Source organism: Lactuca virosa, chromosome 7 (assembly GCF_052849685.1).
Source record: "Lactuca virosa cultivar CGN04683 chromosome 7, Lactuca_virosa_CGN04683_v6, whole genome shotgun sequence".
NCBI lineage: Eukaryota > Viridiplantae > Streptophyta > Magnoliopsida > Asterales > Asteraceae > Lactuca > Lactuca virosa.
In genome coordinates, this window is record NC_136432.1 from 217,132,636 (window position 1) to 217,189,233 (window position 56,598).

Below are 56,598 nucleotides of genomic sequence, written 5' to 3' on the forward strand. Positions count from 1 at the left end.
TAACAAGATCCTTTTGGGTTGCCCTCAAGACCTAAATTGAGTAGAATAAATAAAGTAGAAGTTGGTTTATTAATTATTATGGTTAATAATTAATTAGAAACTAACTGGAAATAAATTTTGGGAATTGATTAACAGTTTAATTAATTAAAGGGTTGAATATTCATTAAGTGATAGTTGGTTAATCAGGATTGTTCCAGAACCCTTATGGAATTAGGGTTGGATGAAAATCACTTCATCCTACATGGGAAAGGGAGTGAATTATGTTTTAGGTGTTCCATCCCACATAGGAAGGAGTACAAAACCTAGGAAGGGATCCAAGGCTATAAATAGGGCCTTAGGGATTTCATTCTTCCTTGCACATTGGCTTGAAGTTTCGCCAACCCTTCTTCCTCCCCCTCTTAGGGACAATTTCTAACCCTCTTAGGGTTTGTGAAATTGACCCTTCTCCTAGTTATTTTTAGGGAAAATGACTTTGGAGGGTAACTAACTATTGCGTTTGTTTTCATTTGGTCCCTTTTTTTGTACTCAATATACCATCGAACTTGTTGTTTGTGTTCACCACAACCCTTTTGACCGGATTTTGACCGGCTATCACCTGTGATAGCCAGTCAAAGGGTTATGGTGAACACAAACAACAAGTTCGATGATATATTAAGTACAAAAAAAAGGAAAGGGGCCAAATGAGAAAAAACTCAACAGTTGGTTACCCTCCTGAGTCATTTTCACCAAAAAATTAAATGAAATTAAAGTTGCAAAAGTATCAAAGAATGCAACCTTCTTTGGCTATAACGTACATGAAGAGCGTTTCAGAGGGGTAGCTTCGTTAAAGCATGGTCTATGTTATGCTTACTGTGGTTAGCTGTCAACACATCTCTGGAAAAGGATATGACTGTGTATGAGAGCTATATTTATCATCATAAATGTTTACCTCAAGGTATATTATGGTGATGTGTCTGCAAAAGCTGCATGATCTTGTACATATTGATGTTGTATCTTCTCCCATGAATTCGATCTTAAATCCAAGTAAACTAAAAAATCACAGCACTTGGGGTTTGTGAAATTGACCCTTCTCCTAGTTATTTTTATTCCACTCTTTGGTGTCATTGGGTGTGATACCATTAGAGGGATTCTGGTTTGGGTCCTCCCATCCAAGCAACTTCGTGGAGGACAAGATCTCAAGCATGAAGATCAAGGGCTACATAAGATGTGTGTTTTTCTTCCTTATTTTTATGTTTTCATAGGGTATATGTATTTAGTATGAACTATGAAGCCATAGATCCTATGGTGCATGTATACTTAGGTATATCGTAGTTTCAATTTTTCCACTACCTAGTTTAGAGTGTATTTGATGTGTAGAAAACCCAACAGTGGTATCAGAGCCATTGGTTCATAATTACATTCACCCTAGATCCATATTTTTGTAAATGCTTGTTTAAAATTGAATGAAAGAAGAATGATTGAAAATTTTGTAACTGTTAAAACCTTTAATCGTAGCTCATGATGTGAGAGCTTGCTGCTCACGACGTGAGCTTGCCGGATTAGGGTTTCCCTTTTTCTTTTATTTTTCAAATTTGAAAATTTATTTAATATGGATAAATTCCAAATTTAAAATGCTTTAAATTTGGAAATTTGATAAATATTATTTGAATATGATTATTTAAAATTGAATATTTATTTATTATTTAAATAGTGAATTTAAATATTTAATATTATTTATAATAGATATTTATAAATTTGAATATTAACCCCTCATGATTCATTAGTTGTTACATTGCGTCATCGCAATTAATTAGAATTAATAATAGACAACTAAAGTTAAAGAGTTTTAAATTTATCCCTTATATATATATATATATATATATATATATATATATATATATATATATATATATATATATATATATATATATATATATATATGAATTGTGTCTATTATATGTATAAGAAATTTACAACATGCGCCCTCACATGTTTTAAATATTGACATTGTCAGTCTTACCATAACTAGGCTCACCCATTCTAATGTAGGGGTTTAAAGAGGTCTCTATGATTCCTAATAAGGTTAGTTTTTAATATGCTTCGTGCTTACCACCCTCACTGCCCTATTTCGTTTTGAGAATGGAGTTACCGAAAGGGTTTGATAATGATAATGGTCAATCTAAAAGTATACTAAATACAAGTATAAAACAAAATCCCGTTTTATTAATAAAAATGTGAAGTTCATATTATCCATGAAAATTGCACATTTTCTTTATATTCTATTGATGGAGCTCGTGTGGTTAACCGACACATCAATCTAGAGTATAGTTGAGAATGATATGGAACTTGCGAATCTCAAGCGTAACTTGAGTCGGGGACCATGCGATTTTGCATGGTTAATTCACAATCTATTTACTGTGAATCTTATGTTATCCATAAAAGTTGCACATTCACTTTTTAACTTGTTGATGGAGCTCGTGTAGTTAACTGACACGTCAATTTGAGAGTATAGGTAAAGAATGATATGGAAGTTGCGAATCTTAAGTGTAACTTGAGCCAGGGAGCAAACAATTTTTTATGGTCGATTCACCATCTGTTCAGTGATCCGCGGCAACCCCGTCATTGAAATTGAGATGAACATAATCTGAGATTAACATGTCATTGATAGTCAATGAATCTCAAAGATCTAGGAATTAGCAAAGGGCTTTGCCTACCTAAATAACTTTATGGTGTGTTTACGACATCCCTTTACACATCATGAAGCCAAATATGGATCCTAGACTTCTAAAATAATTTATTTAGGGTGATTATTTTCTAAGGATAAGTAAAACAAACTATAATGGAAATTGATATTAAATGATGTCTATAACCTTATCCACTAAAATCTACTGCTATAAAACCTTTGAAATGATTAGCAATGAGGATGATCAATCTTGTTCAAATTCGTAGCTTGGGAATAGTTCTCATAAACGAAAGGAAAGATCATGCCTTTGATAAAGCTTTTCCTAGGTTACTCCAAACATTGCATTCTAATATATTAGAAAAAGCAATTATCAAGTGTACATTGTAAACTGACATACTGAAGTAAAATGGAATTACCTTGAGTTAGGAGTTGACTAGGGTTAGTCAACTAGTTGACATGTACATATAATCAGGTCACTCTGATTCTGATATGAACAACTTGGAATGTCCATGAAGGAGTTGTGTAGCATGTTGAGGTTTCATTTTGGAACTAACGTGGCCAATCATAGAAACTCAAAATTCAAAACACTCCCATATTTTTACTATCATGAATAGAAGTGTCAAGAAAAAGAAAGCCAACTGCCCATGGGTTAAAAGGCGATTAGTGTTGGTATATCTAATCTAGGCCCAAATACCAAGGATAAAGGAAGGCTAATTCTAAGACACGTTTTGATAGCAATTCGTTTCCATAACAAGAAATGATTTAGAAATCATACATTCCCAATATATATATATATATATATATATATATATATATATATATATATATATATATATGAGGCGAAAGGACTGAAACATGGAGAAATAAAATTTGATCATGGATTACAAGCCTTTGCTACTTTCCATAGGATCAAAAGATAACTAGTACTCCCATGTTTGGTGTTCAATTAAATATATGGATTCATAATGCCATCAGAACATTACTTCTAAACCTTGAATATTTTACTAAGGATTAAGTACTAACATTTTCAAGAATATGCAGTGACTAGAATGAAGTAAGAAGATTGAAACATGGAGAATATAATTTGATCATGAATGTCAAGCCCTTGCTAGTATTCGTGGGATCAAAAGACAACTCTTTTTCCAAATGTTTAGTCTATGGTATTATAATTGAAATGGTTTACTATGATTCATGAGATAGTTTTGACTTATTTAAAGGTGGAGCATTCTAACATGTTAAAAGAAAGTCATGAAATCTATGAAGCTAGTATAGTAGCAATAGTTCAAAATTGATTCAAATATTTGAATAAGGTGTATTATTATGGTGCAAATATCTGTTGAAATTAGTTTATCTAATGGATCGTTCAGATTGACCACAATACGTACTGATTCAAATACATCGAAAAGGTTTGCGTGAAGTGTATTTGTGGAATCATAGTCTTGGATACATAAATGAGAAATGCATTACCAAGTATCCAGTTGGATCGGATTTTGGATATCATTTGACCTCGAGTCTCATGATAAATGCAAATCTTGTTTATCAAGATAGATGATGAATACATCATTGGGTGATGTGAATATCTGTTGGAATTAGTTTGCACTAATGGACCGTTCAAATTAACCATGATACATGGTAAGACCAACTTCGTATGAACGTGATTCTGGAACCTTTCAGGTTTTCAGAGCTCTCATAAATCAAAGTTAAGAATCAACTGGGCAATAGGATAAGATACTCATAGTGAGAATCACAGTCCAAAACTTTATAGATCATCTAAGGAATTGTGAAAGAGTTTCACGATCTATCTCCACTCAAAACACTACCACAAGGAGTGTTAGTTGGATAGTGAAACAAATCACTCATTGATTTTGTACTAGATGAGTCGCATTATGCATAATAACAATTCATGGATTGTATCATGAATAGTGTTACCATAAGTCTTTTGGTCTTGTACCAACTAATAAGATTCATGAAACACTATAAGATATGTGAAGTGGAATTCAGTTATCTCTACCACATATGGAAGTCTACGATTATAAGGCTTACATTCATCGTGAAGCGCTTGAACATCTAGAACTTAGAATAGAGAAGTGTTATCTCGTTGGAGAACCCATCAAGTATTTTTTATAATTGTTTAGCAATCCTTTTGAGAACTAAGTGTATGTTGCTCTAAGGGCATTATTCCAAGAGAGGGAGCTGATATCCAAAAGGGCTAGTGGGAGCTGTACTGATCTTGATAAGATTCAAGAGTCAACCAACAAAGAACTTAAAGTTGGACCTAGCATTCAATTTATGATTGAAAGAGCTATTGAGGAAACTGACATATTTCCACTTTTTCCTTATATATCTTATAGAGGACGTCATACATCTAGTTGTATAAGAGTTTATATTACTAATGTATATGAGTCACTGGTAGATAGCAATCAGAGTTACTAGCTATCGGAAGCTATGATAGGCCCTAAAGGCTACAAGATGGAAGGAAAACATGGAGAGCAAGATTCAGTCTATGTATGTGAAAAATTGGTAGATCAAGCACTTGACCTTAACCATTAGGTGTAAGTGGATCTTCAAGAAGAGATAAGCATGGATAAGAATAAACACATAATCAAACCAGGATATGTTGTGAAGAATGTGTAAGCTTAAGAAGTTACTTATGAACTGAAACAAGCATCTCACAATTGGAATCTTTGTTTCAATGAGAAAAGTTCAAGGAATTTGAATTTCGAGAAATAAAGATGAGCCATATATACGTCAAAGCTAGTGGGAGTAATTGGAATCTTTGATTTGATGAGAAAGTTCAAGGAGTTTGAATTTCGAGAAACATAGATAAATCATATATATGTCAATGCTAGTGGGAGTATTGTAGACAACCTTCTATTGTACATAGATAATGTACGATTCATAAGAAACTATATTCTAACTTAGCAAGTGTAAAAACTTGACTTGGTATGAGAATTGTTTCGCTATGATATACATGGAAGATACATAACACGTACATAATATAAGGATCTATAGAGATAGATCAAAGTGATTCATTGGATTAAACCAAAGTACATGGGCTCTTGACGAAAGTTGACATGTAGAATTGTTTCACTATGATATACATGGAAGATACAGAACACGTACATAATATAAGGATCTATGGAGATAGATCAAAGTGATTCATTGGATTAAGCCAAAGTACATGGACTCTTGACGAAAGTTGACATGCAGAACTTAGAAAGGTTCGTGCTTAATATGGCATGACATTGAGTGATGCTAATGTCCTAGTTCTACTATCGAGCTAAAGGAAATGAGTTGTGTCCCACATGCTTCTGCTATGGGATCAATCATATATGACATGACATGTACCAGATCTGATGACTCGTATGCTCTGACCATGAAAAGTTGGATTAGATAAATTTAGAAAGAATCAACGAATCAATATAAAGAAAATTCTTAAGTGTCCTAGGAGGACATAGGAAATGATATTGACAGTATGGAAGAGGTCATTGTAAAAGTTACATTGATGCTAAGTTCCACACTGATAAAGACGATTTCGTTCGCAGTCGAAATTTGTGCTTTTACTGAATGGTGATGTATTAGATTGGAAGAACACCAAGTAATACATCATAGTGGATTTGAAAAACATAGAGTATATTGCAGTTGGTTAAATTGCAAAGAAGACAATGTAGCTGAAAGAGATTCATTAGTGACATCTTTATTGAAATTTAATCATTGCTGATCCTTATGAAGTTTCTTGTGACTATTAGGGTGAACTTACCTCGAGTATGGATCCCAAGACACACAAGATCACATGATACATACTCAGTAAGTACCATTAAATTTGATATTTGTTCAAATGTAAAGATATCAAAGTCAATAAGTTATATCGAAAGATAATCTTGTCGATCCATTCCATAAGCTAATGTCACTGACAAGTCTAACAGTCAGACAAAGTCAAGAGGCATTATATTTGCATATGAATTGGCTTAAACACTCTTAGTTTAGTTTGTTTTAAAACTGAGAACTTAAAGCAGTATAAGTATTAATTTGATTTGGTGATTATTAAGTAGAGATCTTAATATATGATGGAGTTCGGTCATTTCAATTAGCTTATTATTGCGTTCTCCTTTTGCATGTTTAGAACCCACTTCCCCAGTATTAATTTACTCAAACGTCCACAGTCGGTTATACTCTTGGAAGTAAGTAGTGATTCAAGACTGTCATGAGCATTAGTGGATTGTCAACAGCGATTGGACATATCATAGAGATTGCGCTAACACTCATGAGTACTTCATAGAGATCTATGTATTGGACCAACCCGCGCTTAGAGATTACTCCATGGATCCAGTCACGAGTAATTCTAAGACGATAACATCTTCTATTCTTCAAACCTAGATACATGTGGGGTTTTGTTCAATGATTTTGTTATGCATTGGTCTACTCCAACACTATCCGTAACTGGTAGTTATAAAGGGTATGTCCATGTGTGACATGATTAAGTAGATAAAAACTATGCGGTTGAAGTTTATTTGTTCCTTCTGCCTTAACAGGAGAAGCAATATCTATGGGCCCCTCGATGATTTGGTGCTGACATCTAAAGTGCTTGGCCGAGCCCTGACTGAAATTAACGTGTTCAATTTAGTAGTCAGATGCAGTCTTCACAAATCTATATCGAGAAACATAATATTGAATTCCAAGATTTACCATTATCCATGTCTCGAATTCATACAGATATCATAGAACAGAGGAATAGTTTATCACTTATCTAATGGTTGAATCTTGATTAGATTAAGAGTTCGGTAGTTGCATTGGATGGCTAACTCTCTGTTGATTATTGGAGAAGTATTGGAGCTCGTATAGTTGATGACTTGTCCAAGTGGGAGACTGTTGGAAATAGTGTCCAAGGTCATTAGCTATTTGTAATATTTCTGATAATAACAGGGTCCTTTTGGGTTGCCCTCAAGACCCAAATTGAGTAGAATAAATAAAGGAGAAATTGGTTTATTAATTATTATGGTTAATAATTAATTAGAAACTAATTGGAAATAAATTTTGGGAATTAATTAACAGTTTAATTAATTAAATGGTTGAATATTCATTAATCGATACATAAATGTTCCAAAACCCTCATGGAATTAGGGTTGGATGAAAATCACTCCATCCCACATGGGAAAGGGAGTGAATTTCGTTCTAGGTATTCCATCCCACATGGGAAGGAGTACAAAACCTAGGAAGGGATCCAAGGCTATAAATAGGGCCTTCGAGATTTCATTCTTCCTTGCACCTTGGCTTGAAGTTTCATCAACCCTTCTTCCTCCCCCTCTTAGGGACAATTTCTAACCCTCTTAGGATTTGTGAAATTGACCCTTCTCCTAGTTATTTTTATTCCACTCTTTGGTGTCATTGGGTGTGATACCATTAGAGGGATTCTGGTTTGGGTCCTCTCATCCAAGCAACTTTGTGGAAGACAAGATCTCAAGCATGGAGATCAAGGGCTACATAAGAGGTATGTTTTTCTTCCTTATGTTTTTATGTTTTCATAGGGTGGATGTAATTAGTATGAGGCCATATATCCTAGGGTGCATGTACACTTAGGTATATCATAGTTTCGATTTTTCTGCTACCTAGTTTAGAGTGTATTTGATGCGTAGAAAACCCAACAAGATCCTCCTTAGCTTTTATGTGCCCTAATCATTTAATTGTTAAATATTTTTATGCTTAGAGCTTTGTTTTGTAACATACGTTATCCACCAATTAGTATGGTTTATGCTAGTTTTGTTAATTCAAAGTATGTTGCCTTAATGTGAAGACATAGATCCTAATTAGGTTGCATGTGCCCATTTTTATTTGTTAACTAATTTTCTGCTTGAGCATTTTTTTGTTGTAACCTAATAAACCCATCAGATTAACCCTTTTAAACTTTGTTCTTAAGAGTCTTCCTACCTACTATCTTTCCTTATTCAAGGCTCCATCTTGTGTCATTAATTCCCTTGAAAAAATATGCCGAAAATTTATATGGAGTGGAAGCAATAACAGACGAAATATTCATTGGATTGCCTAGCTAGGAAAAAAAAATCTTGCACCCAAAAGTAACGGTGGTCTCAGTGTCGGTTGCCTAAGAACTCAGAATTTGGCTTTACTCTCGTAAGGTGGTGGCGTTTAGGATCAGGTGATGGTGGTCTCTGGTGTGACACCATTATGAGCATTCACAACCTTGCTAACAAACCTCTTGATACCTTATCTAAAAAGTGCCTACCATGTATGTGGAACAATATTTCCAAGCCCCTATCACTGCGCACTTTAGAACCAATAAAATTCCATGATATTTTCTCCATTCAAATCGGAAATGGAAACTCCACAATGTTCTGGAAAGATATTTGGTTGGGCTCTGTCAAATTTCAGGATAGATTTCCTAAATCTGTGCTTTGGAATTGAATAAATCTTGTCTCCTTGCTGATAAATGCTCATCTGTTGGTGTTACCAGGACTTGGTCCTCCAATCCCTCTAGTCAAGAGTCTAGATCACAACTATCAATCCTATCCTCACTGCTTGCCGATGTTCATCTTACTGATACCTTAGATAATCTTCATTTCTTCATCACACATGATGAAGATTCTCTGTGGACTTGATGCGCCACTTTCTAGACTCCAAAATACATCCTTATATTGGTCCATCGATCAACCGGATAAAAATCATCCCTATTAATATATCATGCCTCCTATGGTGTACAAAACTCGGGGGCATTCCTGTGGTAGACAAACTCCAGCACAGAGGTGTTCAAGTATCATCTTCACTTTGCCTCTATGTAATTCCTTCACTGAAACCATTGTTCATCTCATGGTTGAGTGAAACTTTGCTACTCAGAGTCGATTCTGGATATTCAAATGGTGTAAGGTAGATGTCCTTAATGTTTCTTCGGTTGTGGAGCTTCTAGATTTTGCAGGAAAATGGAGGAATTGTCCCAAAAAGAGATTAAATTTCATCACCATTGTTCACTATTTGATTTGGTGTATCTGAAAGGCATGCAACGACAAGATATTCAACAACTTATTCCATTCTCCTACTATGTTGGCCGATAACGTTATCTCCTTATCATTCTCATGGTGCTAGCGCAAGGGTAAACTAGGTGACTTCACGTGGTGGAGCGGGAGCATTTTTCTTTTTTCATAAAGTAGTGGAGCTTTTTAAAGGTTGATGTTTGTTCTATTTTTTCTCCCTTTTTTTATGTATTTATACCTTTTGTCCATGTTTTAGTTTCTTGCTAATTCATGATGTGTTTTTATACATTTGTCGTTTCAATATATATATATATATATATATATATATATATATATATATATATATATATATATATATATATATATATATATATATATTGAAACGACAAATGTATAAAAAGACATCATGAATTAGCAAGAAACTAAAACATGGACAAAAGGTATAAATACATAAAAAAAGGGAGAAAAAATAGAACAAACATCAACCTTTAAAAAGCTCCACTACTTTATGAAAAAAGAAAAATGCTCCCGCTCCACCACGTGAAGTCACCTAGTTTACCCTTGCGCTAGCACCATGAGAATGATAAGGAGATAACGTTATCGGCCAACATAGTAGGAGAATGGAATAAGTTGTTGAATATCTTGTCGTTGCATGCCTTTCAGATACACCAAATCAAATAGTGAACAATGGTGATGAAATTTAATCTCTTTTTGGGACAATATAAAAAGCTCCACTATTATATATATATATATATATATATATATATATATATATATATATATATATATATATATATATATAATAGTTTACGACGTAGAATCACTTGATTAAGATAATCCATTATACCCACCACTAATCATTATAGTGGTGAGTGTCACATCATCACCACTAACCACCACTAAAGTTATAGGATACTCACCACTACCACACAATTCCACCTCTTTTTGTTTTTAATTAAACTTAATTAAAAAATACATACAAAATCCAAATACAATAAAACATATTTTTTAACTAGATTTTTATTCAACTAAAAAACATTACTTAATAAAAAAAAACATTACATAGTTTTAAAAAAAACAACTAAAATAAAATAGAAAAAACATTAAAATGCAAGCATAAAGACAACTTAAACTAGTTTCTAAACCCCATTTTTTTAATTATTCTATAATGGGGTCTCCTTAAAATTTTGTCATTATGTGTTTAAACGGTCTGTGGTTTATTTCTTCGTATTAATACATTGCCACAACAACCAAATCGTCTCCGTGTGCGTTGTTTATAAGGTGGTTATAAAGTCTGTCAAACTCGCGACATGTTGCCCTCATAAAGCGAAATTTAAGACTGCGACAACTCATTAAATCATGGAAAACATTTCCAACGTTTGCCCAAAAATCCCCGGAAGTTCGACTATATGGGTCTTCCGTAACCGTCACTCATATCAGTGCTAACTTCTCTTATTCCTCTTCTGACCAATTATATATTTTGGGAACCATTGTTGTTGAAAGATCAAACAACACAAATGTGTGAAATAGAATAAAAATATAAAGGAATTTGGTGAAATATAGAAATTGAAAGTAGTCGTTACATGGTGGTCAAAGAGGTTAAAAGGAGTAAAACCATTTTATTGGCAGTTGTGTATCATCCTCGGCACAACGAATTAGCACGACAACAACGGACAACGACTGATCGGGGTAGTGTACACGGCTGTTGTCCGTTGCCACGTAGACAACAACGGGTCTCGTCTACGGTATACCGGTTGGCCTAACGATTGAAAATCCAACAGAAGAATGACCGTAAACCGAGTGACGAAACCGACGTTAGGGATGTGTCAGGTAGGCAAATGGAGGTGCCTGAGTGTCAGTAAGGCTGGAGGGAGTGGTGCCACCGAAACCGCACTCCCTTCACCGCCACATATGTGCCACGTCACTTTTTACCACACAAGTGTGGTTTCATGCCACACCAAGGGAGTGAGATTATGGTAAAGAGAGAGAAAAGAAAAAAAAATAGAAGAATGTGATTGGTTAAAAGAAGAGAGAGAGAGAGAGAGAGAACAAATAAAAGAGGAGAGAGAGAGAGAGAGTGTGTGTGTGTGAAAGTGCAGCAAAAATTTACCGCACTGCAGCCAAAACCGCAGCCTGGGGGCGGTGTGCGCGGCTGAGGTGGCACAAACCGCGGCCCCAAACCGCGGCCACACCCTCTATCCTAATAATCACTGGACATTGGTATGTCCAAAAATGCTACTTTGGGCCAAACAGGTTTGGACTAGCACGAATAGTCCAAAAGTTTTCATTTTGCTGCGATTTTAGTCCAAAACAATTTAAAAAATCTAAAAATGTCGGATTTCCCCTTTTCCATTTATTGTTTGCTTTTCTTTTTGTTATTTAATTATTTTCTAACTAAAAAAACATAAAAAGTAAAAGAAAATATCTCTCTCCCATCTCTCTCTCTCTCTCTCTCTCTCTCTCTCTCCCCTGAAAATTAGATCATGTTCTTCAAAACTATCTTCAATCAAAATCAGTCATGAAAAATCGATGTATTCGATCAAGACCCAGTTCATCTCAGTTATCCGAATCGAATCATCAACGAAACCATTTCGATTAGCCTTCACTCCTTTTATGAACACATCTAGTTCAACCAAATCGAAATCTTATTCAAGCAAATTCGAAACTCGTCAAATCGAATTAGTACCTGGAACAGCTTCCCCGATCCAGGTTACATGTTACCGTATCTTCGATGAAGATCTTATGCAAACATTTACCTCCAAAATTAACCAAACCTTCATGATTCTTGTAGAGAATAATCGTCAGATTCGACTTGGTTAAACACTAAATACTTGTTCACACCTTCTCTGATTTGCCCATTTCAGATTATTAAGAAAGTAGGGTTTCATTTTATAGATAAAGGTGAAGAAATCTAGGTCGGGGGAGATGAACAGAACTGGGTTGGGGGTACTGGAACTTGGGTTCGATCGACTGAGAAATACAAACGTTTGGGACCTCGCTTTATTGATATGTGGATGCCAAAGCCATTGTCGATTGATGCAGACTTGCTTCCTGAATGGATATAAACCACCTTCAAGACTCTCAATCTGCAAACTAGAATTCTACTTCCTCAATTCCTCTGTTTCATCTTCCAGATCCTTCAATTTACAGAGCTTTAATTGAACCGATGGATCAATCCCGACAACACCTTCGTGTTCACCCTCCGACATTTTTTCAACTCCTTGTTGCAGATCCAAGATCCGTTCCTTATTTTGTGCGGTTTCCACTCGAAGTTTCCTCTTTAGAACTTTAATTTTAACTTTTTGCAGCTTCAAGATCCGCTAAAACCTTCGTATAATCTGCCATTTGTGCCTTTAATCTCTTGTTTTCAGTTTGTAAGGACTCGATCTTGAGATTAAAAAGCTTAGCCTCCATGGTGTTTAGTTTAAGACGGTTTTGAAGCTCCCTGATTGCAGTTTCTTGCTTCGGCGATGGAGGTTTTGATGAAGGAGACGGTGGCAGGATTTGAGGAGACTAGGGATTTAGGGAGTGATGGTTGGATGAGAGAGAGAGAGAGAGAGAGAGATTTTTTTTTATTTTTTTTATTTTTTAGTTAGAAAATAATTAAATAACAAAAAGAAAACCAAAAAACAAATGGAAAAGGGCAAATCCGTCATTTTTAGATTTTTTAAACTGATTTGAACTAAAACCACAGCAAAATGAAAATTTTTGGACTATTGGTGCTAGTCGAAACTTGTTTGGCCCAAAGTAGCATTTTTAGACATAGGACTATTGCAATTTTGTCTAATCCCTGCGACCCTTTATTTGTTGTTTTGTTCCCCCTCATCAAACCCCCTCCTACAAGGCTACAACAGTACATAACAAAAGACGAGTGCCTTCCAGCCTGGCCTTCCATAGTCAATATCTTGATTCTCTTTATGCTTATCCACCTTATTTCTATTTCCATTTTCATTTTTTCAGCCGCTACCAATTTATCTTCAAATTTCTCACTCATTTCGTTACGAATTCAAATTATAATAGTCAAGTTTGAAGTATTTAATGAATCTTATTTCAAATTTAAATTTTATAATATTTGGATTTGGAGATAATTATACTATGAAAGATGAATGATAATGAAAAGTGTTTTAGCCTTTCAGGAAGCTTTCCCTAATTTACATAAATTGCCCCTGTTTTAATAGGAAAATTACAAAGATGATCCTTATGTTTCATAAGTTATAGAAAAATCCCTATCTAATATTAAACTAATAGAAATGGTCCTTGTATTTATAAAAGCTGGCTCCAAAAATTACAAACATGGTCCCTGTCCAATAAGAAAACATAGAATCGGTCCTTATGTTCCATAAAACTATAGAAACAGTCCATGCCTAATATGAAATTTACAAACAGGATCCTTATGGTCCATGTCTAATAAGAAAAGTACATAATTGGTCCCTCTATTCCATAAGACTATAGAAACGGTCCCGACCTAATATGAAATCTACAAACATGGCTCTTATTTTTCACAAAAATGTCAAAAATGAAACTTATGTAAGAGACCATTACATAAATGATGTTGAAATGTATTTTTTTTTTAATTTAATTAATATTTTGTAAATGTTAAATTTTCAACAATGTTTTTTTTTTGCAAATCCTTATGAGAAAACCAATAGCTAATAAAACACAACCGGTATCTACGGTAGTAAAATGCAACGGTTGCGCCGACCCAACGCACGGTGGCCAAAAACCTAGTTAATTTTTTATGGAAGAAAATTATTAGGCCATCATGTATAGGGTCGTGGAGAGCTTCCAAGTCAGCTGCCTCAAGCCACCATGAACCACCGGAGTACTCTCCACTACCAGAAAGAATAGAGAGGAGAAAAAAAAGAAGAGAGAGAAGAAGAAGCTGGGAGGGAAGAAGAAGACCATTGGTCGTTTACATTCGTGATGCCCACCACGGAACACCACGAAATTGCTCCACCACGAACAGTCGGTCTGGTGTGCACGGCTGTTGTTCGTTGCCATATGTACCACAGACTGTTCGTTGTATGCATACCGGTAGGTTTTATTGTAAATACTAAATAGTGGTTAAGCTAGAGAGAAATTGATATCGCACCTACAATATCAATAATTGGAGTTAGTGGCATCATACTTGTTACCATGTCATTTTAGTTTTTTCAAAAGTACATCATTGTTTTTCTAATTTTGTCACACTACAAGTTCAGTATGTCATTTTAGGTGGGATGGATTAACATGACTTAAAAAAAACAACTACATATTTTATAAAAACAAACATTTCATTAATCTAATAGAAAGTTACAATACTTGAAACATAACCTAGACTATGACTTAAAACATCATCTAAAAGATGACTTAAAAGTTAAAATATGAGATAAATATAAAGCTTACTAATCTTCCAAATTATATTTCTTCGCAAGACCGTCTTTGCCTTCAACACAATTCAACGTTCATTCTTAAACAATTTATGAACGTTTTTCATTAAAAGTTTAAAATCATGGTTTTTTTTGCGCAATTTTCAACATTCTTTCGATATTGTTATTCAACCCGTGGAGTACTGCTCTTGTATCCTCGCCATGACTTGAAGAACCTTCGACATCCTTTTTCTTTCTATTGGCTTGATCTCATTTCATAGGACAGCTCGACCTTGGAACTTCAAAAGGTTCGTTTTCATTGAGATCTAACCCAATATGGTCATCGGAAGATTGGCTATGAGTGTTTTCAGATGTTTTGGTACTTTTCGAACCACCCATGAAATCTTATGATGTTTGAAGTTCAAAACATTTTTTTATCCTTTGTACATAATTAAATATTCTGGAAGTAGGTTCAAAACATGCAAAAGTGAAATACAGTAACGAATAAAACAACTTTGAGAGCAACAAATGCTCTTTATTAAGTCTCCACAAAATAAACTTATATGAGTTATAATTCATATTGTTATATGTTTCTAAATTAAAACAAACTATTCTAAGTGTGCTTAAGTGGAATAATTTGTAAATCAAATGCCTCGTGACCGAGTAGTACTGTCAGAGTTATTGACTTAGTGAATGGATTGACAAGAGTTTCTTTCGATATGATTATATTGACTATGATGTCCTCATATTCAAACAATTACCAAATATGATGATACTTACTGAGTATTTGTCATGTGAGCTTGTGCAATTTGGGATCAATACCCGAGGTAAGTACACTCTTATAGTTACAAGAACGTTCATATGGACCATCAACGATTGAAATCAATTATCAAACAATTATCCAATCTTTGGCTGCTAGATGTTGTGCAGGAAAATACTAAATATATCAAATCCCCCCCCCCCCCACCACCCCCGACTTTTCAAACAAATATCTCTTATACAGGATCGTGGTCTTACGAGATTTTTTGACATCCTTATTTCTTAAAAAACTTGTACAATCTAAATCGATCTAAATAGTTAGAATGCAAAATAAATCGGGTAACAAGATTGTAATATATGATTAAATATTAATAAAAATAATTTTTAAATATAACTATAGGGAGTTGTAACTTTGTACTCGTTTTATGTATGCATAATGGCAATAAAAAAATGTTTTGTTGACATTATCTATCTATCCTTTTCCTCGATATCATTTCAAGTGGATGAGAAATGATATTCACACGTTTTTTTTAAATAGAATAAAAAGAAATTATTCGTGATGGTGAGGAACCACATACTCGACAACATGACCCTAAGGGAGGAGGGAGTCGTTCCCTCCCAACCCACCGAACCCAATGAACCCACTGCCACATCAGCTTTTCTCTTTGATTTTTCTTCATCTTTTCCAACCCACAACACACGGAAATCCGATCTTTCTCAACCCACTCAACCCACTCAATTAAAAAAAAATACAAAATAATCAAGGTAAAATCTTAATTAGCAATAGAGTTATCGTCGGTACCACTCCCTCTTTAGTCGGTTGTTTAATTGGTTTCACGAACTCACTTCATCCTCTTTCTCTACTTTCTCTCTCTCATTTTCTCTTGTACCGTGTGTTTTAAGATTTGTACCTTAGTTGTTTAGTATTTTTTTTAATTGAGTGGGTTGAGTGAGTTGAGAAAGATAGGATTTCCGTATGTTGTGGGTTGAGAAAGATGAAGAAAAATCAAAGAGAAAAGCTGATGTGGCAGTGGGTTCATTGGGTTCGGTGGGTTGGGAGGGAACGACTCCCTCCTCCCTAAGAAGCTTTGATGACATGCGACTGTATATCTCCACTTTCTAAAGAATATTCCATTTTTAACATGATACAGCTTCAAAAGTGTAGCACCAATTCCGAAATTCTCATTCAGTCGATGAAGAACTTGATGTTTTTTAAATTTTAATTGATTTTTAGAACTTATTTTCGAATTAACTTTATTTATTGTTGTACAAAAAAAAATCATAGTTTGTATAAGCATATCGTATATTGAAGTATTTTCTAACTTGAGCCAAGTGCATAAAAATTTGTACCAAAACTTAAAGAAACTTAATGAAACATCTATTAAAGAAAGTACCAGGTTGAATATCAAAGGCCAACATGTATCGATTCTTTTAATGGTAAAGTAATGTCTCGGTCGTTAGAGTCGAACAAGATGCTTTTGTGGAGAGGGCCATATATTTTGCATGGTCCGTTTATTATTAATGAGACTTATAGTTGGACAAAAAAGGTAAAACTACAACGATTCCTTTTAAAGTTGATATCCACAAAGTTTTTGATTCATCTCTTGGAACTTTATCAACTCGGTCTTTGAACAAATGCACTTTGGTAGTAGGTGGAGGTGGTGGATTTGTAGTTGCCTTCGTATCGGAAGAGTGTCGGTCGTTATCAATGGTTCTCCCACTAGAGAGCTTGCTATGCATCAGAGGATTCGGAAAGGTGATTCTCTTTCACCATTCCTCTTTATTCTCGTTATGGAGGGATTCATCCTTATATGTTTTCACATTTCTTCGGTTTAATGGTTAAATTTGATAAAAGCAAAGTTTATGATGTTTGAGTTGATTTTGTTCAAAGTCTCGATTGTGAAGCATCTACAATACCATTTACATATATTGCGTTGCTCATTGGTATAAATGTGAAACTCTCATGCAATTAGAATTTTAACAATGACCGATTCAAATCAAAGCTTAACTCTTATTTAGTGGTAGACTCAGGTGGTGTTTGTTTTTTGTCTGCAGATCTGCGTGGCCTCTTCTGTCTGCGCCGCGCAGACCACGTGCAGACATTAGCCTTCGCAGACTGTTTGTTTTTTCTTAAGACTGCAGACCTAAAAATGTATGCGCGTCCTCTTCTTGGCGCAGATGTGGACCAGAGTCTTCTAACATCTTTAGACATTTTCTAGCTTAAAAAAAACACATATAACTTCATTTTTAAATTTTTTTTATTTATATCTTTTCCAACTTTATTAATGATAAACAATTTGAAAAAAAAATTACAAAACTTTAAAAAAAAACGTTCGACGATACAAACATGATATTTTTGACAAATTTATAAATAAACATTTATTTCAATAATAGTTGTTGAAGTTGTTTATATAAATATGAAAAAAAAATCATAATATATTCTTATATTTTTTTGCCAAATTTTGTAAAACATTATTTAATACAGTATCGTCAATTTCTCAAGAAAATATTTATGGTACGTTTTTAATGAATTTAATTGAAAAAATCGAAGTTTATTTCCATCCATTTATGTATCAAATTCTTTGATCCCTAATTATAATGTTTAGTTATAACTTTGCAACCAAAGTTGTTGGTTTTTATCAAATATATATGTTAACTCATACCATTTTTATTTTTATTTTTTATATAATAATAGATAAAAGTTGATCTAGATTTGTTAATTATTTATAACAAAGTCATAAAAATATTAAAAAAATCACTTTGAAGTTTAAAAAATTCAGTTCATTTAGATTTCAGTTTATTTTAGTAGCCCGCAGATGTTAAAAAAACAAACAGACTTCTTTTTTCAGACTGCAGACGTTTGGTCCGCCTCTTCTACTGTAGAGGTCTATAGATGTGGTCCGCAGACTGCAGACATTTTGCATCACAAAAAACAAACAGCACCTCACCCTTGTGACATGGGTCTTTGGGAGCCTCCAACTTTATTACTTCAAAATCTCAAAGCTCCTAATAAATTCACTGATTCGTTAGAAAGAATAGGGGGAGGAAATTCCAGTAAGATGAAATTTTTTGGAAAAGAAAAGGATCAGCTATGTCTTATAGCAAAATATCATCATCCCAAATATTTATGTGGTTTCAAGTGGGTAACCTTCATAATTTCAACCTTGCACTTACTGAAAAATAATGGTTCGATTAAAATCCAATGATTGTTTAGTTTTTGTAACATCAGATCCTTGAGGTATATTAATTCCTTAAATTTATAGTTTTTGGAGGGGTCACGACGTGAGATTTGATGGTCACGTCGTGAGTAATTGTTGACTAGTTGACCGCATCCTGACGAGGTCTCACGACGTGAGGACAACTGATGACTCAAAACAATAATATTTAGGGTATTTAAAGGAATTAGAGGCTAGGGTTGCACACCCTCAGCCTCTCTCGCCCTCTAAGCCTCCTGGAAACCCTAAATTCGACATTCTTTGAGATCTTTGGTTATTCTTGGTGTTTTGCTTTCTTAAAGGAGAAGAAAGAAGAAGAAGAAGAAGTATCATTTGTGGTGGAAGTTGCAAGGAAGCTCCTTTATCGTCAGCTCTTCCTTTGATTGGACCCTTTATAAGTGCCAAGACTCAAACTTTATCTCATTTCATGGCCAGATCTAGGCTTTTTGTCCCATTTCTTTAAGTTGTAGCTTGTTGGAGTGAAGGAGATCCATAAAGTTAACAACTTTATGGATTCAAATGGTCTTTTGAGTCTTATTCCATTTAAATTTGGAAGTTGGTGTGGTATTAGATGCTTGCATGTGAGTTTGAGACCATATTCCTACTTTTGACCTAAAAAGGATGGATGGACATGCATGTCCATAAAGCAAGCATTTTTATGGACCATTAGGGTCCCCTTAAGCTTCTGTAAGGGTTGGAATTGAAGGCTGAATTAAGAACATTGAAACGTTGGTTTTGGCTTCAGACCGTTCTCACGGTGAGACATGAGGTCTCACGACGTGAGCAGGCAAAAATCGTCCCTTACTGAGTTGTCTGAGTAAGGAACGAATCTTTGGACTCGAAACGGGTGACTCTCATGACGTGACCAAGGATTGGTTACGACATGAGACGCGATGTTGGGTTTTGGGCCTTATTGGGCCACTAGTTTTCTGACCTTGGGCCATTGTTAGGTTGTGGACCTTCTTGTATTTGGGCCCATATAGAGCTTTGGGTGTCACCTAGGAATTGGGTCACTATTAGGCTTTAGTGTCATTAGGCTTGGGCCTTGGTTATTGGGCCAAGTGAGGGAAGGGAAAAATGGTTTTTTTACCATGGGTATTGGGACTAAGGAATTTAATTCTCGAATATGGTTTATGGACCTATGATTAATTGGGATTTTATTTGTTGGTTAGCGCGGGGATTCTCCGGTTTAGCAGCCCGAGCATTTATCTAACTCTTCAGCAGATTGAGGTGAGTCTCCTCACTATGCTTGGCGGGTCGAAGGCACCAATATCGACCCATGATTTACTATGATTAGGATGCTAGTTGTTGTGTGGCTCTTGCATGTGTGGTATGTGGTATGTATACCAGGCAGGGTCCGATGCTGGACGGGGCCTGATAAGTGTATTGTATTCCGTATATCTTAGTATTTATTGCATGTATGTTATATGTATGTATGTATACCGGGCGAGGCCTGATGAGTATGATTGGGCGGGGGTCATATCATGTTATTGACAGATCTGTTCCGAGCGGGGCCCGATGATTGTAGGGAAAGGCCCATTGTATGTATGGTATGTGGTGTCTTGGGGAACTCACTAAGCTTCGTGCTTACGGTTTTCAATTTATGTTTCAGGTACTTCTAGATCGAAGGGGAAAAGCTTGGGACGATTACATTGCACACACACCCTGTTTTTCGCCTTATTTGACTCTGATGTATCTGGATGATTGATTGTAATAATCTGATTTTCCCTTGGTGGTTTCTATAAACATGTTTGATTGATGGTCTTTTTAATATGAAAATGAAATTTTTGGTTTTAAATTTTGGGACGTTACAATTCGCCCCCGTGTTATTCGTGTTACCCACAACTTTGTTGGTGATAACTACAGTCTAACAACTAAAAACTTAACTCGGTACATGTATGTGTTCATTCCTATAATTAGAGAGGACTTTAAGGAGTTAGGCATTGATCTCCATCATATCATTAAAAGAAAGGTTGAAAATAGAGCAAATACAAGTTTTTGAAATGATGGAGACTCGCCATTTCATGATTGATTCTCTCATTGTGTTATACTGAGCCCAAGAAAAAATGTTATGTTTCTGATCATGTCCATGTTCTTGCTGTTATTATGTTTTCTGGTCCTGGAATTGGAAAAATAAGGAGGTTCAGTTTTGAAACTTCTAAATTTCATAACATGTTGAGTCTTTTAGAAAGCTTTAGTTGTTCAACATTTTGGAGACTCTTAACACTGGTTGGGTAATCCAACTAATAATTTCTCTATTTAATCCCCTACGAAGACTCATTAATTCGATTGATTACCACCATGAACCTATCTCGATCAAGTGGAATAGTTGGGTGCCATTTAAAATTAACTTATTTTCTTGGGGGCTTATCCAAAACCATGCCCTTCTTGTTGCGGATATTATATACTAGGTTATAGCCCGTGAGAACCACGATTACAACAATAATTAAATTTTTATAGTAAAACTCATAATTATTAATCAGTTATTTTCAGTAAGTTATTAGTTAAACATGATTTTGTAGGATTTTCAATATAGAAATACAATTAATTATCAGTAATCATAACATAAACATATTCAAGACGAATTTAAATTTCTCCTAAAAATCAGGAATCAAATAAATAATTGTCTAACTTATTATCAACATCAATACTTTTCAAAAATAAAAAATGATGAGAAAATGTCAAGTATCATTTTTATAAAGCATTTGAAAAGAAAATGTGAATTATGAGAAAATTAGTATAGGAAGATAAGGGCATTCATATTTGAAGTAGCTCTTGTATATTCTGCTAGCTGAAGTTCGATGGATCAATAGTTAATATGTTGTTGATCGCCACAAATCTCTATCGGGAAACATAATCTTGAACGTTTGATTGACATAATTTCATTACTTACGTTTATAAGGATATCGATATAATGAAGGAATATTTGATCACTTATTAATGACTATTTCATACATATAGGTTATGAGTGCAATAGTAGTCTTGGATAACGAACAACTTGCTAGGTTTAAGAAATACGAGACTATAAAGTTGTTGTGACATGTTAAAGTGGGAGATTGTTGAAAATATATCCATGTTCACAAAAAGTTGATAATATTTCTATAAATAGCATTGTCCGCTTTCGTTGCACGCTAGATATGATTCAAGCGTAATATGACAAAAGAGAATGATGAGGGACTAGTTTGTTAATTCATTATGTGATGGTGTGTTAATTAGAAACTAAAAGAAACTTATGGGATAATTCTACCAAGTCAAAAGATAAGACTTAATAAAACACTAGGTTGGCCGATCCCATAAAAAGATATACAAATTTCATTCCATCCTTCCTCCCTAGTTCATGGTTTTTACATACACCTTCTCTAAGGTTCGGGCTTGGCCACATCAAGACAAGAAGGATTTGTCTATTTATTGGTCGTTCATCTTGGGTGCAATCACATTACAAAGGTGTTGGTTTGGACCTTTAAATCATCCAAGAAACCATGGCCATCAAAGTACAAAAAAGTATTGTTTCGATCCTATTACTTATATGTGTTTTGTTGCTAAAAGTTTCTAGAACAACATCTACGATGAGTAATGATGGTTAAAAGGTTTATTTTGCTTCCATTGCTATTTTGTGAAAAAACCCATCACAACCTAACAGTTATTCGAACTACATGGTGGATGTTATGGAGATTCAACAATGTGTTGGTATTCAACAACAACAATACAAAACATGAGTACATTTTTTATTCAACGGTCGAGTATCATTTTTATGGTTCTCTTCTAGAAATCGAAAAGCTCATGTACAATAGACCGATTGGTTCCAAAGTCCGTTATTTTCTATGTAAATTTTTTCCCTTTTTAGCAACGTGCATGTGAGTGTCTCTTAATAAAATCCAGTTATTTGAAAAAAAAATCGAGCATCAGTCGATCAAGACATAATGACACTTGATTTTGATATCATACATAAGAGGTATCGATTGTGTTATATATATATATATATATATATATATATATATATATATATATATATATATATATAGATACTCATCATGTTAAAATTTACATATCTACAAGGTTATACGTTTGATCGTTATAGTTGGACTCTGATCCTACGGCTAACCCTGTGATGAGAGTTTATCGTTGAGGTGCGAATTCCACACAATAGTTAGGTTCACGGTTCAAACCTTATCAAGTCAAAAATATCGTTAGTTTTATGCGATTCACCCTAGCATGGGCCTTGGTGCAGGTTGACGCGGGTCGCATACCATTTTTTTTATACATGTGACTAAACTAAGTAAGGACTTTTTTTTTTTTGGAATTAAACAATTAAATAATCAGGATATATATTTTCTTAATTATTGAACAAGTAAAGGAAAAAAAAAACTAAAATACCTTACAAAAATAGATGACAGCAATATCCACGTTGATGACTTCAACCGGATTCAGCATATTACTATTGCCTATTGGGTTTCCTCTGTTAATTTGTTTGTTATTTTACTTGTTTATTCACAAAATATATGCACATAAATAGAGGGTAATATTTTGTTTCTACTTAAGATATAGATTGCTATATTCATGGACATTCATAAAGCATGACGTATAATACTATAAAAAAAATAAAATGACAATATTTTATCACAATTTACCATTTCACTTATACAAAAATTAATAATTTAAAAATGTTATTCAAATTAAAAATGAAAAATTAAAGGAAACTTATGAAATAAAGTAACCTCCAAAACCGTAAACGAGTCAAAATAGGTAAGTTATAAGTTGTTCCTCCAACTTCCCCCGATAAGTTACAAAAACAGGCGAGATTTTCGTGACATAATCCCACGCACTAATATATCGACACGTGTCATATCTACAGCTGTATTCCTTCTTCTTCAACCGCCTACTTCAAAACCCCCGTAACTATAACGCCTTCTCACCTGTTCAAAACTTCACCGACTCATTCGGTTACCCTTCTTCCCTATATAATCCAAAACCCTTTCTTCTCCTGTTCATCTTTCTCCCATTGTCGGCCTACATTTCATGGAATCATCTCGGAGTGATTTGGATCGGATCAAGGGACCATGGAGCAGCGAAGAGGATGAGCTTTTGGGTAAGTTAGTTGAGCGTCATGGAGCTCGAAACTGGACGTTGATTAGCAAGTCGATTCCAGGGAGATCTGGTAAGTCGTGCCGTTTGCGGTGGTGTAATCAGCTTTCGCCGGAGGTTGAGCATCGGTCGTTTACGGAAGAGGAAGATAAGGTTATTGTGGAGGCGCACAAGCGGTTTGGGAACAAGTGGGCGACGATTGCTAGGCTGCTTAATGGACGTACTGATAACGCGGTGAAGAATCACTGGAACTCGACTTTGAAACGGAAGAGTTCGACGGTCGATGGCGGAGAGGAACGGTCTGCGAGAGTGCTGAGGCGGTCGGAGAGCGGTGGTGCTGATGTGACTGTCGCTATGTCTATGTCTATGTCTGGCAGTCCTTCTGGATCTGACATCTGCGATTCAGGTAACAATATTCCGTTTCTCTCCATCGGAAAAAACAATACAACCTCTTATGGATTGATTGGATTACAACCGCCGCCATCGACGGCGTTAACACTGTCTCCGCCGGGAACAAGTTCGTATGGTTACGAAGTCCGTGATCAAGCGACACCGTTTGGTGCAGAGATTCTTTCAGTGATGCAAGAGATGATCAGGAAAGAGGTAAGAAAATACATGGAAGAAGAAGAAGAAGAAGAAAGGTTGATGCAGTGTGAATCGAACCAAAACTAAATCTTGATTAATTAATTAATTAATTAATCAAATCTCATGAGGTTTAATTAAGATTAAATTTTTTTAATCAATGAGGGATTGTACAGAAAAAACATGGATCATAAATCCATGAATCATCAGCAGAAGAAAAAGAAGAAGAATTGCAGAAAGTACGAATTTTGTGAGATTAGTTTTACAGTTGAAGACTCATTTTGAATTTGGGAGGATAATAGAGTTTTTTTGTTTTGAAATTTAAATGGTATTTTAAACGGACGTTAAGTTTCTGTTAATGCCGTTTATTAAATGTGATAGAGATCTAGAATATGTGTATTAGTACGGATGGTACGATTGAGTTGTAGTGATGGTTGATTTGATTGTACCGTGCTTAGCTGTCGCGATGCTGCACGGGGCTCCAGGCTGGACGTTTTCTTGGATTCTTTACAAGTCAGACAAAAGTACAGTTTCACCCCCTAGGGAATTGGGGCGTACAATTGTACCCCTGAAAAACTGAGGCGTTAACTTTTTGGGTAGTGTTAATTTGAAATTTTAAATTTAGAGTAAATTTTGATAAACCACAACAAAACTAAAGTATTAAAAAGACGATACAAACCCATAAAGATCTTTCCATTTCAAAATAGGACATACCCAATTAAACTTTTAAAAAAAAATCTCATATGAATAAATTGATCAATAAATTTCAAAATGCTAAAATAAATTCTAATAACTTCTAATAGTTAAACCTTACATATAGATAGGTGTTATTTAAACCTTATGTGGAGAGATACATGTTTTACTTAGGAAACAACTTCAACTGTTTTGCCATTTGTGTGTATTCATTTTATATTTCAAAGATGATTCTCTCCTTGTTCTAATCGAGTGACTTACAACCATATTTGTATGGTTAAATTATGGATCGACAGGATGTGTACAAACTTTTAATACATGTACCTAAGCCTGAATTTTATATTAGAACAACTAAACATTTAAAATACAGAAGTGTGGGATGGAATTGTTGGGGTGTGGTTGATTCCGTAACATTTAATAAATCAAGCACAATGCAGGAAAAATGGTTTTAAATGACCAAGAACAGTTCCAATTAAGCTATAAATGGATCATCAAATACAATCATATGGTGTTTAGACAATATACTTCAGTGAAAGAAACTTAGATGATGGAGGTCAATAATCTTGTATAGATTGCATCTACATAAATTCATACATAGCTTGGAGCAAAGATGTCCAACCGATCAAAATCAATCCCTATTTTCTTTTGTTTTAAGCCGTCAACCAAAAGAGAGAGAGAGAGAGAGAGAGAGAGAGAGAGAGAGAGAGAGATTATATCACTATTGAATCATGATGTTTATTCGAAACTCACAAATTAAAACTAGCAACAGGAAACAAATTATCAACCCTTCATATAATTAGGGATGTCAAAAAATCCCGTGGGGCCCCGATCCCGTATGAGGGGTAGTTGTTTAAAAAATTCGGGGACGGGGGCGGGGACGGGGTAAAGTTAACCTCGTTTTTGATTTCGGGGTCGGGGGCGGGGGTGGGTAGTCCCGTCCCGAAAACCCCGTGGGGTCCCTGTTAATATGTTATATATATATATATATATATATATATATATATATATATATATATATATATATATATATATATATATATATATATATGGGATAAGGAATATACATTACAGCCCCACCTAAGCTTAGGTACTAAACCTCTAAAATATGTCGTTTTAACATGCTAAATATGCCCGGTTTGGTTTCACTTGGTAAATATATCATCCTCCATAACATTTCTTTCTTTCATTATCGTTTTACCATCTTTGTTTTCTTTCCTCAATTATCGTTTATTACTTCACCCAAGTGAACATTACTAAACCCTAAACCTAAACTCTAAACCCTAAATTTAAACCCTAAACCCTAAACCTAAACCCTAAACCCTAAATCTAAACCCTAAACCCTAAACCTTAAATCCTAAACCCTAAACCCTAACCCTAAACCTAAACCCTAAACCTTAAATCCTAAACCCTAAACCCTAACCCTAAACCTAAACCCTAAACCCTAAACCCTAAACCTAAACCCTAAACCCTAAACCTAAACCCTAAACCCTATTGTGTCGATATTGAATTTACATCTTGAAGTATTAACCGTGAATCCATTAACCGTAATCTTTATATAATAAAACAATGTATTTTCAAGAGGTTTAGTACCTAAGCTTAGGTGGGGCTGTAATGTATATTCCCTTTTCCCATATATATATATATATATATATATATATATATATATATATATATATATATATATTAATTACATATTTACATAGATCTTGACTTACTGTATTGTAGTTGTCAATCCATTTAGGGTAAATCACAAAACCACGTAATGACGCTTCAATTTCTTTTCTTTGTTGATCGATCCTTTCGAGTGGCCAGTTCCCACTTCTGAGTTCAGACTTCGTCACTCTGCCTCCCATTCTCTCGAGACTCCAAGCGACCGTGGACCTTCAATCGTTCATCATCACTTCAGTGCTTCACCTTCACGTCTTCGCCGGTCGTCGTAAGCCCACCAGTCGCCACCGACTCTTTAGCTGTCGACTCCTTAGCCATCGATCCCTTCATCAGCGATTCCTTAGCGTGCAATTTCTTTCTCGTCTCACTCAAGTCAGGTTCGTATAACATCGTATATCATCTTCTGATCTTATCTTATCAGTTCATCTCATCAATTGTTATTTACTTCAGTAGATATGAAACATCGGTTCTCTGTGATTGAATACAACATCTTCTGAAAATTTATTATTTTTAAATTAGTTGCTCGATATATGATTCATATGTTCACCAGATCATCTATTTCATTGAATATAAACATTACTTTCTTTTAAATTCTTGAAATTTGTTGGTGTTAGTATGGTCTTGATCATCTTTTTGATTTAAATGCAGTTAATTTGTTAGTATTAGTGTGTTCCTGTAATTTGTTCTTGAACTTTGTTAGTTTTAGTGTAAGTAGTGGTTAATTTGTTAATGTTTAATTATGTGTTAGTATGTTCTAGTAATCTGTTCATTTTTCTCATTCAAGTACAATTAATTTATTAGTGTTATTGTGTTCCTGTAATATGTTCTTGAAGTTTGTTAGTTTTAGTGTTAGTTGTGTTTAATTTGTTGAATGTTTTCTGATGTTTTGAAATCAATTCCAGGCTTCAAATATCATGTCTTCGGCTGATCAAACTCAACCACATGATTCAAATACGGTTCATGGTACCGCTAATGCTACTGATCAGGTTGCAGAAAATGATAAAAAAAGAAAACTAAGATCCCCGGTATGAGCTCATTACGAATTGAAAAAAATTAAAGGAACCGAAAGTGAGGGATCGGTTTTAGCAACCCATTGTTTAGTTGGAAAAAAAGTCTAAGATGGACGAAAGTGAGGGATCGGTTTTAGCAACCCATTGTTTTAATTATGAGGATTCACGAATGGATCTTGCTAGGATGATAGCAGAGCATGATTACCCACTCCGTATTGTTGAACATGAAGGCTTTAGAGTTTTTTGTCAAGGGCTTCAACCATTATTTAAGTCTATTAGTAGAAACATGGCTAGGAGTGACGTCTTGAAATTGTACGATGACGAAAAGGAAAAGCTAATGCAATTCTTGGGGAGTATTCAAGGTCGTATTGCAATAACTACCGATATGTGGACTTGCAACAACCAAAGAAAAGGATACATGACCGTGATGTCCCATTTCATTGATGATTCATGGAAATTGCAAAGCCGACTTTTGAGGTAATTACTAATTTATAGCTATATATGCTTAATATAATATGTTTTCATTACTAAATTGAATTTAATTTGTTGATTGGTAGGTTTATATATGTGCCGTCTCCTCACACTGCTGAGAAGCTATCAGAGGTGTTGTTAGATTGTTTGATGGAATGGAATTTAGATAGAAAATTATCAACTTTAACTGTTGATAATTGTTTAACAAATGATTGCATGATTGAACTGATGACAGAAAAAATGCCTTCTTATGGGTTGATTTTAGGTCGAGAGTTGTTTCATATGCGATGTGCGGCGTATATTTTAAACTTAATTGTGAGAAGTGGGTTGGATTCCTTTAAGGGGATTGAGAAAGTTCGTGAGAGTGTTTCTTTTTGGACAACAACACCAAAAAGAATGGAGACATTTGAACAGAATGCAAAACAATCAGGTGTTATTTGTGGAAAAAAAATCGCCCTTGACTGCAAAACACGCTGGAATTCTACATACTTGATGCTTGCTACTGCCGTGAAATACAAAAAAGTCTTCTCCAGGTTAAAAAATCGTGAGCCCCAATATAAGAGTTTACCTAATGAAAGTCATTGGGATTTGGCTAATGAACTTTGCGACAGACTGAAGATCTTTTATAGTGTTACATAATTGTTTTCGGGAACAAAATATCCTACCACTAACATTTTTTTCCTTAAAATTTGCGAAATAAAGTTAGCTTTAAAGAAATGGGATGACTCCAAGTTCATTGAAGTTAGTACAATGGCATCAAGTATGATTACAAAATTTGATAAGTATTGGGAAGACAGTTATGGGGTGATGTATATGGCTACCATCTTGGATCCTAGGTTTAAGATGAAAATCCTAGAGTACTTTTTCCCTCTTATCTATGGAGATGATAAAGCAAAAGTTCATCTATTGAATGTGAAAACAATTTGTGAGGGTATATATCAACAATATGATTCAAGATGTGTAAGCCAAACAAGCAGCGATGATAGTGTCCCCACTTCTAGTACTCAAAATGCAACTCCCAAAGTTGAGACAGAATCATTAGATGCCTTTTTTTCATGGAATTCTTCTAGTAGTGTTGTTTGTGGAAAAACAGAGCTAGAATTGTACTTAGAAGAAAAAACTTTACCGAAGAGTCATGATTTTGATATTTTAGCTTGGTGGAAGCTAAATGCTATTAAATATCCTACTTTGAGTGTGATTGCAAGAGACATATTGGCTATTCCCATCTCTACCGTTGCTTCAGAGTCTTCCTTTTCTACTAGTGGTAGAATTGTTGGTCCACATCGTAGTAAACTTCTTCCAAAAACAATTGAAGCTATCATATGCACCCAAAATTGGTTATCTGGCGGGAAAAAAGGTATGCATTTTGTTTTTATTTGTTGTTTGTTATATCATTTCCATATTAATTGTTGATTACTATAACATTTTTATAGGTAGTCTTGTGGATGGTGGCGATGACTTAAATGTTGATGAAGATGAAGAGAAAGATGGAAAGTAGAATGATTTTGTGTTATAGTAATCATTGATGTTTCTTTGAATTTATCGTAATCGTACATTAGTTTTTGGTTTGTAACTTTGGATTTATTGAGCTTTTTTGGAACTTTAATCAGTCGAGTCGATAGATTTGGATATATTGTGGTTTTTTGGAACTTTATCGTAATCATTCATGTTTCTTTGATTTTTTTTGGTTTGTAAGTTGTAACTTTGAATTTATAGTGTTTTTTTTTCGGGGGCGGGGAAACGGGGGCGGGGACGGGGGTAATCAAGGAATTCGGGGGCGGGGGCGGGGCAACGGGAGAATTTTGGGGGCGGGGGCGGGGGATGTACTCCCCGTCCCGTTTGCCCCCGTTGACATCCCTACATATAATCATATGATCTAGCCATTGGATATACAAAAAAAAAAAAAAAAAAAAAAAAAACTAACTATAGAAAGGATTGAAATATACAGTATATTTGATTTAGTGAATGATCAAGAGAACCCCAACGAGAGTTTCTTTACTGAAATCGCACCCCTAAATAGCAATCAAACAAGTATCAAACAAACAAAAATTCATTTTGTTTCTTAATCACCAAAAACACCATACAAAATGTGTGTGTGTTTCTTTTTCAACAAGAAAGAGTCGAAAGCGAGGAGAGAAACGTGAGAGATCAATGAGCATTTAAGTATGCTAAAGGGCTTTAGTAATTAACTATTTTTTAATCTATATCCGTTTATTTGAAGCTCAAAATATTAATTACTATATAGAAATTATCCGATCATGTTAATTACATAATAAGCCTTTCAACCTTTCTAATTTCTAATTATATCATCATATTTATGATAAATTAACAAATTAGTCACTCTTAAATCGTTATTTTTGATTTGAATATTGATTGCATTTTATGTGTAACCCAATAAGCTTATGCATCATTAGCAATGTTACTAACTTGTGTCAGGAAGCGTACCTCCAACATCTTGACTTGTGAATATGAATTAGATCATCAGATTCTTTTAGGTACGACCACATGCTCAAATTTATTCATGTCATTAGGCTAAGCGGAGCGGGCTCGCTAAATACCCTCGCCAAACTCGTTAAGCAACCTGGAACACCGCCCCCTAGCGCTTGCTAGGGGGCTCGCCACCGAAGATTCGTCACTGTGTTGGCGAGAAGAAAGAGAAGGAGAGAAACGAATGTGATTGGTCCGATTTTGTCCGATTGTTGAATCTATGAGTTAAATCGGTTAATTTTCATGTTAATTTGTCGATTTTCATCTTCACTCCTGACTTTTGTTTCATCTTCATCTTTAAATACGGTATCTGATGTGTGTGTGTTTGGACCATCTGTGAATCTGTGCATCTAGGCAATACAGGTAACAAATCCAGTTCATTTGTGAGTCTTGATTGCTTCCATGGCTATAACTAGTTTTGTGAGTCTTGATTGCTTCCATGGCTATATACAGCTCCAATACCGAAGTTTTAAAACACATGTTCAGATCACTAAGCTTTAGATTTGCTTCTATGGCTATGGCTATGACTATCTGCTGTTATTTTCCTGTGCAGACCAGGTGTTCGATCATTTGCCTCTATGAGAATACCACTGTGTAATTCAAATCAAATCTATTCAAAATGCCTGAAATTGGTTGTAACAAAATACTATAGATTAGGAATTGGAGATGCTCCAAGTGTATTTTAAAAAAATATAATTTATATTATATTAAATGTTTGTGGTTTAAAAAAATAAAATTTGTTTAATATTCATGCATAAAAAATGTTTGTTTATTAAAATAAAGTAATTTAATTAAATTAGAAAAAAATGAAGTGTTAGTAGTGTTACCACTCCTTACCAAATGCTAACCTTAGGTGTTAAATGGAAAAAAAAAATGAGGTGGCAACCAAAAAGCTGATGTGGGAAGGTGCTAAGAATGTTACCATTCCCATTAGCCTTAAGGGGCCAACCAATATCACACTCCACCAATTAGATGATCGAATGTCATATCTGATTATATGCGTTTATCTCCAAGTTTCACACTATATGATAGTAACATTTATAACTACCTTGTTAAAAACAAGAATTAACTACATCAATGCATATAATGATATGCTCACTGAGAAGCCAACATACATCTTAGATCGAAGGATTCACAAATTCAATGTATTTTTAAGATTTACTTAATGACGTCGATCTATGAAATTGTTAGTGCATTATTATTGTATCATTATTATTGTGTTTATGTGTGGGATTTGACCCAATGAGCATCCATCTCTCCACATTGTAATTTCATATATATATATATATATATATATATATATATATATATATATATAGAAATAAATTGTTATAAAATTAAATAATCAATTTTTTTTGCTTCATAAATTTTTACCCTTTGTGGAACACAGAGTTTATTATGGCTGTGAATAAGGTTGATAGATTATTTATTGAAAGTTCACTAATATTTTGTAGGTTATTTGTAAAGTTTTATTGTTAAAAACGAATTTATAACACAATATGCATAAAACCCGATTTAGGTAAATTACATGCTAGTTTCTGGGAAAAAATTAAGTTTTTATTTATGTAAATTGTAGGAAAAATAATGAATTATTAAAATTGAATTTTTATCTTTTAAATTTAAGTAAATGAACAAAACAAAATAAACTAATGAGCTTTAATTTGGGAATTTTAAAATAAGAAGGTAAGTCCATTAATGAAATTGATATTCATTTATTACTACATTTATTGTATTATTGCATTAAAGTATTATGTGAAATTTATTAGAAAAACCCATAAAATGACATGTGGAAAAGAAAATTAATTCAAAATAACCACAAAATGACATTTGTCAATTTGAATGAGAGTGTGACATATGACAAAAAACCTTTATTTATTAGAGTATATATATAGTTAATGAGAAATAAGGAATTAATTAGGAATAATATTTGTTATCATGGTTTCAGAGCAAATATGATCTTGATCCAATCTTTCTCCTTAAAACTTTCTTTCCTTCTTTCTCTGAACCTTTCTCATGTTGTTATCACCCTAATCACAACGATCCTTGGCTACAAAAACCTTCCTTAGGTTTCTTTATTCTCTATCTCATAGCTTAAGCTTCTCCATTTTTTCATCTAATCGACCATGGCTGCTCCTGCACAAACTACTGAAAAACCATATGACATCATCAACATCAAATCATACATCCATTTTATTCTATATGTAGATCGTCTAAATTATGATGCTTAACATGACCTTTTATAAACTCATTGCATTGGATTTAGAGTCACAAATCGTCTTGAAGAACCAACATAAAAGACTAACATTGTAGAATAGAACCGAATACAATCTCTTATCAAGTTATGGGTATATATGATGATTTTCCAATCTTTCTTATAGATGATTTTGAAGAAAAATACAACTGCCAGTCAGTTATGAAGAAGTTTAGAAATACTTTTATGTGATAACAAATATGCAAAAGCGATCCAACTGGATAATGAACTAAAAAACATTGTCATTGGAGACTCCACCGTAACTGAATATTGTTCAAGAACCAAAACCATCGTTGATATGCTTGACAACATTGAAACCACAATTCCATAGAAGAATCTAGTCATATAGATCATTTTGGGTGGTACATAAAATTTGATTAGATTGTGAGTCTTATCCATCATATATCTTCACTTCCTACGTTTCTTGGAGCCCGATCTATGATTTTATTGAAGAACAACAATTGATAGAAATCCATATTCAAAGCGCAATATCACACCGCACTAATCTTTTTTCCTCAACCACGGTTCTTACAATTGATCACTCACCACAATATTAATCCAACCTCGGTGGTCAAAAACGAGTGGTCATGGCTAGGAGGTCGAAAATTTTCTAGTTCACTTAGGGACGAGCCTAATATTTATCTCGATTTTGGAAATCTAGTAGGAACACATGGTAGCTATATTGTATTATCCGGTTACATATCGATCCACCTACAACCCTTCAGGTGGGTATGTTTCCGTATACACATGCCCACAACAACAAATCTGTCTGTTATTACATCTGTCACCTACACCATTGACTCGTTTACACCACCGACTGGAAAGTAAGTCCGACCTACTTAACAACAACTCGCCTAAGCTGTCAGCGCCTAGCCCAACAACTAATAGCCTAATAATGAAACGCTTATTGGACTTTCCTTTATTGCCTCCCAGTCCAACGACATGACTCCATGAGCTTGGTTTAATAGATCAACCTAATAATTATTCTGAATCAAGAGACTTTCCTGCCTTAAATGTTAATACTATGTCACTGAATGAACTTGGTAATGGTGGATTGTACATGGATTCCAATGCGACATCTCATTTGCATATGGATGCAAGTATATTGACCTCAACTCATGACAATGGTTTATCTTCTTTTGTATAAGTCGGTAATGATTCAAAGATTCCAATTAGTAAGTATGTAGGCTCCATTCTTCTTAGTTCTAATCCCTATCACACTCTATCTTTTATCCATGTTCTTATTACTCCCAAATATCATTAAAAATCCTATTTATGTTCGCCATTTTATTCGTGACAAAAAATGTTCAATTAAATTTGACATCAAATACGTCAAAACCTCCTGAAATGTGACAGCACAGACGATTTATATTGTTGTTAATAAGAAAGGAGGAATTAATCAGGAAAATATTTGTTATCATAAATAAAATCTTGAGGTGGGTCAATCTAATCTGGCGAATTGGATTTAATCTCAATCAAATATTACTACTTGAGATTTTCTCAAAATCAGATTTCAAATTTTCTAAAAAAACAAATAAATATCCACGTATAATATAACCCATTAAAAACATATGTTTTTATTTGGCATGGGCTACACATTTGAACATCTTTGGTTATCTGTCACTAACTCATAGTCTACTACTAGTTTTAACTGTCAAAGTTGGATACTTTCTTGGGCCTGGGTTTTTAGTATAACCCATTAGACTTTGGGCTTGGGCTTGGGCTTTTCATGACCCAACACTCCCATGAGTTTACTTCAAGCTGCATCAACTATGTTGTGTATACAATTACAGGGAAAGGGCCGAAGGAGGATCGAGAGACCGAACGGAGGACCGAGAAGTGTGTGATCGAACAAATTATCGATCGGAATTTTGCATAGCGTCGATTGTAATTGGGGTTTACCATCGATCGAATTCTCCATTTTCAGTTGCTGACTGAAGAAGAAGTACACGAATCAGTAAACCAGAAGGGAGGATGTTGCCGACCTCATCGAAAGGGCGAATGCCCTCTCGCCCCAATCCAATTCTCCCACAGTACCTCCGTAGAATAGTCAAGGTTCTAATCCTCTCTCTTCTGTATCCGTATACTGAAAAACCTGTTTTGTATTTTGCACATTGCTGTAGATCTGATCTAGTTGCTCATCATTTCTACTTTCAAACTTTTTTTTTTCCGCTAGAATTGGGGTTTTTCATATTAATTAGTTAAGTTATTGTGGTTGAGACAGACTAGCTTTTTGCTGTTCATTCTAACTAGTACCTTGGGGCTCAGCGTTGGGGGAATTTGAAGTACATATACTTGTATCTTGACTCATAAGTTGTAACTATTAGATTAGTAAAAAGTCGTATAGAGAGTGAATTATCAGCATACTTACTTAATCCAGTTGGTGATTAAAATTGCATTTTGATCCTTTCAAGTCAAGTTTTGGAATCACCATAAGAGCTACAACTGACCTAGGCTGACTCTGAGAAACAATAAAGATGGAGATTCCTGGAGGAACTATTGATGGTTTATAGTCGTCATGTTCAAATGGTTGTATGCAATAACCTTTGGTAAAACCAAAAGGGAATACCTTTTGTGTGGTCTTTACCTTGAATTTCTATGCTTGTTGAGATAAGTATAAGCTATTCTATGGCCAGTGGTGTATCTGTTTTTAACTATGATATGACAGATGTAGAATACTAGAATAGTGAAGGATCTAAAAGTTAATGCAACTAATGGGCCAAAGATGTAGATCAGTTGATTTCCTTTATCTTAATGAAAACCATGGAAACTATATGGGTTCTACTAGAAAAGGTACACAATAATAGTTGTTTTAGGACACACAAATGAGTGAAGGACCTTTTCATGAACTTTCTTGGTTTAAGTCAATAGTTTAATATCTAAGGTAAAGATTGATGAGGCATTTGATCTAGTAGGCATGGAAGACTTGAAGTAGCTGTTCAACACTTGAACATATCTTATTTTGAGCTTGTTATTTACTTATTTTGCTATTATATTGGTCACTTGATTTTCCTGTAATTTTTTGCTTAAAAGCTTAGGAATGAAGAACAAAGTATGACATTCTTTAGTGAATGAAGAACAATATTTCTACTGCAATCTTAGTTAACCACCTAGTCCACTTAATTAGACCATTTGACTTTATTAAGCGACTTTCCTATTTTGCCCTTTCTTATTCTAAGCATCTACCCATGAGTGCCATTGCCATCATTTTATTACAGAATATATTTTACAATAACCCATCCATCTTATTATGCCTAAAAACTCTCATAAATAACAATAATCTAAATTTTCGACAATTAATTTATAATTTGCATTATCAACTTCTTTATTGCAGTGGCAACAAATGGATATTGAATACACTTTCTGGCAAATGCTTCATTTATGCACCTCACCAAAAGTTGTGTAAGTATCCTTTTTTCATTCTTTTTACCCTTTCTTCTTCTTAATGCTATTAAATATTAAATATTACAAATTATATCCTTGGCTGTTTTCAGATCTATTCAGTAAGTGTGAGTAGATGACCATTTTACCCTTCTGTCCTCGTTAAGTCCATTAAGTTAAAAGGAAACAACACCTTAGTCATGTGTTCCCATTTTTTTAAACATGTTATGATAAATAATCTAAAAAAAAAAGAAACTAATTTTACATTCAAGATTCAACTACTAATATGCTAATAATATCCATATCTATTAAATCTTGCAAAATAAATAGATGTTTGATTTGTGGAATTTCCTGATGACAATAATTTTCATGTTTTGATTTTTGAATGTGGGAATTATGAACTGGATGCAGCTATCAGCACACCAAGTACCATAAACGTAAGTCAACCTCTTTTTTAATGTATCAAATAATGAATATATAAAAATAATATAATGCAAATTATATGTGGATTTCATGATATTGTCTTCTTTTTACCTTTTTACCTTTTTACCCCTGCAGAAACAAAAAACCAGTGGGCCCGTGATGATCCTGCTTTTATTGTAATTTGTATTCTTATCTTGGCAGTTTCAGCTGTTGCTTATTCTGCTGCGTAAGTTAACGATGTTTTAAATACTTTTTTAAGAAAAAAAGTTATATAATTTTTAATGACAAAAATGGTTTTTTATGCGAAAATGACATCATTTTGCAAAAAGAAATAAAAAGCACAGCTTTTTGAAGTGGGTTGCTATTATGTGATAAATGTTAAAATCCATTTTGGTCATTTTTGTAATTAACCCATAATTTGTTCATCCATTATAATTAAATAATCTTCAAAGTAGAGATTAACATATACATTATATTTACAAATAATGTAAAAAAATTTAACTCACTTACTATATTGCTATATATATATATATATATATATATATATATATATATATATATATATATATATATATATATATATATTTGTGGTTTTAGGTATGATCATAGCACTGGGCATGCTGTTTTTGTTGTTTTATCAGTGACATGTGTCCATTTTCTATTGGCCGGAGCAATTGTTGCTACATTTTGCTGGTAACCAATTCTCACATTTTTTTTAAGATAAAATTAAAAACTTATTTTTTAATATTTATATACTTAATGTCATTAATTGTTTTTTTCAAGGTTTGTGACTAATAATTACCTTCGTGAAGAAACCTCACACAGTCACGTGGTAGAACAACGCGTTGAATGGCAAGTACAAAAACTTTCTTTTCACTTTTCCAATAACAAGGGCATTTTCGTCTTTTTTCACATTCAAGAGACAATAAAGTCCATATCCCACTTTTTTGGGCGCGACACTTTTTTGTCCTAGTAACACCAGTCTCAGTGTCAGTCCAATAGTTAATAATAATCTGTTCTGTTCTGTCCTTGTCCTGTGTAACAAATTTACGAAAATGCCCTTTGTGTATAATTTTAATATTTTGTTTATTGTACAGGTTGTATGCATTTGATGTGCACTGTAACTCCTTTTTCCCGATGTTTATCGTGCTTTATGGTAAGCACAATATTTTCTGCTAATAAAGTTTAAATTTAAATAATAATAATAATAATAATAATAATAATGATTTTATTTTTTGGTTTTTATGACAGTGATACATTTTTTTATATCACCACTTCTGGTAGCACACGGATTCGTTCCACTTCTGCTGTCAAATCTGATTTTTACTGTCGCCATATCTTACTATCACTACCTCAACTTTTTAGGTTATGATGGTAACAAATTTCTTTCACCTTCATATACACAATCTATTAAATGACCATTTTATCCTTGCATTAAAAAATAATCACAATATTAATGTAATGTTCATCAATAAAGAAATGTTGTTATTATAGGTAAAAAAAAATAAAGTACATCGTCCTAAATGAGCATCATTCTAATCAAAAGCAAAAATAATTGATAAATTAAGCTCTTTATCTTTAACAAAATGAATTCATTTTAAATCGTTTTTTTTTAATAATGATTTTTTAATAGTAGTATGAATCCATTTATTTGAATATCTTTGATTTACACGCTTTTGAATATGAAAAAAGATTTTGTTACTACCTAGTACCTTTCAAGTACTTTTTTTATTAAGATGACGCTTTTCAAATAATTTTTAAAATACTATATACATTTTTTTTCATAGCAATGTGAACGATTATAAAAATTTTATAGACGTCAAACCTGACATCTTTTAATAAAGTTATTTTTGTTTCATTCTATAAAAAAAAACAGCATATCTTAATCATACCAACTCACTTTATTTATTTATTTATATTAATATCGGGTAACAAGTTCAAGGTAACCCTACACCTTTAAAGCGTGCTTATTTCCTACATTTACCTTTTACACCGCCTTTTGATTTTCAATATATTTCAAACCTAATTCATCTTAAATTCAACGTTTCGACATAGATTTCTTCATTTTTGTTTATTATTTTAAGTTATATTTATATAAATGAATATAAAAATTCTTACTTTTTATGTTTCAGTGCTTCCGTTTTTAGAGAAGACCACTTTCTTCCTATACCCAATTGGCGTTGTGATCATTTTTACACCCATATGTAAGTGTTACATTTATTCTTTTATTTAATTTTGACACCATGAAGTGAATAATTTTATTAATTTTTGTTTTGCAGTGATTTTAAGCGGGTTTAATCCTTCGAGATACATTATGAACATTTACTTTAGTCAATGGTCGTGATTTGAATTGGAATTTAATGTGGAAAATTACATGAAATATTAGAAGAAATTGAGTGGTAGTGATGAATCTTAATGTATACACAAGGGAAGCTAGGAGTTTACCTTAAACAACAAAGAGCTTTGTTTTCTTAAATGTGTAAATGCACCTTATGCCATTTTGATTGAAAATCTGTTGTCATATGAAGGTCAATATTGTCTTTTCACTATGGTCCTAAATTTTATAAAGAACTTCCGTTTTCATGTAATTTGAAAAAGGGAAAATGACATAACTGCCCATCAAACTTTCTAGGATTTACCCTTTGAGTCCTTAAAGTTTTTGTTGGGCTTTATGGGTCCCTAAACTAGGATATGACCTGCTCTTTTAGTCCCTGTCAACCTGTAATAGCCGGTTCAGTGCCCTTTTAGACCAAAAAAACTCACAATGTGCCCCTATAAAACCAAAAAAATAAGTTTGGGGATCAATTCGTACAAAAAAAAAAAAAAAAACTCCTTCATTTCTTCTAAAGCCTTGTTTCAGTAGCTTTGAAAATTTCAACATCTAGTAAGATTTTACAACACCGGTACAAGGAGTTGCACAGATTGACTTCAAATCATCAAGAGACAAGCTTCTCCTGTAAGGGACTCAAACGAAATGTTAAAAGCTATTGGATGATGGTAGAAACCGATAACCCCCAATTTGCAATTGCTTGTTCACAGGTTCTTCTGCTTTTAGGGTTCTATGTGTTATCTGTGCTTGCATTTTATTTGCTGAATTGATAGCTATGTTTGTTGATAAAACGAGATTTGATTATGGAAAATCAAATTATAAGTGGTCAATCGACGAGATTGTTATTATGCAATCAATTGGTGCAATAGTAGGTAGTATAGCACCGATTTTAGATGTGACTGTTACAACTTATTTCAACCTCTCCACAAAATGGAGCAAAAACTATCTAAACGTTTTTAGAGTCGAGAAGCACTTGATCCAAATGCTCCAGCTGTGGAAATGTGATACAGATCCTAATATGGCAGTTAAAAGGGAAAATGAATCAAAGCTGCTACAAGATTATTCTGGAAGAAGTAATAAGGGTAAATCTGGAAAATGGCTAAGATCTGTTAGAGAGAGAGAGAGAGAGAGAGAGAGAGAGAGAGAGAGAGTAATAAATAGGTAGGAATGATTTCATTTGTAGGCATTCAGATATTTTGGGTGATAGTGATACTCTTGTATCGGCTCAAGCCTTGTGGCTGTGAGAGAGGGGTTTCCCTGGAACAATCTCTTGATTGTGTTTCATTGTCAATCTATTTCATCTTCTTTCTTACAATTCTTCTTTGTATCATTCAATTTCATTAAACCCTAATTCCTGTTCTTCATCAAAATGCAGCCATGTCCCTTCATATATCCCAAGCTACCATTGCAAAAAGATTTTCCGTAACATCAGATACTTGATTTTGAATATTTATATGGCATTTCAGATAACAGTTGCGGTGATATGCAACACAACATGTCTCATTCCCAGATCTTTTCTGATCGTACTTTCTTATAGTTACTATTTCTGGAAATCGTTGTTGATAAAGTCCGTGGGAGAACCAGATGCATCTCTTGACGAATTGAGTGTGAATCGGCTTTAGAAGAAATAAAGGAGAGTTTTTTTGTACGAATTGATCCCCAAACTTTTTTTTTTGCTATATAGGGGCACAATGTGAGTTTTTTTGGTCTAAAAAGTCACTGAACCGGCTATTACAGGTTGACAAGGACTAAAAGAGGAGGTCATACCCTAGTTTAGGGACCCATAAAGCCCGACAAAAACTTCAGGGACTCAACGGGTAAACCTTAATAAGTTTGTAGGGCATTTATGTCATTTTCCCTTTGAAAAAAAACCTCAAAAGTACTTACCATTTTAGAGATTTTGAGATTTTGTAGATGTTACCTCGATCACTTTTTTTTGTATGTTTTGTATTTCCTTTATAATTAATAACATTTTATTTTAAACCCTAATTTGTATCGATGTATTATGTGGTTGTTAATTTTTTGACTACTTAATATTTTTTTATTATATATATAAAATGAAAGTATATATATATTTTATAGAAATTATATAATTAAGTAAAGTAATATAGATTTGAGAAGTATAATGTGTATTAAAAAATGACAAATTATATTACGGTTTTTTGTTGACATTAAATATAGATGAGTATAAATTTGTTAATATTAAAAAAACCTTTTGGAAAGGTTTATTTGTTAGGGTGAGTTTTTTATAATAGATTTTTGTAAAACAAATATTAGTCGGGCCCCGTTTGATACACATCTTTCCAGATCCAAACAAATCTTTCTTGCTGAATGAACCGGAAAGACTGTTTGATTTGCACAAAAGAAGGGATCTTTCCCGGTAAGATATGTCTTTCCCAGAAAGCCCCAAAATCATATCTTTCTGGCTGAATGGGCTGGAAAGACAATTATACACCAAACCCCGCCTCTTTCTTTCTTTATTGGATTATTAATTTTTTTAAATAACTTTTTTTAAATTTATTTTTTATTGAATTATTACTTTTTTTCATCATTCAACACAGTCAATCAGATGTACAATCAAACAACATGGTTTCTTTCCCAGTCAGAAAACTTTCCCAGACAGCACTTTACCAGACAACACTTTCCCAGACAGAAACTATCAAACGAGACCTGAATCTTAATCTCATTATTGATTCTACTATTCTTTCTCATTACAAAGATAAAGAAAGCTGGAGTCGATAGAAGAGTATCATGTGTTCTTTTATAAAATCCTTTTGTTCTTAAAAAAAAAGATAAATGCAAAACTAGATGGAACATTCTACCACCATTAAAGTTAATAAAACTAGATGGAACATTCTACTACCATAGTTTGACGTGTTCTTTTACAACGATTGTCTACCAGAGAAAATTTACAAAGGTATGCATATTAATTATCTTCTGTGCCATGTGGCTTTCATGTGATCATGTGGAAAACACAAAACACTTATATTGATATTATTGTTTGGCTACCACATTTAGAAACAAACTATATGATATCTTTTGGAATGTTGCTCTGTTTCAACTCATTAAGGGGTTGTTTTGATAGTTGTTAATTGGGTCAGATCTGACTGAGTCAAATCCAACATCTTATCAGACCCGGTAAGAGTCATATCCGAGGCTATAAGACCGATTCAGAAGCTTCTAACTGTGGTATCAAAAAATCCGAATCATATCGAGTCAGACTCAACTTCTTACCAAAACTCAGTAAAAAGCATATCCAACAACGCCTAAGCCAAAAAAGACTTTATACTAAGAGCAAAAACCTTAAAGTGAATGGAGTTTGATGACTTTATAATCCAATTTTAACTGTCTTTTTTATAACGATTTTTCTAGCATATTGTTAGCTGTTCATATAGTTACTTAACCGTTTGTAAAAAAAAAAAAAAGATATAATATACTAGTTTTGTAATGCTTTTTTGTATAGCATACCGTTAGTTTTATTACCTTTTTTGGATATCTAAGACTGACCACACATTACAATTAGTCATCGCATAAGTGAGTCCACAAAATTATGCAGGGAATTGTCATGTTGTTTTACTCATTCTTGACCACGTTAGTTGGACATTTGGGGTGAATGTTTCTAGAAAAATATTATTCAAAGTAGAAGAATCCTTTTTAAACATTTAATGCACAACCTTTCTGTCGAGAATAGCATGTAACAAGTCAATTAAACTTATGGTTCATGTACTATCTTCAAATGCCATAACAAAACTGGCATTTATAATATATTTAATTAAATAATATATATATATATATATATATATATATATATATATATATATATATATATATATATATATATATATATATATATATATATAATGTCATGCCTTATGTCATAAAGTATTTAATATTTTAGTGGTGGAGGTGGTGGAAATGCATTCATAATATTATGAGCACGACTACATCACTTTCCTGATAAGTCATTTCTGTCTCATAGAAGTTTTTTAAAGCGACCTTTAAAAATATGGACCACAAATTTTGTATAGATTCAAATTTTCTTAGTTTCTTATTTGGAGGGTTGGTGAGTAAGTGGATATTGCTCTTACTCTTCTTTTGTAAATTGTATTTGATATATATATATATATATATATATATATATATATATATATATATATATATATATATATATATATATATATATATATATATATATATATATATATAACGTTAAGTTATTTTAAGAACTAAAAAAATGTACGAAAACCCAAAAACTCATAATCTCAGCTTAACATTTTTCAAAACGAAAACTATCATTAGACCAATTCCAATGGAACAGTAAAAATATCATTTTAGTGTTAGTTTTTCTTTTTAGTATTCTAACTAACCTCTAAAATACACCATTTTAGTGTGTGGTAGGATACTAGGATTGATTACACTATTTTAGTGTTTAAAAATCACCATTTTTATGTTTTACCATTGGAGTTGGTCTTAGTCTCCAAATTCTGTATCTAAGCCATATTTATGCTATAAAAAAGATTTGACGATTTGAGATATCCATATATACACATCTGAATGTGTATATATTCATATTTTTTTCTTTGCAAAACAAACACAACAATGAGACTCTAATGTCTACGTTTAAAAAAATTGGAACTTGAAAATGTCAATATATATATATATATATATATATATATATATATATATATATATATATATATATATATATATATATTATAAATGTGTATATATGCACATTTCTACAAAAAAAAAGTTTGCGGATTTTTTAGAGTTTGGATCTTTCTTACACGATGGATTTTGTGCTGATTGGTGATGTTGGTTTTGAAAAGTGTTGTCGGATTATTGTTATTATTTTATTATTTGAAAGACATTAATACAAAAATAAAATAAATAGTATTTAAAAAATAATATTTTATTTTACTAATAACTATCAAATAGAACAACTCTTAAAATACTAAAATTACTTCCCAAGACATTTCGTGAAAGGTGACCATTCAGTCAAACAATGTACATGGTTCTCCATCCGATAGAACCTTTTGATCTTTGGTTACATAGTTATGGAAAAATAGTATGTTTGGTATGCTACTTCTAAAACAACATTCACATAATAACTTCCATAAACATATACAATAACAACAGCTACATGATTTAGGACGTTTTACGAACCGATCCTTACCAGGAAGCACATTGTCAAACCTTGTTTGCTTAGTTACCGAATGATCGCACCATATGTGTTTGTAATGAGAAAAGCAATGCTTGTCATAATGAGCTAATATTCAGTTCCCATCAGTGTTGCAAAAATCGGCCTTGGTGATTGATTAATCGCCGATTAATCGTTTGACGGCATTGAATTGATTACGATTAGGGTGCTTGGTAGAAATTGGTCAAAAATTGTCAAACTCGAGCTTGGCGGTCTTTAGCAGTCATTGGCGGTCATATTGTGACATCCTCATTTTCACGGCCAGAAAAGACCGATTTTTGTTTATGCTTTATAAAAATCAGAGTACTTCTTTTAATAAAAATGTTGCGGAATTTGTTCCCAGAAAAACATGATAAATACGTTATCAAAGCATTTCCGAAGAAATGTATTTTTATTCATTTAAAACATTTGGGATGTCATCGTCAATACAGAAACATAAGCATAAACAGAACTTACATTCATTTACACTAGTGATCTACATCTCTTTTAAATCTCTCAGTGCAAAGTAGCTTCGTATCGACACCTGTGATACAAATAAGCTGGAGTGGGTCAGGTTGGGAAACCTGGTGAGTACATAGGGTTTTCAACCCACAATAATATAATTATTATATCTAAACATCAAACAATCAACCCGATTACCCATCCCCGTTATCTTCTTTAATATTCCTTAAAGAATTATCTTAAGGGTCATCTCCTATATCATATTTACCTCTCATCTTTCTACCTCACATTTCCTTATATGCTCGTTCCTAGGGCATGAATACGTAGTTACAACGTCGCCTGAACTCGTAATTCATAGTAAGGGTTAGAGTATCATCGCATGAATATACAGTCACCACATCACCTGGACTCGTAATTCATCACCTACAGGTTATAAGTCTGCTGGTGTTTCCACAGGTTGTCTAGAATATTCCGTGGTCGCCATCTATACTCTAGTAGATGACTACATCTTCAAATTGTCGGACAAGGTTATAGTATCTTTCATCCTACATCACCGATTCATCATCACCTATCCATCACCTAATTATCATCACCTTCCTATCATCACCTATCTCTCATCATTTTATTTCATCACACACCAACTATTTCATCTACCCATGTTTTATCCCAACGTATTTGTAGATATAAAATAAATATATATTTAAATCATTTAAAACATGTATAAAATCATTCATCCATCATAGACAGCAAGTATTCAGATAATATGCACATATAGCACGTAATTTATATAAAATACTTCATATCTATGTGTAAGATGAAAGAGACCATGCACTCACCTGTTAAAGTGATGATTCCAAACTCAGACAGCGCTTCGTTACTCTTAAAACAATTTCCTTCGACAAAACCTAGTATCAATACCACTAGGGTTTAGTCTAACGTTAACCGCGACTAATTAATAGTCTAGCTATTATTATTATTATTATTATTATTATTATTATTATTATATAAGCGTTAAACAACACTCTTATATAACTCATAATAATATCCCAAATAATTGTTTTAAGGTCCTAATAATGTTACTATAATTAATTAGAAGTTATATTAAAAATAGCGTAGGCGTAGCTCACTTACAACGAGTTTTTATTAAAAATCGGGTTTCGCTGGAGCAGCGTTTCCGAGCCGAAAGCTTTTCTTCTCGGAGCCGTCGGGCGCTCCGGGGATTTCTTTTTGTGCTACGGAGGTTCCCTAGACTTGGGAGGGGTTTAGGGAGGTTAGAGAGAAGTTAGAGAGAGAAAGAAAGGTTTGAAGGTGTGAGGAAATTATGAAGAGTTCATCTCTTATTTATAGGAATTCTATAGTAAAGTAGTCTCCAAGCTTCGTCCGTAACTTTCGCTTTTACCGTTGAGTTCCTATTAATGAGATCTTAAACTCTCATTTAGGTCGCGTAAGCCAAAAACCGCTCGAACAAAAATTCGAGTTTCGGGCTGTACACTGCTAAGCCGAAACTTCGAAAAATCATAACTTCCTCATACGAAGTCAGATTTGGGCGTTCTTTTTATGGACGCTCTCGGTTTAACGTTTTCTACGACTTTTGTTTAGATCACTAAGGCTAAAAGTCGCTCCATCGTAAATTCACTATTTACGCTTCCCGATGCCGTGCCGGTTTTGCCATAAAACTTCGACGGACCATAACTTCTTCGTTATAACTCGGATTTCGGAGTTCTTTATATGTACGGAAACCTTGAGAAATATTCTACAACTTGGTTAAGATTATTTATTATAAATAATCTTTTGACGAAAATTCATTTTCGACAGTCATTGCCTCTAAATTGACTAGCCCGGATCTACGGGCGTTACAATTATCTCCCCCTTAGGATGATTACGTCCCGGAATCATCAACGAAACAGGGTTGTATAATGACTCCATACGTTATCTCTTCATCCTAGGTATTAATCGTAACTTCTATGTTCCTTCAAATGTGTATCTAACTCTTGGTCTTCTTGACTGCAAGCGGTGCTCGAACTTGCACCTGCTCGTTAGACTCCAAACTATGACATTCGATTCATAATCTCGATCCTTGATGGAGACTCCTTCTTCTTCTTAGAAAGCTTAAGATAAGCTCCTCTGTTACTACAACGTACCGATGTGTCATATTCTAATGACCTCTCGTCGTGTGCTTAAACTTAAATCTCTTAGAGTTAAATTCCATAACAGACTATACCTTCCTTCATGTTCTAATGTGACATAATCACATCTTAAAACTTAGTATCTCTAGCTACAAGCCTTTTTAGCGACAATCGCGATACTTCTATTGATCGCTTTGATTTCAATCTTTTGGTTTAAGTCGGACGCTACATCAAACTTGGTTCTCTGAACCACGTAACCTACTTATCGTAGTCGAACTCAATTTGATATAACCACTAGGGTCGGAATAACAATCATCTTCGATGGTAACGACATACTCGAATAAAACGAAATCAATTACTAGCTTCTTGGTAACCTTGTGACTTTCCCTGATCCAAGCGTGAGTCTTGTGCTTCCGGTAGTATAGGCCTCTGCTACTATTCACACCTACGCATACTCGTCCCAAGTATTGTCTCGCAGTTTTTCCAAGTCACCATACAAGAAAACCACACAAGAACTTAACACATCAGATAACAAAACGAAGGTTTTATATTATTTCTTGAAACGATTACATAGGTGTTCAAGTTCACCCTAGACTATGCCTCTACTAGGCTACATCATACGAAACTATGGCTACTGCATAATCCGATCTTCGGGTAAGAAGTCCTCATTCTTGATTCCTCGCGTTGTTGTCTGCTTCATCGAGGATCATGTGGAATGCCCTTGGTTTCGGCGGTGCATTTGGTCTTGTCGCTTTGTTTTTCTTTGGACAGTTCTTTGAAATATGCCCATCATTTCCACATTCGTAGCACTTCTTGTTGTCGAATGTACAATCTCTGGAATAGTGACCGGTCCTACCACACTTATAGCACGTTACTTCTCCATCGCATCTTCCGGAGTGCTTCTTCTTGCACTTCTCACACCACTTGGCTCCATTCCTTCGGTCGTCCAGGTTAGACTTTGAGAACTTTCCCTTATTATCAGGTCTTGAGGATCCTTCCAGCTTCCTCTTCTCGCCAACTTCAACTTTCTCCAGACCCTTTTCTCTTATTTGGGTCTCAACATTCTTGGCTGCCCAAATGGCGGCTTTCAAAGTGGTTGCTTGTTTGACCATTGGACCAAAGTCCGCTGGTAATCCATTGGCAAACCTGTTGACCTTGGAAAGTTCTGTTGGAACTAAATAAGGAACAAGCTTCATCTTCTCCGTAAAACTTGCAGCGTACTCGCTGATGCTCATTTTTCCTTTCTTTAGGTTCTGAAACTCGTTGTTGATCTCTAGTAGATCCTGCTCAGAGCAGTACTACATTTTCAGTTGCACCAGGAAATCTTCCCAAGACATCTTACTTGCTTCTCCCTTAGGCATCGTATCTGTCAATATCTTCCACTAGCTCAAGACTCCGCTCTTCAGTTGCCTGACCGCAAAGACGGTTTTCTGCTTGTTGCTACAGTCACAACTCTCAAACACCATCTCCATCTCGGAGATCCAGTCCATAATCTCAACAGGCTTTGGGCTTCCCGAGAGACTTGGTGGTTTCGCACCCAAGAAATTCTTGTACATCCGCCCATCCTTGTTGTTTCTCCTCTCCGGGCCATCCCTTTGCTCACCTTGAGTCCCTACTTGACTCACTTGGCGGCTGTAGTTCCCCTCCTCAGATTGCTTGGGAATTGGCTCGGTCGGCTCAACATGTATGGTAGGTTCGTCCCTATTCTCTTGCATCATTTGTCTCATTTCTTCCCTTTGTTCAGCTAACATAGCCCACATCATGGCTTGTACTCCAGCCATGGTGATCGGCTCAGGTGCAACTTCTACTACGATTGGTATTTGCTGTATCACTGGGGGTTGATCTCGGTTCCCATTTGCATTCACGTTTCCGCTACGGGTCCTTGCCATCTTGATCTATACACCGAATAAGGTGAATTTAGATCTTTATTTAGGATAGTCGTTTAAATCATCCTTATCACTCCGAAACGTTTACATGCTAGTTCTAATATCGTAGTCGTACGCTTAGAACCCTAAACACATAAGGTTTCCAGATCCGGTCGGCAACAGACCATAGATCCGAACAAATAATAGCATGTCAGGCATAAAGCATTTAGCACATAAAAGCATTTTAGGCACAATTCCTATAATAAGTTAGTGCTCACACCTCACAATCATCGCTTAGCATTCTAAGTTTAAGTCTAGAAATCCTACAAATTCCTAGTTCGCTTAAACTAATGCTTTGATACCAACTGTGACATCCCCATTTTCACGGCCAGAAAAGACCGATTTTTGTTTATGCTTTATAAAAATCAGAGTACTTCTTTTAATAAAAATGTTGCGGAATTTGTTCCCAGAAAAACATGATAAATACGTTATCAAAGCATTTCCGAAGAAATGTATTTTTATTCATTTAAAACATTTGGGATGTCATCGTCAATACAGAAACATAAGCATAAACAGAACTTACATTCATTTACACTAGTGATCTACATCTCTTTTAAATCTCTCAGTGCAAAGTAGCTTCGTATCGACACCTGTGATACAAATAAGCTGGAGTGGGTCAGGTTGGGAAACCTGGTGAGTACATAGGGTTTTCAACCCACAATAATATAATTATTATATCTAAACATCAAACAATCAACCCGATTACCCATCCCCGTTATCTTCTTTAATATTCCTTAAAGAATTATCTTAAGGGTCATCTCCTATATCATATTTACCTCTCATCTTTCTACCTCACATTTCCTTATATGCTCGTTCCTAGGGCATGAATACGTAGTTACAACGTCGCCTGAACTCGTAATTCATAGTAAGGGTTCGAGTATCATCGCATGAATATACAGTCACCACATCACCTGGACTCGTAATTCATCACCTACAGGTTATAAGTCTGCTGGTGTTTCCACGGGTTGTCTAGAATATTCCGTGGTCGCCATCTATACTCTAGTAGATGACTACATCTTCAAATTGTCAGACAAGGTTATAGTATCTTTCATCCTACATCACCGATTCATCATCACCTATCCATCACCTAATTATCATCACCTTCCTATCATCACCTATCTCTCATCATTTTATTTCATCACACACCAACTATTTCATCTACCCATGTTTTATCCCAACGTATTTGTAGATATAAAATAAATATATATTTAAATCATTTAAAACATGTATAAAATCATTCATCCATCATAGACAGCAAGTATTCAGATAATATGCACATATAGCACGTAATTTATATAAAATACTTCATATCTATGTGTAAGATGAAAGAGACCATGCACTCACCTGTTAAAGTGATGATTCCAAACTCAGACAGCGCTTCGTTACTCTTAAAACAATTTCCTTCGACAAAACCTAGTATCAATACCACTAGGGTTTAGTCTAACGTTAACCGCGACTAATTAATAGTCTAGCTATTATTATTATTATTATTATTATTATTATTATTATTATATAAGCGTTAAACAACACTCTTATATAACTCATAATAATATCCCAAATAATTGTTTTAAGGTCCTAATAATGTTACTATAATTAATTAGAAGTTATATTAAAAATAGCGTAGGCGTAGCTCACTTACAACGAGTTTTTATTAAAAATCGGGTTTCGCTGGAGCAGCGTTTCCGAGCCGAAAGCTTTTCTTCTCGGAGCCGTCGGGCGCTCCGGGGATTTCTTTTTGTGCTAGGGAGGTTCCCTAGACTTGGGAGGGGTTTAGGGAGGTTAGAGAGAAGTTAGAGAGAGAAAGAAAGGTTTGAAGGTGTGAGGAAATTATGAAGAGTTCATCTCTTATTTATAGGAATTCTATAGTAAAGTAGTCTCCAAGCTTCGTCCGTAACTTTCGCATACGAGCTCCGTTTTTGTCTGTCTTTTTGCTGTTGAGTTCCTATTAATGAGATCTTCAACTCTCATTTAGACCTCGTTGGCTAATTCTCATTCTATCTCGGATTTACAAAACTGTATCGAATTCGTCGCGCTCGAAAAGTAGATACTAAGCTTCGTCCATAACTTTCGCATACGAGCTCCGTTTTTGTCTGTCTTTTTACCGTTGAGTTCCTATTAATGAGATCTTCAACTCTCATTTAGACCTCGTTGGCTAATTCTCATTCTATCTCGGATTTACAAAACTGTATCGAATTCGCCGCGCTCGAAAAGTGGAGACTAAGCTTCGTCCATAACGTTCGCATACGAGCTCCGTTTTTGTCTGTCTTTTTACCGTTGAGTTCCTATTAATGAGATCTTCAACTCTCATTTAGGTCGCGTAAGCCAAAAACCGCTCGAACAAAAATTCGAGTTTCGGGCTGTACACTGCTAAGCCGAAACTTCGAAAAATCATAACTTCCTCATACAAAGTCAGATTTGGGCGTTCTTTTTATGGACGCTCTCGGTTTAACGTTTTCTACAACTTTTGTTTAGATCACTAAGGCTAAAAGTCGCTCCATCGTAAATTCACTATTTACGCTTCTCGATGCCGTGCCGGTTTTGCCGTAAAACTTCGACGGGCCATAACTTCTTCGTTATAACTCGGATTTCGGAGTTCTTTATATGTACGGAAACCTTGAGAAATATTCTACAACTTGGTTAAGATTATTTATTATAAATAATCTTTTGCCGAAAATTCGTTTTCGACACTCATTGCCTCTAAATTAACTAGCCCGGATCTATGGGCGTTACACATATGCAGGAATAATTTAAAAAATTCAAATTTTTTAATTTTCAAATATCACACCAAAATTCTAAAATTTCAAAATTTTAAGTTTTCAAAATTTAAAATATTATACCAAAATTTTCAAAAGTTCAAAATTTGAATTTTCAAATACTTATTTTTAAGGATATTCTAATTTTTTCAAATAATCCTCTATAATAAATGAAAGTTTTTTTTGCCACATGTCTTTTTCTCCTTCATTTTGCCACATGATTTTTTTTTTCATTTTCTTATTTTCCACTTGTCATTTTTTGAGGTTTTTCATTCTTACATTAAATTTTCAGAATTTACGGTTATATGTATGAAAGGTTCTTATTCTATTCATGTAAGGTTATCATTTTGTTAGTTTTAGAATAAATTCACATAAATGTTACAAACTCATTGATTTACTTTCTTTTTTCAATTACTTTATGAAATGTTTAATGTTTACATATTGATATTAAACTTTTTATTTTTAATAAAACCGTGTAGTACACGGGTCTCACACTTAGTTTTATTAATAATTAAGGGTCCCCGATTAATCCCCACCTAGTCTGATAATTCCTTTATCACTAGTCGACCGTCGAGCTACTGCCGAACGATTTTCACAACCTTGGTTCCCATAAAATCTAATCAAAAGTATTATATGAATGATGTATGTTTTTGAAATAGTCTTAATAAATCAATGAATATTCTCCAATGTGTGCTAATAACTCACTTTATAAATATGATCAAAGTTTACCCCAATCATCTTCACTATAACCATGAGAAACAACTATTATTCGGAATTCATAATTTCCATCTCCACACATATCTTGTATATGAGTGATATATGTATGAAATTCATTTAAAATTTCTTTTACATGTGGATTTGAATTACACATTGGTTGTTGTAGGTTGAAACATGAGTTATGCATCGATTCATCTTGGTTGATGTGTGAGCTATGTGTCACTTGTTCCTAGTTTGAGAATGAATTTACGTTGAAGGTTCTTGGACCATATACATGTTGTGCCCTTGGTTCATTGTTTAAATCAAACATATTAGATCCCATATAATTTTGTGTGTACGTAGAAACACTATGTTATTAAAATGATAGAATTTTGAGTTGGCATAACCATAAGTATTTTTTGGACTATTTTGTGGCAGTTTACAAAATGATAGAAAGCCTTCGGCTTAATGAAAGCCTTTTTGTGGCAGTTCATGGAAGGATGAATGCATTCTTGTGGAATTCCATTTGTTTTATATTAAAGGATACATTATTATAGTAATATGAATGATTCCTTTTTATGAAAATATACGAATTATACCATCATTTGCATCCAGTGATAATGTCAGTATGTAAAGATGTTTTTGTAACTGTTTTACGATTTTTTTGTAATCCAATATAATAATAACAATAATAATAATAATAATAATAATAATAACAATAACAAAAGACAAAATAAACTACAAAAAGACAAAAAATAAACAGGGGAGGGTGCAAGTAAAATTAATTATAAGAAAAATAAAAAAAATAATAGTTTGATGAAGCTCTAATTGACTTCATTAAATTTGAGAGAGATGCAATTAGAAATGAGGATACATATAATATCATATTTTTAAAGTTGTAAAATATGATTTGATGTTTTTATTTTATGAACACTACATTTTCTTAGTTATAGTTTCATAAATTTGATACCACTAATTATTATGGTTGGTAAATTCATTAGTTTTGATTCTTATTCCACTTACCGTCAATGTCATTCCGTTAAGTTTGTATGAAAAGACCAATATACCCCTAATTTTAACTTTTCTATTAATTTTGTCATTTTCTTAATTTCAAGGACATTTATGTAAATCTGTTTTAAACTAAAAAAATAAGTGTAAAGGAACATATTTACCATTTCGACCTACCTTATGTGAAGAAACAGCTCCACCATGACTATTGACACCGATCTCAGCCACTGCCCATACCAAAATTGCCACTGCCGGTTTGCACCAAAATCATCATTGTCGACTGCACCATCATTGTATGCGTATGCATACATATACATAAGCATATTTAATAACATAACACATGTAATATATGCATATATGATCTGCATAAACACATGAATACATATGTGTATGCATATGTTTATGCATTTATTATATGCATATATTACTAATGTTATGTTGTCCAATAATTGTTGACATTTTCCAAAGCCTTACATAGCTGTTAAATGTGACTAGAGCATTTGGATCATGTTCATGGAGCATTTGGATCATGTTCATGGAGCATTTGGAGCACTTGGAACTAAATGGAGCACTTGGGGTTCATGGAGCATGTGCCAAAGGAACGGATCATCTAAGAAATGAATGGATTGTCTGACAAAGGAACATATCAAGTGCTAAAGAAACGAATCATATAGAAGGGGGTTTGAAGCACCTGGAAGAGGTTGGAGCACTTGGGAGTGATATGGAGCAACAATGAGACCTTTTTGCGCCATCTGTTGAAGGGATGTGCCAAGAAGGATGATGTTGCGCCAAGGGCATTCCTTCTTGCGCAAAGCATATCCCTCTTGTACCATGAGGAGTCCCTCTTACGCCATGAAGAAGCCTTGTTGCGCCAAGTAGGTTCTTGTTGTGCCAAGCATGTCCTTGTTGCGCCAAGGTGATGATGTTGCTCCAACATAGAAGTTCTTGCGCCACTCTTGATACCTGTTGTGCCATCCTTGCACATGTTGCGCCATCATGGTGCAAGATGGGCCATTTTGGTTCCTTGATGAGATATGGTATCCATGATGAACCAAGTATGCTATGAAGTCCTCTATGATGCTCAAGATCGTTCAAGGATGCTCAAAAGTTAGTATTGCTCAAGGATTACACCATGTTGTGCCACCGTGATGGATGTTGGGCCATTAGTGTTCATGATGCGCCACTTGTACATTATGATGCTACACCATGGCACAAAGTGGTCCATCATGTGTGTTGCTGATGCTCATTGGTTGTATGACATGGAAGAATGTTCCATAAGATGTCGCATGGCGGAATATGATTGGTTGTCACCATTCATGGGTCTGTGAGCCAATGGGCTTGGCTAATTAGGGTTTTAGGTCTGATCCCTCAACTATAAATAGGGATGCATGCTTAGTCATTTAGGGTCTTGTGTCTTGTATCTTGTATCCTTAGTGAGTAGACGAATCTCTGGTGAATTATACTTGTAACTTCTATTTGAGAGCTCTGAAATAAAGAATACTCCCCTCCTGCCCATGGACGTAGGTCACCTTGACCGAACCACGTAAATACTGTGTCTTTGTGTGCTTATAGTTTTGCTTGTTATCCACATTACTTCCTAACAAGAGTCATCAGAACTTGGCAAAGTGACATCAGATTTGTTCTGAGTATTGAAAAATATCGTCTGTTTTCCCTAACAATAGCAATTTCACTCTTTAATTTTAACCTTAGCATTTTCGTAATTTTTTTTTAAAAATTTGGACCTCACACCCTTCCCCCATCTATCTCTCAGACCTATAACTTCTACCACAATATGTAGATCTGTTTGGTGTAACTCCAATAGATCTTTCTTTTATCCTCAACCCTATTACCTTTGCTAAACTTCTCCTCCTACTTACCCTTCATCGAGCATCCTACATTATCCCCTCGTTTGCTCTCCAGTAACTTTACCCCTCTGATCCTCCTCCTTCATCACCACATCCGAACCACCCCCACATACCACCATCTTTATCATCTAGCTATATCTTTGATGATAGTGGTGAAGTCGGAGACATCAAACTGGCGGTAGCCTACAACTCCAACCAACACTTTTTATTACAAATAAGAAAGGGACAAAAAGGCGAAAAGGAAAATAATTGCATTTTCGTCATTTTGTACCATGAATATGACTTAGGAGCGTAGTTTTATTTTAGTTTTGTTCATATATGAGTAACATTTATTCTTTGTATACCATAAGGTAATTAACTTGTTTATTGTGTTCACATGTAACGCCCGCAGATCCGGACTAGTCAATTTAGAGACAATAAGCGTCAAAAATGAGTTTTTGATAGAAGATTACTTAGAATAAATAATCGTAACCAAGTTGTAGAATATGTCTCAAGGGTTCCGTACATATAAAGAACGCCGAAATCCGAGTTATAACGAAGAAGTTATGGCCCGTTGAAATTTTACGGCAAAACCGACACGGCACCGGGAGACGTAAATAGTGAATTTATGATAGAGGAATTTTTAGCCTTAGTAATCCAAACAAAAGTCGTAGTGTTCGTTAAACCGAGAACATCCATAAAAAGAACTCCCAAATCTGACTTCGTATGAGGAAGTTATGAATTTTCTAAGATTTGGCTTAGCAGTGCACGACCCGAAACTCGAATTTTAGTTCGAGCGGTTTTTGGCTTACGCAACCTAAATGAGAGTTGAAGATATCATTAATAGGAATTTAACGGTAAAAATACAGACGAAAACGGAGTCCGTATGAAGGAGTTACAAATTCTTCGCGGTCATTTAACAGTCTAATCTCATCCTACTGTTAAATTTAAGATTAGTCGAGAATTAGCCGACAGAGTCTAAATGAAAGTTGTAAATCTTGTTTTTACCTACGCGTGGATATAAAGAACGTCGAAAACGGAGCTCGTATGTGAAAGTTACGGGGTTTAGAAGTCGGCAGGGTGCTGCTACAAAAGGGGTGACGTGGCACAATGTAGGCCACCCACGTTCTGCCACCAGAATGGTGACACCTAGCCTGGACTCGACGAGTAGAAGTACCAACTCGTCGAGTAGAGCTGTTTCACAGCCTATATATAGAGGTGTCGGGTTCAACACTTCTTTCACACCTTCAACCTTCACTTTTTC

The 56,598-nt window shown here is 34.2% G+C and overlaps 3 protein-coding genes and 1 pseudogene across 3 annotated transcripts; all 4 read left to right on the forward strand.

Moving 5' to 3' along the window:
• The first annotated feature begins 23,875 nt into the window (after positions 1–23,875).
• On the forward strand, positions 23,876–24,841 carry LOC145124266 (transcription factor MYB73 pseudogene; annotated as a pseudogene).
• Positions 24,842–28,108: 3,267 nt separating this feature from the next.
• Positions 28,109–29,109, forward strand: LOC145127548 (zinc finger BED domain-containing protein RICESLEEPER 2-like). The gene is made up of 2 exons (XM_079062726.1): positions 28,109–28,476; positions 28,557–29,109. Exons 1-2 carry the CDS (start codon positions 28,109–28,111, stop codon positions 29,107–29,109), a joined length of 921 nt encoding a protein of 306 aa, XP_078918852.1.
• A 111-nt stretch (positions 29,110–29,220) lies between these two features.
• LOC145127549 (zinc finger BED domain-containing protein RICESLEEPER 3-like) lies at positions 29,221–29,968 on the forward strand. Its single transcript, XM_079062727.1, has 2 exons — positions 29,221–29,827; positions 29,904–29,968. The coding sequence occupies exons 1-2, from the start codon at positions 29,221–29,223 to the stop codon at positions 29,966–29,968; spliced, it is 672 nt and encodes a 223-aa protein (XP_078918853.1).
• A 5,080-nt stretch (positions 29,969–35,048) lies between these two features.
• On the forward strand, positions 35,049–39,558 carry LOC145124265 (UNC-50 family protein). Its single transcript, XM_079059534.1, has 10 exons — positions 35,049–35,263; positions 36,543–36,610; positions 37,001–37,026; positions 37,148–37,238; positions 37,610–37,705; positions 37,796–37,864; positions 38,110–38,168; positions 38,264–38,386; positions 39,145–39,216; positions 39,292–39,558. The coding sequence occupies exons 1-10, from the start codon at positions 35,183–35,185 to the stop codon at positions 39,354–39,356; spliced, it is 750 nt and encodes a 249-aa protein (XP_078915660.1). The 5' UTR covers positions 35,049–35,182; the 3' UTR covers positions 39,357–39,558.
• The last annotated feature ends 17,040 nt before the right edge of the window (positions 39,559–56,598 follow it).

Coding starts and splice junctions, on each gene's coding strand:
- LOC145127548 (XM_079062726.1), top strand. CDS start 28,109: ATGGACGAAAGTGAGGGATCGGTTTTAGCAACCCATTGTTTTAATTAT. Junction 28,477..28,556: donor TTGCAAAGCCGACTTTTGAG/GTAATTACTAAT, acceptor GTTGATTGGTAG/GTTTATATATGTGCCGTCTC.
- LOC145127549 (XM_079062727.1), top strand. CDS start 29,221: ATGGCATCAAGTATGATTACAAAATTTGATAAGTATTGGGAAGACAGT. Junction 29,828..29,903: donor GTTATCTGGCGGGAAAAAAG/GTATGCATTTTG, acceptor ACATTTTTATAG/GTAGTCTTGTGGATGGTGGC.
- LOC145124265 (XM_079059534.1), top strand. CDS start 35,183: ATGTTGCCGACCTCATCGAAAGGGCGAATGCCCTCTCGCCCCAATCCA. Junction 36,611..37,000: donor TGCACCTCACCAAAAGTTGT/GTAAGTATCCTT, acceptor AACTGGATGCAG/CTATCAGCACACCAAGTACC. Junction 38,387..39,144: donor CAACTTTTTAGGTTATGATG/GTAACAAATTTC, acceptor TTTATGTTTCAG/TGCTTCCGTTTTTAGAGAAG.